Source organism: Monodelphis domestica, chromosome 1 (assembly GCF_027887165.1).
Source record: "Monodelphis domestica isolate mMonDom1 chromosome 1, mMonDom1.pri, whole genome shotgun sequence".
In the NCBI taxonomy this organism is placed as follows: domain Eukaryota; kingdom Metazoa; phylum Chordata; class Mammalia; order Didelphimorphia; family Didelphidae; genus Monodelphis; species Monodelphis domestica.
The window spans coordinates 667,768,092-667,833,384 of record NC_077227.1 but is presented as its reverse complement, the minus strand read 5'-3'; the positions used below and the strand labels follow the sequence as shown (position 1 = coordinate 667,833,384).

Here is a 65,293-nt window from a genome sequence, read left to right as displayed (position 1 = left end):
CTTTGAGGTGTCCTGTGATGTGTGCCTCAGGTCAAATCAGATACTTATCTCAAGCCAAAAAAAAATTAAATATTACTATCTGGGACTCTGCCTCCCAAAGCTTTCCAGGTCATTTTGCATAGTTGTGGGTAAATTTTCACTTGCATCAAATCTAAATTTGTCTCTCTCAGACTTCATATCCATTGCCCCCAGCCTGTTCTTTGGGGCCAAGTCGAACAAAATGAATTCCTTTTCATAAGATAGTATTTTGTGTACTTATATGAGGTATCATCTTACTCTGATATCTTCTTTAGGCTCAACATCCATAGTTTTTTCAACTGATCCCCATGGGGAATGATTTCAAGTCCCTTTAATATTCTCAATCAATGCTTTCCACAAAATATGATATCCAGCATTGAATACAATACTTAAGATGGACTAAGCATTTATAAAAAAATCTTTGTATATCAAGAATCTGTCAGGGCTTTTTATATGGTAAGTATTAATAAATGTTGTTCTAATTAAAATGATTCTTCCTTCAGAAATGATGTAAGTTGGAAAAGTAGAAACCTTAAAGAAGTCCCATTGCCCCAAACTTTCTAATTGATGAGAAGAATATCTTGGATGCTGAAATGATCTGGGTAGAGATTGTATTGCCTTATTTACTACAATATTTCCCTTGATGTGAGGGTCCTCTCCTCCTCTAAAAACAGAGTTTGTGATCCAAGAAAAACTTCTGTCTCCTTCCCCATTCCTGCCAGACACGACTAAATCATCCCTTGATTTATCTCCAACATCAACCTGCCTCTCTTCAGGGTCATCCAATCCTTCAGAACCAATAAGGGCATCCCTCTGTGCCTTTCTTCCAGTTTTATCCTTTAGATCTGTCTTGGAATATTGTAGCATTCAGTCTCTTTACCAAGAATATCCTTTGTCTGTTCAAAAGCTCTCTCTCCTTTCTCCACTGCTCTATTCTAAATTGGAGAGGCATCTGCAAGACTGAGAGGTCAACTTGGAATCAGAGAATGTGTTTTTGATGATAGACAGATAATCTATGTCTATTGATATCTCAATATTTCATTATATAAAAAGTATTTTAGGGTTTCTCTATATAATGTGGTTTTCCTTCTAAGGAAAAAGGATTCTTTCTTGACTTTGAAGGGGTCAAATACTATGAGGAAACAATTGGCCAGCACGGTTGGTTTCTAATGGTTAAGCATATTGTTAGAAACAGTCAAACAAAATGGCCTCTTCAAAATTTCATGACTTTTTCATTAACAGACCAGGATTATATTTCACATCGGTTGTAGTCTAGTCTTTTATCATGATTCACATTCCTGGTGAAATCCTGGTTTAAAGAGGTGATATTATATAGGAGATAAAGTGCTCTCCTACAGAAAGACATAAGTTCAAATCCTACTTCAAATACTTAATTGCTGAGTGGCTCAAGTATGTCTAATCACTTGATTTTACTGAACCTTGTTTTTTTTATCTTTAAAATTGATTTAATAATAGAAATCATATTATTATAAGGATTAAGTGAGTTAATAATTGTGAAATATTTTGAAAGCCTTAGGATGTTATATTAATGTGGGCTGTTATGACTATCCATTCTAAATCCCACTTTGGCAATATTAGTCTTGCTCCAATATGAAAGGAGTTGGTGGGCTGCCCTAATTTGGAGGAGTCAGTCCTTGTTCCAATTGATAATGTTTCTCATTCCATTTTGAGTCTCCACCTAAGCCACAGCTTCTTCCTGGGTCTTCTCCTAAAAGTCAAATCAAAGAGCCTATTACTTTCAGAATTGCTGACCTAATACCTCCACGAGGCCCCTTTAGTACCAGAAAGAAATCCTAACATCTTCTGAGCACACTCTCATCTTTTTCATTCATCTTCCTTATCCCCCGCACTTGAAGCCAATTTGGCAATGAGGATGTCAGGGTAATGAAGGAAAATAAAGTTATAGTCTGTGAAAGCCTCAGCAATTTCAGCCAGAATGACTGTATTTAAAAAGTAATTGTAAGTTAGAGGTGTGGGAGACTGCATTATCAAGGAGAAATAGCAAGTGAGTGGGTAGATTGTCATGGATGAGCAAGAATTCAAGTTCTATTCTAGATGAGCATATTGATTCTATTAAATGAATATAATTCTTACCAATTATTCATTACCAACTCTTTGTCAGAATTCTTTTTACTTATTCTGCTTAATATTTGGCTTTTACCTATAGTTTCTTAGCAAAGTTTGTATCTCTTGATCAAGGAAAATAAATCTTTAACAAAGTCTGATATCAGGAAAAGATCATAGATTTTATTTAAGCATGATAAAAGTAGCATCTTCTCCATGGATGACAGGAATCTGTTAAGAGTCATTTCATTGAAGCCCAAAGGGGGAGGGGGAATTGTGGAATTCTATTCCTGGACTATGTGCTTTACTGCTCCAATATTTTCCTTTTGCCATAATTGAAAAACAAACTATACCCATCAGAAACCATGTGTTCTGCCATTTGGAAAAAAAAATATTGATTTTTTATACTTGGACATCTAATCAAGTTTTAGACACATTTACATCTGAATGATCTTTGAAAGGCTATTTGTCACCTTTTTCATTGCTTCCTAGCCTGAAATATTCAATTTCCCAACTTTGCTTCTTCACTCTCCTATGAAGCAATTTTCTTCAGACTTTTGTGATTTAAGCCAACTCTACTACCTATATGATTGGTGTTCCATTTGCAGAGTTAAAATGACTATTGGGATCAGGAAAGGGGGCAGGTTATTTTGTGTAAGTTATAGGACAAAATGGTTAAAGTGCTAGTACTCCTAAAAATGCAATCAAGTCCCCTCCTAAAAGCCTGGTTGACAGATTTCAGAGGAAAAATGAAGAAAGGAATGAAGCAATATGAAGGAAGCTGAAGGTGGTATTCAGCTTCTTCCAGGACTACTGAATGTTTTTCAAGCCCATGATATGCACCAAGTAAGATGCTTGGACTAATCAGTATTACTGGTTGAAAACCTAGGGCAATTTCTTTTTCCTTTTCCTTTTAAGTCATACTGACAGCAACTGATGTTCATAAAGTACTTTAAAACCCATAAACTGCTTCTCATACATTATCTCATTTGAGCCTAAAACAATCCTGTTAGCTATCCATAAATATTTTAATTCCTGGTCACAAAACAATAAACTGAGCACTCAAAGAGGTATGGGACCATAGATTTAGAACGGTCCTTTGATTTAATAAATGAATGAGAGAAGCATTTATTAGCACAGTGCTGTACTGAGAATTGAAACTTAAAAAGAAGGCAGGGCCTGCTCTCAAGGACTCACAACCTAAAGGTTTTAGAGGCCACTGAGTTGAACCCCCTCATTTTAGAAACAAGGAAGGTGAGATGCTGAAAGGTTGAGTGATTTCTGTCACACAGCAAATATGTGTCTAAGGTGGTTTAATTTGCCATAGTTACCCAACTTGGCAAGTGTCCCAGTCAGGAAAAAAAGTCTTTTTGCATTTAGCTCAACTTTACTTATATCCCTCTATAAGCTTCAGATTAGAACCAGTAGAGTTCAGATGAAAAAATTATATAGATCATGTTGCTTTAATTACAAGTAGAAATAATACTATGAATTCAAAGTTGGATGTTATCATCATGATTATTATTGTGCAATATTATTAATAATAATAATAATAGTCAAACATCTGTTAAGCCCCTACTATGTGCCAGGAACTGTATAAGCACCAGGGACACAAATACAAAAAGAAAGACAGTTCTTGCCCCCAAGTAGCTTAAAATCTAACATAAAAGGAAACTTAAAAGGAGGAAAGGTATCCAACTCAACAGCATGGTAGAGAAGTCAGAGAAGTCTCAAAGTAGTGAAGCCAAGCAAGAAGTGAAGAGATGTCTGAACTGATCTCCCTCCTTCAATGAAGGTTTAAGCATTCATGGCTCCATTCTCCAGTCTGAGGGACTTGGGGTAGTGATGAGGTGAAATATTAAGATTGATACTCTCTTATAAGATGATAAGATTATTCCAATAATGGGCTTCCTGGAACCTGGTGGAGAAGTCAAAGAAGTTCCAATACAGTACAGGCAGGTGAAAAATGAAAAATAGCATAACTACAATGGAAATGATGATGATGATGATGATGATGATGATGATGATGATGATGATAGAATCTGTTTGGAACAATGAACATACACAGCCAGAATCAGAAACATCTAGGTTCATCTACCTCTGATCCAAGTTTGGCAAGTCACTTGATCTCTCTCTCAGTTCCTTGGATAACTTTCTAAGACCATCAATTGTAGAATCATATGACTGATCTACATTTATAGAGTGAGCTTCCTCACTTGAGCATTCCTATAATGATGAAATCAAGTTCAGACAAAAACAAAAATCATGAGAAAGGAATTCATGCATGGTGGAAGCAGCAATTAACCTGTGAGGACATGTGGATTTGAATCTTGGCTTGCCCTTTCACTATTCATGTGACCTTCACAAGTTATTTTCACTCGACCCTCTACTTCTTTCCATATCTGTAAAATGGTGACAACAAAATAAAAGATAATCTACAAAGTCCCAGGCCAATTGATGGAGGAAATACACACTAATAAATTATAAATTATTGAGTACAATATTAAAGTAAGCTTCCCTTTCTAAAAATTCAGCACAATACCGGCTATCTGTGTCAAAGGAGAAGCTTCCAAGATGTGTGACCCTGGGCAAGTCACTTAATCCCAATTGCCTAGCCCTTACCACTCTTCTGTCTTATGATTGATGTTGACAAAAAAATAAGGGGAGAAAGAAACACACAAACAAAGAGGAGAGACAACCATTGCAACCTTTATGAACTGAGTAATAACATAATAGATGTGTGCGCAGGTCCTGACAGAAAGACTTGATTTCCCAATTTCCTTCCAGGTCCTAGATATTCTCTTTGGCTCATATTACCCTCTTTCACTGGCAACTTCTTCCTAGTATATCTGTAATGCTCTTAGCCAATCATTTAGACAGTTTAGCAAAAGTGTAGAAACAGTAGAAATAGTAGAAACTGGAAAGAAATTGCACCCAATCTCATTTGCCATGACCCAAAGTAAAGCATGCCACTTGGGAGAATCAAGAAGATAATTTATTTTTTTTATTTGGTCATTTCCAAACATTATTCATTGGAAACAAAGATAATTTTCTTTTCTTCCCTTCCCTCCCTCCCACCACCTCTCCCATAGCCCACGCGCAATTCCACTGGGTATCACATGTGTTCTTGTTTCAAACCCATTTCCATGTTGTTGGTATTTGAATTAGAGTGTTCATTTAGAGTCTCTCCTCAGTCATATCCCCTCCACCCCTGTAGTCAAGCAGTTGCTTTTCACAGGTGTTTTTATTCCCACAGTTTATCTTCTGCTTGTGGATAGTGTTTTTTAGATCCCTGCAGATTGTTCAGGGACATTGCATTGCCACTAATGGGGAAGTCCATCACCTTCTATTGTACCACAATGTATCAGTCTCTGTGTACAATGTTTTCCTGGTTCTGCTCCTTTCATTCTGCATCACTTCCTGGAGGTTGTTCCAGTCTCCATGGAATTCCTCCACTTTATTATTCCTTTTAGCACAATAGTATTCCATCACCAACATATACCACAATTTGTTCAGCCATTCCCCAATTGAAGGGCATCCCCTCATTTTCCAATTTTTGGCCACCACAAAGAGTGCAGCTATGAATATTCTTGTACAAGTCTTTTTCCTTATTATCTCTTTCGGGTACAAGCCCAGTAGTGCTATGGCTGGATCAAAGGGCAGACAGTCTTTAATTGCCCTTTGGGCATAGTTCCAAATTGCCCTCCAGAATAGTTGGATCAGTTCACAACTCCACCAGCAATGAATTAGTGTCCCTACTTTGCCACATCCCCTCCAGCATTCATTACTTTCCTTTGCTATCATGTTAGCCAATCTGCTAGGTGTGAGGTGATACCTCAGAATTGTTTTGATTTGCTTCTCTCTGATTATAAGAGATGTAGAACACTTTTTCATGTGCTTATTAATAGTTTTGATTTCTTTGGCTGAGAACTGCCTGTTCATGTCCCTTGCCCATTTATCAATTGGAGAATGGCTTGATTTTTTTGTACAATTGATTTAGCTCTTAGTAAATTTGAGTAATTAAACCTTTGTCAAAGGTTTTTATGAAGATTGCTTCCCAATTTGTTGCTACCCTTCTGATTTTAGTTACATTGGTTTTGTTTGTACAAAAACTTTTTAATTTGATGTAGTCAAAATTATTTATTTTACATTTTGTGACTCTTTCTAAGTCTTGCTTGGTTTTAAAATCTTTCCCTTCCCAAAGGTCTGACATGTATACTATTCTGTGTTCACCTAATTTACTTATAGTTTCCTTCTTTATGTTCAAGTCATTCACCCATTCTGAATTTATCTTGGTGTGGGGTGTGAGGTGTTGATCCAAACCTAATCTCTCCCACACTGTCTTCCAATTTTCCCAGCAGTTTTCATCAAATAGTCAATTTTTGTCCCAAAAGTGGCATCTTTGGGCTTATCGTAGACTGTCTTGCTAAGGTCACTTACCCCAAGTCTATTCCACTGATCCTCCTTTCTGTCTCTTAGCCAGTACCATATTGTTTTGATAACCACTGCTTTATAGTATAGTTTGAGATCTGGGGCTGCAAGACCTCTATCCTTTGCATTTTTTTTTCATGATTTCCCTGGATATCCTTGATCTTTTGTTCTTCCAAATGAACTTAGTTATGGTTTTTTCTAATTCAGTAAAGAAGTTTTTTGGTAGTTCAATGGGTATGGCACTAAATAAGTAAATTAATTTGAGTAGGATTGTCATTTTTATTATGTTAGCTCATCCCACCCATGAGCAATCAATGTTTTTCCAATTGTTTAGATCTAGTTTTAGCTGTGTGGAAAGTGTTTTGTAGTTGGGTTCATATAGTTCCTGTGTTTGTCTCAGCAGATAGATTCCTAAGTATTTTATATTGTCTAGGGTGATTTTGAATAATATTTCACTTTCTAATTCTTGCTGCTGAAATGGGTTAGAGATATATAGAAATGCTGATGACTTATGCAGGTTTATTTTGTATCCTGCAACTTTGCTAAAGTTATTGATTATTTCGAGTAACTTTTTGGTTGATTCTCTAGGATTCCTTAAGTAAACCATCATGTCATCTGCAAAGAGTGATAGCTTGGTCTCCTCATTGCCAATTTTAATACCTTCAATTTCTTTTTCTTCTCTAATTGCTACTGCTAGTGTTTCTAGTACAATGGCAAATAATAGAGGTGATAATGGGAATCCTTATTTTACTCCTGATCTTATTGGAAAGGCTTCTAGTTTATCCCCATTGCAGATGATGTTTGCTAATGGTTTTAGATATATACTGTTTATTATTTTTAAGAAAGGCCCTTCTATTCCTATACTTTCTAGTGTTTTCAATAGGAATGGGTGTTGTATTTTATCAAAGGCTTTTTCTGCATCTATTGAGATAATCATGTGATTTTGTCAGTTTGCTTGTTTATATGGTCAATTATGTGGATGGTTTTCCTAATATTGAACCATCCTTGCATTCCTGGTATGAATCCTGCCTGGTAATAGTGGACGACCCTTGTGATGACTTGCTGGAGTCTTTTTGCTAGTATCCTATTTAAGATTTTTGCATCTATATTCTTTAAGGAGATTGGTCTATAGTTTTCTTTCTCTGTTTTTGACCTGCCTGGCTTTGGGATCAGTACCATGTTTGTGTTGTAGAATGAATTTGGTAGAACTCCTTCTTGGCCTATTCTGTCAAATAGATTGTTTAATATTGGGATTAGTTGTTCTTTGAATGTTTGATAGAATTCATTTGTGAATCCATCTGGACCTGGGGATGTTTTCTTTGGGAGTTCTTTGATGGCTTGTTCAATTTCTTTTTCTGAAATGGGGTTGTTAAGGTAATTTATTTCTTCCTCTTTTAGTCTAGGCAATTTATATTTTTGTAAGTATTCATCCATATCACCTAGATTGCCATATTTGTTGCCATATAATTGGGCATAGTAGTTTTTAATGATTGCCTTAATTTCCTCTTCATTAGAGGTAAGGTCTCCTTTTTTATCTTGGATACTGTCAATTTGGTTTATTTCTTTCCTTTTTTTAATTAGACTGACTAGTAATTTGTCTATTTTATTTGTTTTTTCAAAGTACCAGCTTCTAGTCTTATTTATTAAATCAATAGTTCTTTGACTTTCAATTTTATTAATTTCTCCTTTGAGTTTTAGGATCTCTAATTTAGTCTTCATTTGAGGATTTTTAATTTGTTCACTTTCTAATTTTTTAATTTGCATGCCCAATTAATTGACCTCTGCCTTTCTTAATTTGTTAATATATGAACTCAAGGATATAAATTTCCCCCTGAGTACTGCTTTGGCTGCATCCCATAGGGTTTGAAAGGATGTCTCACCATTGTCATTTTCTTCAATGAAGTTATTAATTGTTTCTATGATTTGTTCTTTAACTAACTGGTTTTGGAGAATCGTATTGTTTAATTTCCAATTAATTTTTGATTTACCTCTCCATGTTCCCTTACTAATTATTATTTTCATTGCATTGTGATCTGAGAAAGTTGCATTTATTATTTCTGCTCTTTTGCACTTGTTTGCAATGTTTTTATGCCCTAGTACATGATCAGTTTTTGTGAATGTACCACATGCTGCAGAAAAGAAGGTATATTCCTTTTTGTCCCTATTTACTTTTCTCCACATGTCTACTAACTCTAATTTTTCTAAGATTTCATTCACTTCTCTTACCTCTTTCTTATTTATTTTTTGGTTTGATTTATCTAGTTCGGATAGAAGAAGGTTCAGGTCTCCCACTAGTATAGTTTTTCTATCTATTTCGTCCTTGAGTTCCTCTAGTTTCTCCTTTAGAAATTTGGATGCTATGCCATTTGGTGCATACATGTTGAGTACAGATATTTCCTCACTGTCTATACTGCCTTTTATCAGGATGTAATTACCTTCCCTATCTCTTTTAACTAGATTTATTTTTACTTTGGCTTTGTCGGATATAATGATAGCCACTCCTGCCTTCTTTTTGTCAGTTGATGCCCAATAGATTTGGCTCTACCCTCTTACTTTCACCCTATGTGTATCTACCTTTCTCATATGTGTTTCTTGTAGACAGCACATGGTAGGGTTTTAGACTCTAATCCACTCTGCTATTCGCTTGCGTTTTATGGGCGAGTTCATTCCATTCACATTCAGAGTTATTATTTCTAGCTGTGTATTTCCCAGCATTTTGATTTCTGCTCCTTTACCTGCCTTTTCTTCTTTCACTATTTCCTTCTACACCAATGTTTGCTTTTGAACAGTCCCCCTTGTTCCCACCCTTATTTTACTTCCCTTTCTACCCCCTCTCTATTTATCCCCCCCCTTATTTTCCCTGTAGTCTTTCTAAAATTAACCCCCCTGCTCCCTCCCTCTCTTGTATTGCTTCCCTCCCCACCAGATCTTTTGTTACCCTTCTACTCCCCTATAGGGTGCAAATCTATTCTCTGCCCCCAATGGATTGGATTGCTTTTCCCTCTTTGAGTCACTTTCAAAGCACGTAAAAGTTGAGTATTTCCTGTCTCTGACCTCTTTACCCTTCCAGTGTATTGATGTTCTCCCCCCCTCCCACTATGAGTTTCTTTATGACATATAAATTTACCCCCATTTGTTTCTTTTCCCATTTCTTTTAATATTAACCTATTTTTAAGCTCTAGTTATATATATATATATATATGCATACCCATGTGTATGTATTTTTGCATGCATATATCTATTTACCTGTTTATGTCTTTTCCTTTCATCCTATACAGTTTGTTGCTGTTCCCTCTAAGTATACTTCTTTTTGCTGCCCAGGTAATAACAACAGTTTTTAAGAGTTACCAATGACCTCTTTTCTTATAGGGATACATATCATTTTAACTTAAGTCTCTTAAAATTTTTTTTGTTTTTGTTTTTCTTTTTTCCCCTGTTTTTTAATTACCTTTTGATGATTCTCTTGAGTTCTGTGCTTGGACATCAAATTTTCTGTTCAGGTCTGGTCTTTTCTTTACAAATTCTTGAAATTCTTCTATTTTGTTAAATGACCATACTTTCCCCTGTAAGAATATAGTCAGTTTTGCTGGGTAGTTGATTCTTGGTTGTAGACCTAGTTCCCTTGCTTTCTGGAATATCGTATTCCATTCCTTTCTTTTTTTCAGTGTGGATGCAGCCAGATCCTGAGTTATCCTCACTGTGGTTCCTTGGTATCTGAATGACTTCTTCTTGGCAGCTTGTAATATCTTGTCTTTGGTCTGATAGTTCTTAAATTTGGCTATAACATTCCTGGGTGTTGTCAGTTGGGAATTAAGTACAGGAGGTGATCTGTGGATTCTATCAATCTCTACTTTTCCCTCTTGTTCAAGGATTTCAGGGCAGTTTTCTTTAATAATTTCCTGTAATATAATGTCCAGGCTTTTTCTTTTGCCATGGTCTTCTGGTAGGCCAATAATTCTTAAATTGTCTTTCCTTGAACGATTTTCTAAATCCTCTGTTTTGTGAATTTCCTATTTTCCTCAATTTTTTCATTCTTTTGGTTTTGTTTTATAGTGTCCTGCTGCCTTGTGAGGTCGCTCGATTCTAGTTGTTGTATTCTGGTTCTTAAAGACTGGATTTCATCCTTAGTTTTTTGGTCATACTTTTCCTTTTGGTCGGATTTTCTTTGGAGGTCATCTTTCATCTTCTTCACCTCATCTTTCATCTGCTTTGCCTCATCTTTCATCTCCTTTGCCTCATTTTCCAGCTGGTTGATTTTGGCTTTCAAGACACTATTTTCTGTTTCCAGATGACTTATCTTAGTTTTTAAGTTCTTTTCCCAATTGTCTTCATCCCCTCTTAATTGTGTTTTGAATTGCATTTTGAGTTCTTCCAAAGCCTATATCCAATTCGGTGGGATTTCTGATTTTTCCTTTGCTGGGTCCTCCCCCTCTGTTTCATTTGCTCTTTGCTCATTACCTGTGCAGAAGCTGTCTGTTGTAATTTCTTTCTTCTTTTTCTGTTGTTTGCTCGAGTTTACCCCTTCTTTGCTCCCCGTATTTGGCTGTGCTCTTGCTCCTCTCATTTTGTTTTGGTTTTGGGGCTGTCAGTCTCCCCTCTTGGAGCTTTGTCAGATTTCTTGGTACAGTCTCTAGGGGAGGAATGTTAGCTTCCCTGTCCTCTGGAGGCTTTTGATTGGATTGAGTTCAACTGGGCTGGGCTGTATGTGGTATGAAGCTCTGAGGCTCTGAAGACTCCTGGAAGGCTGGGCCACCCAGGCTCTCTCCAGTTCTCTCCAGATGCTTCTCAGCTGTCTGCAAGTGCCTTTGCCTGCCTCCCTAAACTCTGAGGAGTTCTGATGGGATTAGATTTAGCTGGATTAGTCTGGATGTTCCCCAAGGCAATGGTGAGACTGGAGCCCAATGGAGAGACCCAGCCACAGCCCATTTCTCCCTGGCTTCCTCCCCGCTGTCCAAGCTGGATGCTCCGAGCCAGGCGCCCTGCTGCTCACAAGGTAGACCCTGCAAACCAGCACCTTTGCCTGCTTAGAGGTTCCCGCTGCTGCTGGGGGCTCATCCCTCTGGGTTGTGGGGGAGGGGTCCTGGGACCTACCCTCTGCCTTCCCCTTAGCCCTGAGTATTCTCGGATTCAGGCTTTTGGGGGGTGTACCTTTTGAATTGAGTCCAAAAGGAGGGTTCCCCGCTTCTGCCCTGTTGTTCAGATTGAATTTTGGTGCCCTAGGAGCATTCAGTCTGTATGGGTAAGGAAGGGTCTTCCATGAGGTCTGAACTTTTGCTGCTTGCTAAGCTGCCATCTTGACTCCGCCTTCAAGAAGAGAATTTAGAAAGTTCACTGCCTTAACAAAAAGCCAGTTTTCTGGTGGGGAGGAGCAGGAGACAATCATAACCACTTAAAGCACTGTCTAAGGAAGTGGGTAACAAGGACTCAGTATGTCATGGTATTAATTCCCAGACCACATCACTCAGACACCTGCAGGGATCAGGCTATGGTGCAAGCTGACACTCTTCACTGTGCTGATCATTCTTCTAAACAGGGTGGGAATGAAGCTCCAGGTGCTTATTATAATAAGAGAGACATAGTTATAAAAAGCTATGAAGAGTGAAATGAGCAGAACCAAGAGAACATTATATACAGAAACAGAAAAATTATCTGAATAATGATTTATATGTCCACCTCCAGAAAAGAACTAATTAAAAAAAACAAGTAAGACTTAGTTATTATAAATACATACATATATATATATATTATACATGAATCTTCTTGTCAAATGATGCATTATCTATTATGGGGAGGAGAAAGGATGGAGGAAAGGAATTATCTGAGAATCTGAATGTAACAAATAAATGAATAAATTTAATTTTTTAAAAGAATAGGATATATTATTACCTGGTAGGACTCAAGACCAGAAAAGATGATTCACATACATGAAAAAAATCATCTTAATCTATCTCTTCCTATTAACCCCATGTCTCTGGCCTTCTCCCTACCTCTCTCCCCTGAATCCTGTAACTTCCTTCTTTGACACTTCTGTGCACAAACAACCTTAGCCATGTTGGATTCGGTGATGAGTGGAAATGTTCTTGGCATGGCAGTCACCCAGGAAACATGGATCTCAGAAACCATATCCCTACAATAATAATCAAGCTCCCCAATATATAGCACTTTTCATCTACAAAATACATCCTACATTGTATCACTGAATCAAAATATTCTGCTTCTATCATATTCCTCAGATGCCATGTTGCGTTTACAAAGTCAATTCATGTTGGAACCTCTCTCTCTAGCATAGCTTGTATATAAGAGACTGTAGCCAGTCTGTATAGCTATCAAATTTAAAAACCAAACTCTTAAGGGTCCATCATCCTAGGCAGCAGAATTTACAAATAATCAAAGAAACTTGGGAAAGATTTCTTTTCCCCAATGGTCTTAAAGATACATTTGTGGGGGGAAAGAAGTGCCAGGTCTAAGTAGCACAGCTGTTTCTTTAGAAAAATAGCATTCAATATAGTTATTATTCTATGAAATACTAAATATTTTGATTAATTTCTGTCTAGTTTCAAATCCAGTCCAATCCCACTATTTGACAGATGGGGAAACAGAGACCTAGTCCATGAAATAACTTGCCCAAGATCACACAGAGAGAATTATTAGAAGATAGATATGGATCTGGAAGGTACTTCAGAAGCCCTCTAGACCAATGCCCTTATTTTACAGATAAGGAAACAGAGACTTAAAAGGTAAAGTCTCTTGATATGAGTTACTAAGATAGTAAGGGACAAAGTTAGGATTTGAACTTTAGTTCTCTGATTCCAAGTCTAACAATCTTTCCACTATACTATGGCTGGTTCCTTCCAATATATCTACCAGAATTAGAGATCATTTTTTTAACAAACATGATATTTGGTAATTTACATTAATGTTGCATGATTATCAAAAAATCAAATTACCAAGTCCTTATTTTCATTGTCATATATTTACATATGTGTGTGTGCGCGTATGAATGTTGTTTTGTTTTTAGTTTGGAGGTTTTACACTTTAGCCATCTAGTAATGGAATGGATTATCAAGCTGGGGAATATATTCTTCATCACTGAAAGTATTTCAGCAAAGGCTTGAATGGCCTATTAGAGATGTTATTGAGAAGATTCTTGAGTTAGGCATGACACTGGGTAATACTTAAAATTGATGTGAACTCCTGAATTCTAAAGTTTTGGGAACTGAAAATTCAATTAAATATTTATTACATGACTACCATGTGGGAAGTATGTTACTAGGTGCTATACTAGGCAGGGATATAAAGATAAATCAAACTTCCTCTGCCCTCTGGAAGATTAAATCCACCTGGTAAATAGTAATTTTCCACTTTCTCTAGAAATATATAACTTTCTCATCATCAAGTTCTCAAAACAGGTCCAAAGTTTTCTAATTAACTCATATTTAATTCCAATTCACATAGAGTTTCATCATAATGGGAGATGTTAAAGACACTAATTTTGATGTGAAGATTAAGATACAAAATGGAATTAGAGACATGGAGAACATTTAAGAGGAAAATCTTTTAAAGACTGATTTTGGCTCTGATGTATTTCATTACTATTTTGATTTCTAATAAGTTATGTTGTCAAGATCTCTGATTACTGATTGATTTCTTTCATACTATAATGAAATGGTAATTGACTGGAAATGAGGAGCTCTTGAATTGAGTCTCAGCTCTGCCATGGACTGCTGGGTGACTTGAAAAAAAGCCTCTCTGGGTCTCAGTATCTGAATTTGTAAAAATGAGGCAAGGTCAAACTAAATGAACTCTAAAAGTGCTTCCATTGAAATTTTATGATATGGCTGCATACAAAATATTTATGGTCTCAAATGAATTTTAATAATTCAATCTGGAAAATTTGAAAATCTCTTCCTTAAAATAATATGACAGAGCTACAAAGCTAGGAGATAGTTACTATTCAATGTATTTAACCAGGGGAAAGAAGGTTTACCTGTCAACATTATAAAAGTAAATGCTATGGGGATGAGAATAGATCTGAAGGGATGGGGTACATGGCCATGAACACAGATTAAACTTTGTTCTTCTTGCTGACTCAACTTAGTATACCATAGCTATAAGTGTTTGCCTCTTGTCTAACATAACATCTGGTTTGCGGTGCTAAAAGTGGGACCCCAAGGGAAGCAGTGATCTTTCCTAAAGCAACTTGATTAATAGTAGGCTTCCAGATTTGAACTAAAAGACATTTTGATGAAACCAGCAGTACTGAATAATTGTTTCCACAAATAGGCTTGATTTATTTTTCCTTTCTCTCTGAATCTGCAAAGCTGTGTGTGGTACACAGCCTTTATCTTTCTCTATGACTCCCGGACCTCTAGTTATTCCTTGGGTTAATCACTTTCCCAGATCAGCCCTGTGCCATTGATGCTGGGTTGGCAAGATAGCCAATTTTCTTTGAACATTAGGAGCTTGTGCTCAAGTGCAGAAAACTTGAACACATAGGGGAAATAACCATGAAATGGCCATGCATACTGTAAAACAGAGATAATGTGATATGCTGAAATTCATGATGGCTCTGATTGGCCTGCAGGACAGATGGGTCAAATTTCACTCATGCAACAGTTATCAAGTGGCCAGAAAGCCTCCGATGGCATAAACTGAGTGGTATATAGCCAAGTGGCGGGTATGAAAGTCATATTTCCTGCAAATGAGTCCAACATAGTCAAGAAATTCTGGTGAAATAATGAAATACCAAAACAATTGCTAAAAAGACAATTACCAGTGGAAGAATAAAAAAATCACTGACTCTGATGTGAGTGGACTTCAGTACAAATTCCATCTCTCACCCAACTAATAGTGAGTTATTTAACCTTATTAGGTCTAGATTTCCTAAACTCTAAAATGAGGAGGTTGGGCAAGATGGCCCCAAAAAACCATCTCTATAGTCTTATGTCCAATGAAAGAAATTGCAGAAACACCTTCATGGTATTTTAAATTTGGGTGGGACCACAGGGGCCATTTAGTCTAACTCATCCCTGGACTAGAATTCCCTAAACATCATACCCAGTCAAAAAGTCAGACAGCCTTTACTCAAAGACTTCCAGGAAGGAGGAACCTACAAGCACCCAAAGTAGATCGTTGACTATTGCACGTCTCAAATTTCTGGAAAGTTTTTTTTTTTCCTGAAATCAGTCTAATATTTCAGCTGCCACCCATTCCTCCAAGTTCTGACCTCTGAAGACAAATAGAACAAGTCTTCCATATAACAACTCTGTGGATACTTGAAGGCAGCTTCAAGTATCATTCACAAGATTCTATTTTCTTAGGAAATAGTATAATGACATAATTGCTTTTATTTAATATCTTACAAAAATTATTTAAATAACACATTAAAATTAACCATGTGTGGTCAAACCTCCTCCAAAAAGAAAAAAAAAGAAGAAATTAGGTGGTTGTTTTTCCCCCTTAAAAAACAAATGCTTCCCTGTTCTTCCTTAATTAGCAGGGGCAGGGGGTGGGGATGAACATGGGGTGAGAGCTCTTACATTCAGAAATAAAATGTTTAAAGGGCATATCATTTGGATTCCACTATGACTCTACCCATATACTTTTTAGACAGTAGACTGCAGATCAAATCTGGCATTTCTACAATTTTGCAGTTTTGGTGGTGAGGCAGAGTTGTTAGTCACTGGGAAGCATGAGCTACTATAGACTCTACTGGAATGAAATTACTATTTCTATAACACAGAGCAGCTCTTAGGGCAAGCAACAGTTTCAAACACAAGGCCAAAACCAGCTTGTTTTTGCTTTCAGATTCTCTTTCCTGGCTTAACTCCTAGGAAAGGGCTAATATTTGCCAGAGAAAACCTGATTCAATGTGACAGAGCTTCTAATGCACTCTGAATGTTGATGAGAGACACTATGTGTTTATGGTTGTCATTATCCTGATGATCCAAGTCACAGTTACTCTGTGCTAAATTGAAGAATTCTCCCAGAGTTAGAAATGGGGGAAAAGGCACCCTTATTGTTTTGAATGGTTTTCAGTGTCTGTTTTACAGCCACTATTGTTCAGTATTGTGATATCTCCTCTCCCATATGCTGTGGGACATATGTTTTTTCTTGAAATGAATTTTTTAAAATATTTTTATGAAATCCACCATATGCCTCCAACCTACCCAAGAAATCCTAGGCTGTTATCAAACCACACTTGGATTTCACCACAAGTTAAAAAGTTTAACATGACTGACCCAAAAAGGAGTTCAAACAAAGTAGCCCATACAATTTTTTTTATGTTCCTATAATATTGATCCAAGTTGATGACCCTTCATTGTCCATTAACAGAAGAGCATGCATAATGATGCCTGGATTCTCCACCATTTATAGGACAATTAGGGTATCTTCTTTTCCAACATTTTAAGTTATTGACCAAACTTCATCTCATAAATGTGGAATAAATTACTTAAACATCCTCAGAATACATTTTAGATCACTAAAACCAGAGAAAGAAATTATGTATTATGTATGTGAGGGAGGAAGAGAGATAAGAGGAAAAAAAGCAGAGTATGGACAGAGAGAAAGAGGCAGAGACAGACAGGCAAGGAGACATAGTGTCATTTGAAGCTGCTTTGGGACTTAGAGACTTTCACAGGAGAGGCAGACTAACCACAATGCTAAAAGAAATATTTTTATTTTTTGCTACAATTGTATTTTGTGATACAAAGGACTGTAACATTCAAGGACATGAGGGCATAGCAAAAGGAGAGAAGTCAGGAAAAAAATATGCACTCGAGTCCCAGGCATGAGAAAATAGGTTGCTGGACCTCAGGTGTGATGAGCTTTCAGCCTGAACAGGAGGAAGAAGGGGGTCAATTAGTTATGAAAACATATCTTCTGGACTCCATATGAATAATGCCAAAAATTAAAATGTGAATTTTTCCAAAGACTAGTATGGATTAAGCAAGAATGTCCCTTCTTCCTACTCTTATCTGATATATTTATAGAAATAATAACTAATGTAATGATTTCAAATAAGAAAGAAATACTATCTATAGAAGTAAGGAAAAAGAACAAGACTCTTCTCTTTACCAGACTCTTATTCTTCTCTACCTATATAATTTTTCTTGATGACCTCCTCAGTTTCCCTGGGTGTAATTAATATCTCTATACCAATGACTCCCCAAACTATGTTCCAGTTCTAGTCTGTCCTCAGGGCTTCAATCTCACATCACCAATTGCCTATTAGATATTTCAAATTGGAAGTTGCAAAGGCAGCCTAAACTCAATATGTCTAAAACTCCTTATCTTTCCAATAAAATCCAACACTCTTCTAAACATGCTTATTTCTGCCAGCAATCCTCTCACGTCTGGAACTTTGGGGTTATCCTCAACTCTTGCCTCTCCTTTATCCCACATATCTAAGTAGCCAAGACATACCATTTTTCTTTCTACAGTAACTCCTACATCTGATTCCTCCTCTCTCTTCACACAGCTGCCACTTTAGTTCAGACCCTCATCACTTATCTAGATAACTACAATAGTCTTCTTATTAGTCGCTATACTTGAAATCCCCTCTTCTACTCTAATCCATTCTTCATACTGTCACCAAAATGATTTTCCTTAAGTACAGATATGATCATATCACCCTCCTATTCAATAATTTCGAGTAACTTACCCTTGCTTAATAATTGTATTAAATATAGACTGTCTTATTTAGCTATTAAAGCCTTTTCCAATCTTGTCCAACCTACATTTTTAGACTTATTGTACATTATCACTATCACCCCCTATTGTACTCCATGCCACTACATTGGTCCTCTTTCTGATTCTCACACAGGACACTCTGTCTCCGGTCTCTATGCCATTGCCCTGCCTGTATCCCATAACTAGAATATACTCTCTCCTTATCTACACTTCAAAGAATTCACCTCTTCCTTTAATATGCAGTTCAAGCTTTTTTTTAAGTTTTTCTATATCAAGCCTTTCCTGATCTCTCCCTCAAAATGCTAGTGCCCTCTCAAACTACTTTGCATTTAACTAATTTGTATTGTTTTGTTTTGTTTTTTTTGGGTAGGGGTAGCTAGGTGTAACAGTGATTCGAGCACTGGGCTTGGAGTCATGAGACCAAATTCACACTTTAGACACTTATTAGCTGTGTGACCCTAATGAAATTACTTTATCCTATTTACCTCAATTTCCAATTCTATAAAATGAACTAGAGAAGGAAATGGCAAAGCACTCCAGTATCTTTGCCAAGAAAATCTCAAGTGAGGCTACAACAAGTCTGAAACAACTGAACAACAACTTATTTATATGAATTCTCTTTATATTTATTGTTCATATTCTTGAATATATTAATAACTCTCTTATTAGCATTTAGACTCTTAGAGAATAGATATTTCATTCATGATATTTGACTTCCCTGCATATAGTAAGTTAATGAATGTTGGTTGATCTAGTAATACAACATTTCACAAACCCAGGAATATTAATCTCTTAGAAATTTGTTTCCTTTTTTTTTTCCCTTTTCACAAGAACCACTGACAAGCTTGAAAAATAGTTTGGCAAAAATCAGGTTTAGATCAATATTATACCATATGTCTTAATAAGATTGATTAATTGAATGAAATTAAATATATAAATTTTTTAAAGAGAAAAACAAATTTATTTTTTGCAGGTAAGATGATTTTTTACTTAGAAAACCTCAGAGAGTCACTAAAACACTACTTGAGAAAATTAGTATCTTCAGTAAAATAGTAGGATGTAAACAAAATAAATAATAATAAAATAAATATACATATTTAATTAATAATTATTCATTTTTTAAAATAAAATTTTAATTAATAATTAATAAATAAAATAAATATTATAAATAAAATAAAAATAAAAATTTTAGCATGGATAACAAAAACTATTAAGACAAAATGAGAACTATTTAAAATACATACAAAGTATATAAAATTTTTGGAAGGTAGACTACAAAAACATGTGCAAGATTTATACAAGTGTAAAGCATTCTTTACTGAAAGAGACAAATGGAAAAAAGGAGATTAATGAAAATATATTCACTGTTTATGGTCGGGTTGTGTCAATATAGTTAAAATGATGACATTATCTACATTAATTTATAGATGTAATATTATCTAGTTAAACTTCCCAGGATAATATACAAGACTTGACAAAACAATTTTTAATTTTTTTTCAAGTAACAAAAGGTCTAAAATTTCAAGGAAAATAATGAGAAAGATGCAAATGGAATGAATGCAGTATCAATAAGCCTTAAATTATATTCAAAACCATTAGTCATCAAAAATATTGTTACTACTTTTAAAACAAAAAGTGGAATAAATTACATAAACAAGGAAAAAATAACTAAAATTGTAGCCTAGTGTTTGGAAAATCCAAGAAAATTCCTTTTTCATAGAAACCTAGAAAGCAGTTTTGTAGAAATTAGGTTTAGGTCAATTTCTAATATCTTAAAACAATATCATAAACTATACTATTCTCTGATTGACTTTGCAACCTAAATATAAAATATAATTAAAATAGTTTTAAGTGAAGATATCTTTACAAGTGTGGCAAGAGGTAAATTTTTAACTGGACAAGGGACAGAAGAAACTACATTGGTTGCATAAAACACATGCAGAAATAAAATTACTAAGGATGAGAAACTTCCAATTGAATGGAATTACATCAAATATCATTAACAAAATTCTAATAATCAAGATATATAGAAAATTATCACAAATATATAATATTTTAACATAAATATATCACAATATTTAATATCACAAATATATTATGCCATTCCAAAATAAATCAATGGTTCAAGGATATAAACAGTTTTCAAAAAAAGAATTACAGTCTATAAATGACCACTTGAAAAGATGTACTAAATCACTAATACTCTGAGAAATGAAAATTAATACAGCTCTGAAGTTCTACCTCACATTCTATAAATGGTCAAAGATGATTAAAAAAAAAAACCTGTTAACAATCAGTGCTGGAGAGACCATTTCCAATAGATACACTAAAAAATTGTTGGCAGAATTTTAAATTACTCCAACTGTTTCATATATCAGTTTGGAATTATGTAAGAAAAGTGATTGGGCATATAGGTGATGTAATTAATAGAGCCCTGGAGTCAGGAAGATCTGAGTTCAAATCTGACATAAACACTCACTAGCTATGTCACCCTAGAAAAGTCACTTATCCACTATTTGCCTCAGTTCCATGACAGTAAAATGGAGACACTTTGGAGAAGGAAATGGCAAACCACTCTAGTATCTTTACCCAGAAAAACCCAAATGGGGTCACAAAGAGTTGGATATAACTGAAATCACTGAACAACAAGAAGAAAAGTGATTGAACTATACATATCCTTTAACCCAATGATATTAGTGTTGGGATATATAAACCAAAGAAGGCTAAACAGAAACAAATATTTTATGTGCATGTGTATATTTGTGGGTATGTGTATATGTATATATGCATTTTGTTGTTTTGTTGTTGATTAATTGTGTCAGTCATATCGACCCTTTGTGACCCCATTTGAGATTTTCTTGGTGAAAATACTGGAGTGATTTGCTCTTTCCTTCTCCAGAATACATGCATATGCATATCATGTACAAATGTGTATTTGTGTATACAAGCATCCATATACATTGCTGAAGAAAATTCTTCTGGCTATAGATATAACTTACAAACTAACAATCACTAATTCAGTTCTGAGGTGAGAAGACACTGAACAGATTCACTTTTTACAACTCAAATTCTAGTATCGACTCAGAATCCAGATTTTACTGTAGTCTTTGGCCAGCCACATCTCTCTTAGTGTCCCTGCTCTCATTCACCTGTCTAATAGCACCAGAGAAACTAAATATCATATGATTCCATTGAAAAGTACTGAATTTAGGGTCAGAAAAAGATTAAAATCCTGCCTCTGATACTTATTATCCTTATGACCTTGGATAGGTCATCTCTGAGCCTCAGGTAGCTCATCTCTAAAATGAGGGGCTGAACTAGAAGACCTTTAAAAAGGTGTCTAGAGATAAATCTATGATCCCTTCCAATGTTTTTATGAAAAAAAAGCTACCTTGAGCCAATTTATAGTTAATTTTACTCTTCCCCAGCCCTCCTGCCCTCTAAAAGAAGCTATATAAAACACCACAGAGGATGCACCCAGCAGTGTTATTCCTTAAGAGTAACAGAATGATTGCTTAATAGTACAATTATTCTCTTTTCTTGTAATGGTTCTCCTGGATAGGTCTGGAAACATTCTTACTCCAAAAATATGTAGGAGTCATGGAGTTCAAAAACCCTTTCCAGTCCCTAAATTCTACAATTCTATGATTTGGGGGAGGGGGGAAGCTGCTTTTAGTTACAAAGTAAATTGGTGCTTGTGGGCTCTCTCTCTCTCTCTCTCTCTCTCTCTCTCTCTCTCTCTCTCTCTCTCTCTCTCTCTCTCTCTCTCTCCCTCTCTCTAAAAAAAAAGGAAACAGGATTTGCCTCCCCCCAAAAAAATGTCAAGAAAGCATTAAACTACTTTCCTAATCTTGACTCCTTTTCTAAATATAGTCAAATTCTATAAATTAAGATTAATTGAATAGTAGGCAAAGACGAGACATTGCCCTCTAAATTTGTGCTGAGTCCAAATTGTAAAACAGTAACACTTTGTTACATGAATAGCTGAAAGAAAAAAGAACTGTCACTTTACATAGGCTTCAGCTGGCTCTTCAGAATAGCCAGTTAACCATGGGACCTCTTTGCTTCTTCCCACCCCTACAAGATGCTACCCTTGACCTTCATGTTGAGTGCTACCACCAATATGACACTGGGTAGGAGATGAGTAAACAGCCAGAATTACCTAGAGAGGCAACTACATCAATCAATTCTAACTCAAGGAAGCCCAAATTCATAGGATTTTGCTCCCTTTAAATTATGGTGATAAATTACATATTGGTCTGTAGTACTTTTTTTTTCCTTTCATTTTGTTATAAAAGCTCAAGGACAGGGGCATTATAAAACTCAGTGTGTGTGACTTGGGCCAGAGGAAAGAAATAGCCATTGTAAACATATTCAGTAATCAGCTTTTTAGTAGCAGGACCAAGACTGAAGCAAAGATTGTCCCTTTCCCCCTCATTGATCTTACATCTCTCCAAAGTAAGATTACAATTGCATATATACAATGAACCAAACTCCTGGCTCTCCAAGGACCAAACAAAGTTTAAGACACAGTTCACCAGTTAAAGGGAAAAGAAATATGCTGACAGGGTAGTTTTACTCCATATGCACATTGCTGGAAACTCTCAACATGTTCCCTAAAGCTCTTTAAATGCCTGCCATCCTAATATATTTTCACAAATTTAGTTAGTGAATATTATGCACACATTAAATCCTAAAGCTACAGCTGAAAAAAATAGGGTTTTGATTAGAGACACCAAAAGAAAGTTCCAGGGGCCTGATGGCTCCTGTCTGTTGTGACAAAGATGTCTCCAAATCGGATATCACCATTGAGGGGCTGCCTTAGTTTGAAGGCTTCCACCTACATCCTGCAGAGCCATGTAGCAAACAGCTAAACTCCATCAAACCAAAACGAGAGAAGACATATTCAGAATACCTCTGCCTCTCTTTTCCTTGTGGCCAAGGGCTAAGGAGGCAAACCTGGCCCATCCAGTGTGCTCTGCCTAGAGGTATTTTGACACAGATTCTCTCAGTGTTTTCACAAGGTTCTTTGTAATTCAAATCTATCATCATATCAGTTCCTAGGAGAATCAGACCTTAATCCCAAAGTGCTAACTTCAGTCAATCAATGAATATTTATAGAGTACCTACTAGGTCTGCACCACTGCTCTAGGGACTGTAGAGAATGAAAAAAGCATATGATTCAATTCAAATTAATTTAAAAAGCACCTACTATGTGACAAGCATTATTGCTAAATGCTAGAAAATTTGGCAGAAGAACCACTTTGGGGAGGAGGAGTCAGAAAAGGCTTCATATATGGAAAGATGTCTTTTGAGCTTGCTTTGAAGAAAACTAGAGATTCTAAGGTAAAAGTGAGAAGGGAGAGCATACTAGGCAGAGGGCACAGCCTCTGCAAAGACACAAACATGGAAACGAAGTGCTGTGGAAGAGAAGCAGCCATGAAGCCTGTTTTTGTTAAAGGGTATACTGTGGAATAAGTGTAATGAGTCTTTACCCCCCAGATTACAGAATCTAGGAAATGAAAGGGACCTTGGATACCATCTAGTTACAGAAATCACTTGCACAGGATGTCGGACAGCTGGACAGAGAAACTGTGTCTGAACAGCTCCAGTTACAGGGAGCTCAGTGTCTCCCAACAGCAGCCTGTGCCATTCTTGGATTGTTTGAATTGTCAAATAGGTCTTTCTTAGGATTAGCCAAAATCTGTCTCCCTAGAGTTTTTATCCAGTTCTTCAAAAAGACACTTTTCGTCCTCTAAAAGAACACTTTCCCCTAGAAAGCAGAACAGAGGTGAGGAAGCTCAAACATTAGCAGGAAGGACCCAGCTTAGGATAGGTTTAGAAACATACAATAAATAAATAATACCTAAAAACCTACCCAATCTCAACATACGGAGCTCTGCTTCCATCCTTTCATGGAGTCTGTAAGGGGCTGGATGAGAATTAAGGTGTTTCTAAGTCATGTGCAACACCTCAAAAATAGGAGACACCCCAGAAATTCCATGGACCTTGGATGTCAATACAGATATTTCCTTCTATGATTCAGATATGAAATTCAAGTATACCAGGTCCTCCGGTGTGTTTTTTCTTCACATCATCCCATAAAGCCAACAAAAGAGGTCTATCCAACATGCTGAAAGCTTCCTCATGCTTTCTTGACATCTTATAGATAAATGTAGCACGAGTAATTCTTTTGCTTTTACTATATTACCAGTTCATTTTTTTTTCCTATCAGATATTTCTAGGAGACAGTGATATAAAGGAAAACATAACTTGTCAGTTTGCTGGTAGGTCACACAGAAGATAGTGTTGAACTTGAGTTCGAATCCTTTCTTATATATTTGCTTTCTATGTGACCCTAGGCAAATTGTTTGACTTCCTCAGTTTTGATTTCTTCATCTGTAAAATGGGATTAATAGTAGCACCTAACATATGAAAAATTGTGAGGATATGATAAGATAATATATGTAAAGTGATTGGCCAACCTTAAAGCACCATGTAAGTACTAGTATCATTGCTGTTGTTGATTGAGACCTAGGCTTTTTTCCCTAAAATATTAGCTCACCCCCTATTCCAGCTGCCTTTCTCCATCTTGAGTGGAGTAATTCAGATAATACCTATAACATGCTCTCCTATAGATTGAAATCAGTAAAATTCAGTTCCTTTATCACACCCTTTTAAGAACCAGACAACCACTCTGGACCATTCACCTATTCAGGTTAAAAGTCAATGGAGAGAAATGTCTATCAAATGAGCAACAACTAAATGAGTTATATAGTTGTGATGGAATACTACAGTGCCACAAGAAATGACAAACAGGCTAATTTTTTTAATATGGAAATACCTACATGAAATTATTAAGAGTAAAATAAACAGAACCAAGAGAACATTATATATATATATATACATAAATACCAATAGAAATATTATTTGAAGAATGACATATATGGCCACCTACAGAGAAAGAATTGATAAATAGAAATAAGCAAAACATCATTTTATCTATCTGTCTATCTATCTATCTATCTATCTTATTTTTTTGTCAAATGATGCCTTCTCTAATGGGGAGAAAGAAGGGAGGGAAAGAGTTACCTGAGTATTTTAATGTAATAAACAAAAAATAGATGATTTTAACAGTTTTTTAAGCCAACAGAAATAGCAATCAATGTTCCAGAAACCCAAGTTATGTTATATTCCAAGCATATTATTGAAATATCAAAATTATAGATGAATTAGATAATGCATGAAAACTAGAAACTTAATAGAACTCTAAACTTAAAAGGAACTCATTAAATATCAAAAAAAAATAGCCCACTGCAAATTCCAGCATAGTCTATAAGATGCCCCCCCATTCTAACATTTTAAATACATGAAAAAATATAATAGTTTATTCTCACAAGATTACCATTGTTTGATTTTTTGTGTGTGATTATCAAAATCTCTGCTTTGTCCCCAAAGTCCTTGAAGCTGCAAGATACTGTTATGATTTAACATAACAAATGTAACATTTATTTGTTTCTTTTCCCTTTGATAAACACTCTGTTCCCAAGTAGTAACTTTAATGTAAAGCTCTACCCTGTGACGTAACTTCTCAGACTTTCCATGAGGATTTTCACAATAGTATAAAAGGCACAGATTAATTGTGGCCAGATGGGACATTTGGTTGGTAGAGAACGATCTCTGTCAGGCAACTATCCTCCAAACATCTGTTTGAATATTTTCCAATAATAATATTGTTTCTAACTGATTGAATCACTAAATTCAATACTGAATGACTTACTTTACTTGCCTCAACAGCATGATACCTTGGACTCAGATCAACTTCCAGGAGAAGATGGAATAGTTTTCTTCTCTGAACCTCAAAGGCCCAATTCCAGAGGTAAGAAAACCTGCTTTAAATCTCTGTGGTGATTTTCAGTGAGAAACTGTCTGATTTTCCCCAGCTTTTGCTCAAATCTGTCAGATCCATTTTGCACATATCAAACCTGATGGATTCAGTGTTAAAATGAGTAGCTGAGAGCGGATAATATTGTAGCAGAATAGTGGGCTTAGTCAAGCTTTCTATTGGTGGAATCATTTCAACAAATAAGATAATATTTTTAAAATATTTAGCATAGTGCCTGGCATAGTAGACACTTAATAAATGATTGTTCCCTTCTTTTCTTTTCCCAGCTGAATTAAATGTTCTTTACCAGGTCAGTTGAGAGGTATCTTTCCTGCCCACTTTCCTTACCTATCACCAATCTTGAATGAATTATATCCCTATAATAGGCAGTTTCCAGGTGTTTTCCCACCCTATGTGAATTAAATTTGCCCTGTATGAATTATAATTATATATTTGTAGAATTATGAGCAATTTACCCTTCCTAGAATGGGAATGAGTGTGCTAGCTCCAGAAATTCACCCTTCTAATATCCTTCCCTTTAGTAATATAAACCTATCAACCATCTCTAAGATGTGGACCAATGACTACCACCAGTAGCTGCTGCTATCAATACATCAGAAAGCAAAAGACCCTGTTGGAAATTCATGATCCAATAGGTAGGAAATTTTTCATTTTCCCCATTTCTTTACATTGAAGGAGGATACTTATGAGTGAAATAAAATGCTTGTGTGTGTGTGTGTGTGTGTGTGTGTGTGTGTGTGTTCTTGGTTTTGAAACAGACACCAGGAATGAGTCAGGGAATTTCAATGAGTTGCAAAAAGGATGAAATTAAGCAAGTTAAAAAGTGCCTAAAGAAGAGAATTGGAATTATCTAAAATAAATTAATGATTTTTCTGCTGTATCACCAAATGGCCATTATTTTAAGAAAAAAATAAAATAAAACCAAGCCCTGTCTCCCTGCCCCACAGTTCTGGGAGTGGGGGTGGGAGATGAGCAGACTCAGAATGGTGTATCTTGGGACTTTCTGAAACCTGAAGCAAAGTTTATTTAACTGTTTGTTGTCTGTCTTTGTAAATGTGTTGTCATGTACACACAAAAAGGAGGTTGGGAAAACTTCTGTGTGATTTATATGTTCTCCCTCTCTCTCTCTCTCTCTCTCTCTCTCTCTCTCTCTCTCTCTCTCTCTCTCTCTCTCTCTCTCTCTCTCTCTCTCTCTCTCTCTCTTTGTATTCCTGAATATTGAGGGATGTTTGGAAAATAAAATATTGAATTAAGAGGCTACAAAGAACTTATTTATGAATCATGAGTTTCTTAAACTCTAGGATAGCTTAACAAAGTGAAGACAGAGGCAGGTAAAAAGATCTGTTCAATACCTCTTCCTTTCTTCCCTGTTGACCACAGAGAAAGAAGGTAGAAAAAAGACAGAAAGGTACATTTTATCTCTCAATTGGATTTCCTAAACAGTGTTCATTTTAAAGTTAAAATATGTGTACATCTGATATTGAGAAATAACATCCTAATTTAGATGTGCTTGTATTCCAAGGTGAGAACAGAGACTGGGTAGAACTCAAAACTGCTACCAACAAGAGGATCTAAGAGGCTAGAGATCTCTCCCTGGACACCAACTGCTTCCTAGTGATCCCTCAAAGTCTTTTGCTCACCTCAACACAGTAAACTAGACTTTAGAAGAAGCCATCTACTGAGGAAATTTCTTTCCAAGAATTTTCTCCATCTCTCTCTCCCCAATCTGTTCTGAACTCCATCAATTAACCAAATTAGCTCAGGAGTAGGGACAAATCAGCAGCTGACCATAAAAGGGGTCAAGGCTGAGAGCCTGGACCCCCAAGAGTTGGGGGGTCAGTCTGCCAGTCATTAGGGACTCTTGTCACCCACTTTCCTTACCTAAACCTCCAATTTTTCCCTTCTCTGAGTGATTCTCCATTAAAGTATTACTACCTAGATCAGGTCTGCCTACTTTCTGACACCAAAGTAGGGGACTGAAGATTTGGGAAGAACCACAGCTCTCCCCAAAGTAGGAGAATTAGCTCAAGACCAGGGCTGAGGAGTGAACTCAGATCTTAAAGGGGAAAGTGGCAGTTGGGGTTCCAGAGACAGGAAAATCTATCCTGCCTCTCAACAACAGCTAAGATCAAGAAGGGAGGCAGTGGGTCAATTCTCTTAAACCCTCCCCTCCACACCTTAACTTCTACCTCCCAAACTCAGTCTCTGAGGAGACATACTCTGCCCCTCAGGTAGACAAACTCAGGTTCTCTTCACTAAGGGAAGAGAGGAGAAGATCAACCTCTTCTCCCCTCTCTCATTCTCTCAAACCTTTATCTCCCTTTCCCCAATTCACCAGAGTAGGTGGGGGTAACCTCCCTTATTGGCCTATATTACATAAGCAATGTCATTCTGTATCAATCCAGTAGTGGGAAAGCAGAGATAAATTTTTGAGAAATTATGTACACTCTGTTGCTTTGACTTTTTCTTCCCTGCAGGGAAGAAAAGAGGGCATTGATTGCCCAAGCCTCACTTTGGGGTTTCCTGGTGCACAAGTTCTGTCCAGAGAACTAGGTCCCAATCTGAACCTGGAAAGGCAACAAACTGACTGTAATCTGGGAAGAGCCCTACCAAGTCCTGCTAACAGTCAACTGTGCTGAAGAAGGCTGGGTAAAAAGGACCCATAAAACCACTGTCATCAGGACGGCTAAGACAGTTACTGACCAGCTCCTGAAAGTAATCATAAAGAAGTATTTTCTCACTTGACGGTACTGAACTATTTCTATATGGAAGCAAATTTAGGAGTCTTGGGAATTGTTGTCTTGTTGATTTTAATTTGATATCTTGCTGCAAACTGTGGGTTAGGGGGACTGTTACCACTCTCTGAGGAGGTCCCCTTTTAGGTTTGACTTCCCTTTCAGTGCCTAACCACCAGGGACATTTCTCCCAGAACTGAACCTATATAGTCATCTACAAAGCTTTGTCTACTTTCTTTAATTTCTAGTAGTATTGTAGGCAGTAGCAGCAGAGATCTTCTACTGCAGTTCCCTACGTTTCATCCTTACTTGAACTATCTCCATTTGACTTGGGTCCCAATATGCAAAGGGTACTGACACTAGTGTCGGAATGGATAATCATAGTTTCAGGTATAGTGATAGCTATAGACACAGACATTGATAACAGTCCTAGAGATGAGACATGGAGAAAATCAAGTAGGCTAGACAAAGTAGCCACCAGCAGACCTAGAGCCCATGTTGTCCCCTTTCCTTTGGGATTGGATGAAAATGAGGCTGACTTCAAGTGTATGGTTACCCTCTTTCGAGAGCTAAATCCAGAGAATTGCAGCTCACTAGCTACCTTGTACCCACCTACTAAGACAAGTGGCATGAAATGGGTGACTCTACCTAGAGGAGGATTCTGGAACCACACTGCCTGCATCTCACGATATGTGAGTGGGAGACCTGGTCCAAAACTGGAGTGTGCCCGAACCTGGAATGTAACTGACCGGCCTGAGTTTACTAATCTAAACATTTCTCGAGCAGATCTCTGGTGGTTCTGTGGGAAAAACATACTCAGACAAGTTCTGAATAACTGGTCTGCAACCTGTGCCTTAGTAAAATTGGTAATCCCACTCACAATCATATATCCAAGACAAACTACTCATCTAGACCAGTCAAGGTAAAAGAGGAATAATCTCACTTCTCCTCAAGGCTCTTCTGATCAATCAGGATACATAGATGGGATAGGGATGCCTAGAGGAGTCCCAGAGGAGTTTAAAGCTAGGAACCAGACAGCAACCACATTTGAATCCTTCTATTGGTGGATCATCATAAACAAGAAAGTAGACTGAATCAATTATATTTATTATAACCAACAGAGGATAAATTACACCCAAGACAAGGGCTTGTCTCAACAATTAAATGCTACCAGTTGAATGTCATGGAGAAACAGATTACTTTTAAACAGGATGTTTACTAAAGAGGGCAATGTCTGTGGCATGTTAGGGGAGAGATGTTGCACCTACATTCCTAATAGCACTGCATCAGATGAGTAAGTAACCAAAACTGTCCAGGGACTAATTACCCTTTCAGAAGAATTAACCAGAAATTCAGGAATAGATATTGGCTCCTGGACCAGCTGATTTGATTCAGTTTTCTCAGGACCCTAGACAAGGTTTATATCAATGATATTTGGCATCCTGGGCATTATTGTGATACTCCCCTGCTTAATTACCTGTCTTATAACTCTCATTCAGAGGACTATAGTCAGAATTCCCCTGCCCAGACATAATTCCAAAGATAATGATCCTAAGAAAATAAAAAAGACAGGACTTAGAAGGAGTAAATGAGGAATACTTTGATTTGGAAAAAGAAGCTGAAGCAATCATCCAACAATAGAAGGAGAAATCACTCAACTCGTAAAAAAAAACAAAAACAAAAACAAAAAAAAAAACAAACAAAAAAACAAAAAAACTATGTGTTTTTCAAAGTAAATATTTAGGCAGATACTCCCAATATCCTCCAGGTGAAAGCTGTGAAAGCTCCAGTTTAACACCTCAATTAGCTCAATTAGGAAAAGGATGACTAATCTATTTGAATTTCAAAGATCTTTCACTGACTGTTATCTAAAGACTCCAGGACAAGCCTGGAAAGAGATTGATAAAGGAGAAGATCCCGGATTTAAGGGCAATGGACAACTCATTTGTTCCCCTTATCTCTTAAGAATGTTAAAATAACACTTTTTCTATACCCTGAACCTGGTTAGAAAACAAGTGTTTTAGATTGTAAGTCAAGGCTCAGTGAGGGGGACAAGGGAAGCTTTGAGAGGGTGAGGAAGGGTCTTGATTTAAGGAAACTATATATTGTCTGCTTGTACCTAGTCAATTTGTGCTTCTATAGCCCACTGAAGTGTTCCTTTCATGAAAGAAATAAACTACTGCCTCTTTTACTCTTATTTTCTGACTCCAGATTTATAATTTGCAATAAGGGATAGGTAATCATTTTTATCCCACCCCACTCACTTACTTCTGGGTTAAAAGTGAAGAGTTTTGCTCCAATTTCTTTTTTTGGGACTAAATCCTGTGGTATTTCTCACATTACTTCAGGCAACCTAAATATCTACTTTAAACCTCTATTCCTTATTTTCTGTGGGTAAGCTTGCAAAAATGAAGCAGTGAATTGAATAACAGAGGTTCAAAGGTTTCATTGGTCCTAGAAAAAAGGTGTTCCAGCCTCTTTCAAATATGAATACTAGGTATGAACCCCAAGACTTGCCAATTTAAAAGAGAAAAAAAATAACTTAACTTCTGATGATTCTTCTAAACAATGATGATTGAAGGGATGTTCACTTAAAAAAAAAATCAGTTAATTGAAAACAGCACTTTATTCTCAAGATTCTAAGATTCAGGATGTCCAATGGGGAGCTTGGCATAAGAAATTACTAAAAGGCAAAAGGACATGTAGTGTCTTAGTTTTAAGGACTCAGGATAAATTGAAAGATAAAATCAGAGCTTTATAATCACAGAAAAATACCAAATATTCTAAACAAATAATGTCATTATAGCTACATTTACCTAAAATGATGGATATTAAAGGATAATCTTCAAGGCAATTTTGTTGATTACTTTATTAATACTATAAGAATTCTATAACCTTATTAAGGAACAATTCATGTCCCTAAAATACATATTACCATAGAAAATCTTATTCCTATTTCTTTATCTTCTCATCTCCATGTCCTGGTTTTCCTGGATTTCTTCAAGTCCCAGAAGAAGTGCCTTTATCTTAGTGATTTTTTTCTATTCATCATTTCCAGTTTAGCCTATCCAGATGTTATTTATACATAGCTATATACAAGTAATCTCCCCCATTAAACTGTACAGTTTTTAAGAAGAGAGACTGTTTTTTTGTCCTCCTTTGTATCCCAATGACTTAGCAAAGTGCCTGACACATAGAAAGCTCTTCACAAGTACTGGTCCATTTGACTTCACTTAAGAAGGGAAAAGGTTTAGCCAGACTGCCTAGTGGGTCCATAATATGCAAACCATTAAGAATCCTTGCCTAATAGATGATATTTCTAATCCTGTTTCTCAACAAATTCACAACCACCTTTATCCAGTTCCCCACCCACAAACTCTTAGAACAAGATAAAACAGAAAGAGAAACATTACAACTACAGCAGCTCCAGCTTCAACCTCTACCTTGTCTCCCTCCAGCCTTGGCCCCCACCTCATCCTCAGTTCCATTTTAAACTTCAAGGTATATTGTAAACTTCTGCAAGGCAGTTTTATGAGTAAGGGGGAAATGGAGAAATCATTATTACTATTTATGTTTCCTGGATTTCCAGAGATCTCAAACCATTAGCAAAAAAAATGTCTTACTATCTAAGAGTATTCTTTGAAATTGAGAGGAGCTATGGGTTAATGTTAAAATCCAACTTGGTCTGGTGAATCAACTTTTAGGAAGAGTTTTATTTCCAGTAATTTTGCTTCATTTAATTTTAAAGGCTCAATGCCCTAATTCATACAGAAAATGGTGACAGGATTCTTGTTGCTCAACAATTCGATGAAGCAATTCTAAAAGACTGCCTAGAGCATACATTTTGGGCAAACTTAAATAATTATGAAGGGGATAAAAATGAAAGTCCTGTATACTTTATGGACCACTAAAATAGAATTTTTTAAATAAATTCTAATACTGAAAGAGATTTTTTTCAGAAGGTATTGCAACTGTTTTTGTCTAAAACTTTTTTTTAGTCAAAAGTTCAAGACATCCTGAAACCTTTTTTTCCTAATGGCAGATCAAATCTTTGTCGAAGACCTATTCACTGTGTAGCTCCCCAAGAAAACATAACTTTGAAACAAATCTTTCAGCCTTATATTTTCAAAATTTTCAACTTCATACTGTGTCAAGGAAGCTCATTCCCTCCCCCTCCTGAGTAGCTTGACCTGTCCATCAACATTCCTCACATAACATAGTTATGCCAGATTTTGCTTCCATGTATGTGTTGTACATCAATAAAAGTAAGGGGGCAGAAATGGACTGGGCTTTTGGCTTTGAGCTTTGAACGAAAGAGGGAATAGAGCAGGCAAGTAAGGGGGAAAGAGGAAGGGACTGGCATGCTAGGCAATTGGTAGTCAGGTTACTTAGAGGAATGATGAAATTTAAAACTTTGATTGTCTACACTTTCTAATAAACTTTATAAACTATATGTCTAGGTAGAAATATTAATTTAAGTCTTATAGATGGCAACCACTAGACTGGGATTTTTCAGACATTTAATTTTCTTCTGAGAGAAGTTTTGAGTAAGTGCTTAGGTAAGCATAGTTGAATAGAAGCGACTTCAGATTGCTCACCTGCCTTCATATATGAAAGGCACCTTAGCTGGGAGAAAAGAAAAGAAGCGGAGCTGTCTAATGCGACTCCCTGGATCTGATTGGTGAGACCCTCCTTCCCTCCCCCCCCCCCAATTCCTTTAGCATAGATACAGATGGGACTATAGAGAAAGAAGTCCCGGCTTTTTTGTCCAAACGTAACTGGGAGTTTTTAGGGTGCATGCAGGGGAGCAACTGCTGGCTGTTTTCCCCCCCAGATCGTTAAGGTCTCTCCCCACGTGATTACCCACCCCACCCGTTTTAGACCAGAGTGGGGTGGTAGAGGACAGGCAGAATCCCCTGCGTCCCCTGACATTCTAACTTTTCCCAGGCAAAAAACGCAGACTCCTTCTTCCCAGCCTCTGTACTCTCCTTAGGGTGCGATACAGGACAGGAAACTGAACCGAGCTCCCTGATTCCTGCTGCTTTTGCTAAACTCAGCACAATGCTGCACATGGGAGTAGCCTTCCCCCCACCCCCCTTTCAAATAGGACTGAGCATTTTGTAAACCGAGGGGCACTAGGACCCCACAGGTCTTTCCCAGCCCAGTGTCTGCCTGACTTCCCCCCAAGTGCCACACCCGCTGGGCTGTTGTTGCCAGAACCTACACATCCTTATGCTGTGCTGAGCGAGGAGACACCCATTAAATTAATCTGGGGGTCCTTCCAGAATGTGGACTAGAGTTAGAAGCTCTCTGCCCCCACCCAACTTTTAAAACATGTGGCCACTGACTAAAGTCTGGGGGAGGGGAAAGGGACTCCATTTTTACAAAGAAGATATCTTTTGAATTTTCTCTCTCCCTCCCCCACCCTCAAACTTTCCTTGCATACTGCCTGCTTCTTTTAGCATATCAAAAAGTCACATTTTGTTTCTATTCATCTACCTAAACCCTCAAGTGTTTGTTTTTTTGTTCTCTCCCTTCCCCATCTCACACATTCCTTTTTTCCTCCTTATTTAGATAAGGCCTACCCACAATTGCCTTCCACTCTACATGTATTTATAGCGCCACCTACTGTTGACAAAACAGCAGGAAAATAAAAAGAATTCCTTTGCTACTACTACTAATGATCTAAAATAATGATATTAAATTGAATACATTTAAATAAAAATATTATTAATAGTGAAATATTAACAATATTGAATTAAAATTAAAACCAAATTTCTAAAATTTAACAAAGCCAACATTAAATCAAATTAATTACATGCAATATTAAAGAATAATTTTAGCACTCAGTAGTACTAATAATACTATCAATAACAATAATTAAGTTAAAATAACTATTATTAGTTACTACCTCCTATTATTAATTAGTAATAATTATTAGTGATGATTGATACTTGTTTATGATTATTTATTGTTATTAATTATTAATAACAGTAATTATTACACTAAATACAAATTCATTATTGGTACTATTGTTGTGCAACAATTACTGTTTCCTTACATTAGCTTTTTGTTTTAAACTTCCTCTCATTGCCTTCCACAATAACATTAAAGAACATTGTGTATCCATTTTTTTATGTTTTAAGTACTTTTCATTGTTTAAACTGACCATTTAGTAATACCCAGACTAGCTTAAATAGGCAGATTAAAACAGCAGACTAGACAATATAGGAAATACTACAACAAATCAAGTGAAATCAGGAAATATCAATCCTGATTCACCCCTGAATACACGTTTTACTTCTTGGGGTGATCCCAATCTTCCTAAAGCGAATTGGAGCTTTGCAAAGCCTGGATTGACATACCTTTTACCTGGTCAAAATATGGCTCTTTTGACTTCAAGATCTTAAAAGAGTTGAAGTTAGTCATTAAAAACAAAGATTCCAAAGATTATAAATACTGGTTCTTGTAGGCATATCATGTTGATAAATCAACCATTCCCTCTCTTTCTCTGGAACCAAATCATTCTAGCTTAAGTCCTTCAGTGAAATCTAGCAAGAAACACACTCTATCATCCCACCTGACCTGTGAGGAGGTTTCTCTTCATACTGACCCAAACCATGACTTGAACCTTTCAGCTCCTCTCCCTGTCAGACCTTGCTCTTCTCCTACTACTCACATCCCCTTTCCCCCAATGTACCTCTCTACACTCCCTTAACATCTCACCACTCATAACCTCCTTCTAACTACCCAGTGCTCACGTATCTCCCCTATCCACACCTGTATCACCCTTATTTCAATCCTTTTCCATACCCTCCTTCCCACAAACCTTACTATGACTCCTCTAGGCCCCACCCATACTACTCCTCTCCACCCAGTACCAGGTCCCACCCACCCTCATCTCTACCCATCCCCAGCCTCACCCTCATTCCTCTCAACCATATCCCAGCCCAGCCCCTGATCTCTTCATCCTGCCCCCCCAAGGCTCTGAGCAACATCTCCCTCTTTATTCAACCAACCCACACCATTCCCCTACTAGCCTCACTACAACCCATTCCATTGAACTCCAGAACACAGGCCAAGCAGCAGTTACCACAGATGAGTCAAATAAAGGTCTTTTCCCTCCAATATATGTCCCTACATATAACAGACATGGAGATTTATTAAACATTAAACATCATACACATTTTTCTCCACTAGACATCAAGGTTCAAAAAAATTTCCCTCATTTGAGACCAAGCCTATCTATTGTTAAATTTAAGTTTTGGTTGGACTCTAAATATTTATATAGGTAGTCGCCAGGGATTTAATTTAAATCCCAAAATGAATTATTAAAGCAAATGGAATTTATTGTAGTTTATTTACATTAGAGGGAAGATATTAAGGAATAAGAGAGAGAGAGAGAGAGAGAGAGAGAGAGAGAGAGAGAGAGAGAGAGAGAGAGAGAGAGAGAGAGAGAGAGAGAACGAGAGAGAACGAGAGAAAGGAGAGAGAGAAGAAACTCTGGCTTCCTCTCAGCCAGGTAGAAGTACTAAGGCTTTTCTGAGAAAGATAGGGTCACTAAACTAAGTCAGCCTTTCACTCACCAACAGTGACCATCTAAATGGAAAGAAGTCTGAGTGTTTATCTTGCAGTCACTTCTCAAGTGTCTGTCTTCCAGTTTCTCCTCTGAGTCAGGGAGCTCTTTGATCTCCTCAAATTGAATATCGAATTGAATATATCTTCTTCTGGACTCTGGTCCTCTTTTAAAGATCTTTTTCTCTTGTGTTACCTCCCCTAAATTTCACATCTACCAATCACAGCAGATGCTTTTCTCCAGGACTGCCCACTCTTTAGTTCATACCTTCTTTGGTTAGATTATATCTTTTTGGGTTATGTCACACCTTTTTTGATTAGTTCACCTTTTGTAGTTACTTAACACTTTTTTGTAGTTAAAATGGCTAGATCCACTTAAAATACTGAGTTACTTTTGGGGATTAAAATCTAAAATAGATTGTGGATTACAATTCAATCTTTCCAATAAAGGAAGAGCTAAGTACCTTCGTTGTTACAATCAGGGGATTACAATTTAATCATCACAATAAAAGAAGAGCTAAGTATCTTCATTGTTACAATAAGGGGGGAGCTAAATCCAATCTTCACAATGGTTAATAAATAGGGTTGAGAACAGTTTTCATACATATAAACCCACATGGGTTGATGTGGAAGTTTTGCCACAGGCCTTGCTAACAGAAAGGGAAAAGAATAAAATTCTTTCTCTTGTTAATCAGACCCAGGGAGAAGGAACAACTCGTTGGCCAACTGAAGATCCCAAATGGGACCCAAATTCAGAGAAAGATTACTTACAACTGTGCCAGGCTAGAAATTCATTGCTAAATGCCATGAGAGCTTGTTCTGATGGGCCTGGTACTTGAACTAAATTAAAAAATCTTATGCAAGAAGACAGTAAAAACCCACCCCAGTTTAAGGATAGGCTTGTTGAGCTGGGAGGAAGATATATAGGACTTGATCCTGTGAATTTTAAAACTGCTCAAACTCTACCTTGGAACATTTGGTTAAGGCTATTCCCCATTTAAACAATGGAGGTACTTGATCAGGAATGTATTGGGAATTTTAACATTACTCCACCCATACTTAGGCATACTTTAGGGGAAGATAAAGTTGTAAAACTCCTTATTGAACAATGAAAAAGTCCCTAACCCATAGTGAGGCCAAAACCTTAAACTAGGTCTATTTTTAGATCGAATACAAAAGGGTGCTAAGGACCTATAAAGGTTAAATTAATCACTAAAAGGTCAAGCAACTTACAAAGGGCAAGCTTAGCAAGAGATGTGAAGTTTTAGTCTACTCAAGGAAGGTGATTAACAAAAGAAGATGTAAATTAAGAATGGTCAGTCCTGTGGAAAACGTCTACTGTGATTGGTAGGTGTGAAAATTTAGGGGAGGTGACATAAGAGAAATTTCTCTTTAAAAGGAGCTGGCTCTCTCAACTTAGAGTTTCTTGGATCTCAGACTAGTTGGAGTAGGTGGGCCTCTGAACTTAATTGGAGTTTTTCTTGGTACAAAATCTTGCGGTGAGTAGATAAAAGACTGACTTAGTTTTCTCTTAAAGAGAAAGGCCTAGGCCATTTGGCCTAGGCCCTAGGCCTTTTCCTACTATTTCCTCTTCCTCTGTCTCTCTCCCTTCCCTTAATTCCTTCATTCATATTAATTGAAATCTCCATAAAACCCAGCTGACTTGGGTATTTCATATATGGGAATTTTTCCCATGGCAACCACTTATTTTTGATATAAAATCAAGACACTAAAATTATTTTTACAGTTTTGGCAATTCACAGTCTTGAACCCACATTTTCATGGTCACAATCCTGATAGGGAAAGGGATGTTAGACAAATCACAATACAATTTGTAAAATTGTTGTAAGGTAGTTAGGAATTATTTTATGACTATATGTCCAAACTGCCCTACTATGGACCTTGAAGAATTGAAAAGAGTGCAGTTTATGGTTTTGATGGTCATAAGGAAAAGGAGAAGGAAAACACTGGTTTAATAGAAACATTAAGGAAGGAAATAAAGGAATTGACTGCAAACAGGGTGAGAAGGATAAAGAGAATGCTACTTTAGTAGAGACATTGAGGAAGGAAATAAAAGAATTAACCAAAAAAGTTGGAAAAGTAAAGCAAGGAGAGGTCATAGCTCCCTAACAAGAATCCACAAAACAACTACTAACATGTTATTTTTGTGGAAAGGTTGGTAATGTAATTATGAATTGTAAGAAGAGAAATCAGGAAAATAGGAATAGAAGTTTCAGGAATAGTAATATTGATAGGAGGAATCGTTATTCAGTTGAGGCAAATCAAGACTCACACCCAAACATCGGTACTCAGTGAGGGAACTCCCCTCAGTATGGGGGACCCCAGAGGTGTGGACAAAGGGATTGTGATGAATGATGGTACATGGGAGGGGAAGTAGCTTCAAAGCATCTTAAGGTGAATTTTAAGCCTTTTCAGATTCCATTGCCTTATTGATGTTAACTCTTTCAGTTTGTTCCCTTCCCCAGAATGAAGAAGTCTCTATAACACAATTCTAAATACAAGATGTATGAGTTATCAAAAATTGAAATATTATGTTCTATTATCTTTATCTGTACTTGCTCTGTGGTTGTACTCTAGAAGAATATCTTTGTTAAAAGTCCATAAACAGCATTTTGTTGCTTTTTTGCCTTTGTTAATTGTCATATATATAATGATGAATAGACTTCATAAACCTGGTTTCAACCTGTAACAGTTTTGGAGAATTTATTTATCTAATAATTTAAATTGATTTTAATGGATCTTCAAAAGTGATTTTTAGATATCTGGGAGCACCCCTGTCTCTGACTGCTCATATCCCTGCCTCTGAGTTGTTTATAATAAGACATATGGGTCGATTTGTAGTTGAAGTAGAATGCAATGGCATTGTGGTATTTTCCCATCTCTGCATTTATTGAAAATGTAATGGATGACACATCTGAAGTGAATTTTACTTTTTAGTCCTTGGCTCTACATGAAAATGGGTGGGACATATTGAAGATAGTTCTGTTACGCTTTTACAGTCTCATACCAAGAGGGAGGGAGGTGCCCAAGTGACTTACTTAACCTGTGATGTGTTATAATCTCATCTAGTAGGTGGGCATGATTTTTTTTTCCTGTGAAGCATTGTAGCTTTGAAATGGATTTATTATATTTGTATCTTTTCATCAACTGTACAGAGATTTTTTGGGTTTCTCTCCTACCAAATTTTGGAATGATGGTAATAATAGACTTTGTTAAAGATATCTCATCCAAGGTTGAAAGATTGGTTAAATCTGTAGAACTTGTGACAAATATTCATGATTTCAAAGGTTTTTACATGCTACACAGCAAGTTATGTGAATCCTAATGTTAGTTGGTTTGTTTGCTATTGTCATTAATGGGCTCATAATTTTGGGGATTTGGGTACTTTTTAGAATCTATATTAATTGGTGTACTGCTGTTTTTAAAACACTTTTATCAGGTGAAAAAAGTATGTACTCTCATGCTCTGGATTCTGGACAAGTTAAGAGGGATATAAATTTTCATTTTTGAGTGAGCCCCTTTTGTGTTATGCCTCTGCTTGGCTAACACATTGTCACATGGAATATGAACTGTGAAATTATTATTTTTAATTATTTTTTTCTCTTTATATTTGTAATGGGATATTTTTTCCCTATCTTTGGTGATACTTGAAGTACATGAAATAAGTATTAGTGTGTTTTTTACTTGACAGATATAGTTTACAGTATAAGTTTAAAGTATCTATTAGCCCTAGTAATATGCATTCCCCAAAGCTTTAGACTATGGAAACCTGCCATTTATTGATAAATATTATGGAACTTTGTTTAATGATTGTGTCTGATTCCAGGAGAAGGGAACAAAAGGGTCACTATACAGTGCCAAGTAGCACAAGGTCAAAACAGATCAAACTCAATCCAGGGAGAATTTCTATGCCAATGAAAAAGGACTTGAACCTAGTATGAGAATCAAGGTTGTGGTGCTTGACATATGTTAAGGTGCAGGACTCCCTTGTACCATACTCCATGTGCATTATTCTGAGTCAAGTACCTCAGGTTGGCTATCATCCCTATCTCTGACAGTGATGGTACAATCAGACCAGGGAGTGATTTTTCCCATTTACTGCTGAAACATAGCCCCTTCTCTCTTATAGTTTGGCAATTTTCTGTAGTCGTGGCTGCAAATGGTTAAAGTGCTGTATTGCTGCTATTGTCCTACAGGCTTGTGGGACAGAATTCACTTTAATAGAGCCTTGCTGTGATTCAAGAACCTGCCAAAGGTCTACTTTTTAGTCAGGATTTTATACATGTAAGATTTATTTTTATTTTTTTTGTCATTTCTGTATTTCTTGTTATATTTATACAGAATTTAATTTTTGTTTTTTTATTTTGGGGATTTTTTAAGGGGTGGTTTGTTTTTGTTTTGCTTTTGACAATTGTTTCATATACCTCATAACTCAGCTATGTATCCCAGTGTGAGTCTGGTGTTGGTCAATACCCTCCTCAGGGGGATTGTATAATTATCCTAAAAATCCAAGATTTAAAATTTTGGGGAGAAATTTCAAGAAAAGAAACTTGCCAACATCCCGAATCAAGAAAGTGGATCCTTTTGGAGAAGGTGCTGTAAAGATGCCTGAAGAAACCAGACACCACATCAAAAGATCCAGAATGAACTTTGGGATATAATGAACTGAACTGAAGGGGGCTGAACATACTTATTCTGAATGTAAACTCTTATGCCAAAGGGGACTGCCCCCTAATTGGCATTTTGTCAATGCATCTATCAATCAGTTTTTGTATTTTTCCTCTTATATTTCCCTCACATCTCTAACTATTGTAACTTCCTCTTAGAAAAATGAAATATTGTATGTACTTTTAGCTAGAAAGTAGAGTTATGATTGTTATATTTAAATGATCCATCTGGGAAACTGGTCTCCCAAAGGATCACAGGGGAAATTGTGTCAAGGAACTTCATTTCCTCTCCCTACTGAATAGCCTGGCTCTTCATCAACATTCCTCACATAACACAATTACACCAAGTCTTGTGTCTTTGTACATGCTGTAAGTCAATAAAAGTGAGGGATAGTGACTGATTGGGGCTTTTGGCTTTTGGCTTTGAACGAAAGCAGGAATAGAGCAGGCAGGTAATGGGGAAAGAGAAAGGAAATGGCAGGCTAGGCAACTCATGGTGAGGTTACTTAGAGGAATGATGAGATTTAAAAGTATGATTGTCTATCATTTCTAATAAACTTTATAAAATACATATCTGTATAGAAATATTAATTTAAGTCTTACAATAGCTAAGGACTGAGTAATATGAGAAGTCAGAGAAGAGAATTTGGCAGTACTTAATCTTCTCATCAAGGATGAAGGTAATGGAATCATTTGCTTTTATTGTAGAAATGACAGGCATTATAAAAAAAAAGATTGTCTTAGTCCAATATTTAAGGTATTTTCAGTTCTTTTCATTTATATGTGCCACTTCTTCCTCTACCTCCTCTTCCTATTCTTCTATACCTCCCCACAACACCCAAGTGGCTAAATGACACAAGGGATAGAACATTGGGCCTGGAGTAAGGAAAACTGAGTTCAAATACAGCCTGTGTGACTTTGGACAAGTCACTTATCTTCTGTTTCCCTTATTTTCCTCAACTGAAAATAAGAATAATAATAGCACCTACCTCCCAAAGATATTATGAAGATCTCAAATAAGATAATATTTACAAAGAGCTTAACACAATGGGGCAGTAAGGTGAATCAGTGCATAGAGAACCAGACCTGGAGTGGAGCAGGGGTCCTAGGTTCAAATGTTATCTCAAACTCTTCCTAACTATATGACCCTGAACAAGTCACTTAACCCCAATTGCCTATCCCTTACCACTCTTTTGCCTTGGAACTAACTTGGTATAGATTCTATGAAAGAAGGTAAAAGTTGTCTGTTTGTTTGTTTTAAAAAGAGCCTAACAGTGCCTAGAACATAGTGGGAACATATCAATTGATTCCCCTTTCCTACAACCCTGATTGTCTTATTTCAAACGGGACTTCCTTAAGTAATTCCAAAGGTTCTCTTATTTCTAGATGCAATGAACATTCTCAACATGAAATTATAGAAAGCTATCATTTACTGTCTACATCATCAACTCCAGTTGCATAATTTATTACCTTAACTAAAATCTATATAATAGCAATTGGTAGATTAATTATAATTTACACGGATTCTAGATATATTTTTGCAATCATAAATTATTTGGGACAACTTTGGAAGAAAAAAAGGTTTTCTTACACTAAGAGATACTCCATAAGCTATTTTTAATAAAAGTCTTCTAGTTAACTCTTGCTCTTAGTGTTGCTAAACGTACTACTCATCAGAAACCTTATGATAATGTCCCACATGGACATTTCTTAGCAGATTCTGCTGCTTGAGATGGTTTCCACTCTTTCTGACCCTTGGATACTATCTTATGTTTATTTCTCTTCCTAGTTACCATTTTCCTCCAACATTTCAAGAATGTTTCCTTCCTCTAAAATCAGACCTGAGAACCTGAGAAAAGTAGATCTTAAATCTTTGCAGGCGCTATGTGTGTGCGCCAAAGACAATTGTATCATTTGCAAGCTGTCAATGTTGGTTTTATTCCCTTATTTTGCTCTTCAGCACAGTGCGCAAATCATAGTTGTTATAGTTATAGTTATAGTTATAAATCCTAGTTGAATGACTGACATAGGATGGACTGGTACAAATAAGCAAAGGGGAGAGGAAGAGTTTTAATAACAAATTAATTTAGAAGAAATTGTTTTGCTTTAAGTTTCCCTTATTTTAACCCAATAATGTTATTCAAGTTTCTTTGTCAGATTCATAACATTGGAAAACCTATAGTGAAATAAGCAGCTCATTTCCTACTATAAATACCTTATGTTAATACATATGTAAATTTCATTCAAGTTTCAGAATGTCCTTTAGAATATATACTTATAATTGTGTGTTTATATTTGGGTGAATTGAGGCTACTTCTCGAAGACACTGGACAAGCTTCATCAGAAACATTCCTATCAAGTAATGGTAAACCAAGTGGATAACATGAGTACAGTGTTGAATCAAGTGCCCACTTGTGAAAGAGATTTGCCATAAAATTCTTGCTCTGCCTTCTAGTCAAGAAATCAGTTCTACCCCTAGCATTTGGCTCCCAAATAGACATGGCTCATTCTCCTGTGGTTGTTTCTTAGTGTATGCCTCTTGATTATTTTTTATTCATCAGACTTAGAAGCTGAAAAAAATTCTCAGAATCAGACCAACTTTCTGGTCCAGACAAAAAGGTCATCATCCATCCTAAGGAGATCTGATAATGTTTTCCTACACACATCACACAAGTCTCCTAAAGACTAAAATATTCTAAATGCTGGACATATACTCCTACTCCTTATTACATGGGAGGTTTCCCATTAATACCATCCAAAGAGCAATCACTGATGCATGTGTTTTTGCTTCCTGTAAGAAGTTATCTATGAACAAAGACTTGTTTAAATTTCTGCTTTAATTTTTTAACTGCTTGCTTGAATTCCTCTGAGTGAGAATAAAAAGATTAGCATTAATTAAATTAATTAAAGATTAGTATTATTCAATATTATCAAAGTGCTACCCAAGGTCCTTATTTAATCTGTCTCTAACTGAACAGGCTATTAGATTTTTGCATGTTGCCTGAAAGAGGTCACAAAGACACAGCTGGCATGGTGAATAGACTGGAAATCAGGAAGACTGGAGTTTGAGTCTGTGTTAAACATTTCCTAATTGTCTGACCTTTGCCTAATCATTTGACTTTACTTAGTTTCAATTTCCTTGTACTTACATTCCTGTTATATCTGAACATATTCATAATTCAACTACTCATATAAGACAATGAGTGTCAAAACTCCAGGAAGATAATCAATGTAACTTAAAATCTTGGTAGAGTTCTATTTTGGATCCCTTGCTTCTACTGTCATACATGGATTTTTAATACTATTTATTATACTCTTTATTATTTTATGGTAATCATAATTACCTAATTCATGTACTTTAACTCAAGCATCAAAAGGTTTTAGCCCAGAACACAAAGAAGCCTATAATATCTATTATGAAATATTTAAAATAAAAGAATTATAAGAAAGAGAAGGAAGATTTTATGGGTAATGTCATTTGAGACACATGTTGAACCAAAAGGCACTAATGGGTGAATTGAGAAAGCAAAATATTGGAATCTTAAATTTATAAATAAATTAAAATGAAGTAAAGTATAAATAAGTCTTAACTAGACATTTATTAATTTTCTAAATGCATAAATTACTAATTGGCAATCAAAACAAAATAGCATTTGGAGGTAGCTAAATGGCTCAGTGAATTGAGAACAAGGCCCAGGGATAGGAGGTCCTGGATTCAAATCTTACCCTCAAACACTTCCTAGCTGTATGACCCTGAGCAAGTCACTTAACCCCCATTGCCTAGCCCTTACCATTTTTCTGCCTTGAAACCAATACACTTTATCATGTATTGACAGAATTTAAGAGGTTTTTTTATAGTCTAAATACTAATTTTATAATTCACTACAAGATAGCATATGACAATAACATTTTAATATATGTGATGAAATAGAATTTAGTCTTTTATCATAAACTTATTGTTTGAATTTTTGTTGTTTGAAATTACTTTATTCTGGAAATCCTTACATTTGTGTGATGCTAAGTCTTCTGATTTAATATCTCATGGTATAAATTTGATTTTTTTTCTCTGTTTGATAAACATTATTCTTAAATTGTAACTTCAATTTAAACCCTATAGTATGAGATAATGTCTAGAACTTTGTAGAATTTTATAGGAAGCTCTATTTGTCACAATAGTATATAAGACCCAGACTAATTAAATCATTCTGGGACACTATTTGGGCAACCTTTTCACAAAAAATTGTTTGAATGTTTTCTAATAAAAATATTGTTTTTAATCAATCTGATCATTAAACTCAATTATATGACAATTACTTACTTTGGAACAGAATGTTCATATTTTTAAGTCCATTAAGAGAACAAAACCTTTCCCAGACCTCACAGTTACTGAAGCAAAGATGCAATGAAAACACAAGAAGTAGGGAGTGGGGAAAATGCTTTCACTACTCTGTGCTTTGACTCCCCCCCCCACACCAGAAAGGAAAGCCAAGATTATCTTCTCTGTCTCTCCAGACTCTCCTCTCTGAAATAATACATTTGCCATAGATACATGCTTGACCATGTTCAAAAATGTTCACAGCTCTCTATTACTTCAAAGATTAAATGCCTACGCTTGGAATTTAAGGCTCTCTGCAATATTATTACAACGTATGTTTCCATATTAATTTCATATTGTTCCCTCAGCACAATCCTTTGCACATGGTAGAGTTTAACATATTTGCTAAACTGAACTGTTGGATTCCAGCAAAACTGAGTTAATTTCTCAAACTTTACATAGGTTCACAGGATCATAAAAGGGAATTTTAGAGACAACCTTCTATAATATCCTCATTTACAGATATATTCCATTCTCACCTCCCCCTCTAAATCTCAAGTTTCTATAAAGTTTCAACTCATACGCCATCCCTTACTCAAGGATTTTCCTGATTTTCTTCTGTTTCTGTCTTTCTGTGTGTGTGTGTGTGTGTGTGTGTGTGTGTGTGTGAGTGTGTGTACCTCTTTATGTCTACTTCTGTCTTTCTCTGTTTCTCTGACTCCCCTTCTTCATCTCTGTCTCTATCTGTGTGTGTGTCTGTCTCTGTCTCACTTTTTCTCTGTGTGTCTCTGTGTCTATCTGTTTGTCTGTCTCTCCTTCCCATCCCCAACTTTGGAATATGTTTATTTGTGTACATACTATATCCCCCAAATAGAAGATAAGCTTCCTAGCACAGTTCCTAGTTGGCACAGCAGAAATTTAATATATATTTGCTAAATTAAACTATTGAATTCTTGTAAGGACAATATGAGAGTAAAAAGTTCTTTTTCATTCCTAAAAAGGAAAGCACTTCATAAATTTAAAGCTCTATTAAAAGTAAATTCAATCTTCTCTGACTGTATTACACTTAAGATCAAGTAGTTGCATATTCCTTCATGATAAAACTTATCACACCATTAGCCTCAAGATTGAACTGGTATTCAATTTAACCAAGAATTCATTGTTGAATTCTTTATTTTAGTGATATTTAAAAGAAAAAATATTCATTCAAAATGACAAAAAACAAAAAACAAATTTTCTTCCCCTCTTTTGGAAAATGACTCATTTATACAATGCACTGATATTGCCATCCCAGTTAAGATAGAAAAGCTGAAGAAAAAGAATGTTGGACTGAAGGTGGCAGGAATACTTAATATCCTCACAAACACACAGGTATTAACTTTTCTATTAAATAATAGTAAAAAGGATCTGAAGTTGAAGAATGATGTTATAAAGAAGAGGAAAAGGAAGAAAATTATGGACATATTATGGCTTCCAATCCTAGGAAATTATCATCTATATTCTAATATCCCATCCATCTTTTACACTGAGTCTAGAATGGATGAGACAATTGGAAAGAGACAGTTATACCAACCAATTGACCGATGCAGTAATCCAAGCTAAAACCACAGCTACCATTAGCATCTTTAGTAGTAGGAATAGCAACAGTACTAGTGATGGTAGTACTAGTTGTTGTTGGTGGTGGAGTAGTAGTAGTGGTAGTAGTAGGAGTAATATCAGTAGTAGTATGTAGTCCCTAGTAGTGACCATGTCTCATTCTCCTCACCACTTTGGGACCCTCAATGTTTGTCAGTATCACCTGACAGTAGTAGTGATGGTAGTAGTAGTAGTAGTAGCAGCAGCAGCAGCAGCAGCAGCAGTAGCAGTGGTAGTAGCAGCAGCAGCAGTAGTAGCAGTAATAGCAGTAATAGTAGTAATGAGATATGATGTTTTCAGAGTGTTACAAAGTTGTTTATAAAGCAATCTCATTACATTGTCTCATTTAAACCTTACAACAGCTCTGTAAGGCACACACTTCTAGAATCCTTATTACCAGTCCATTCATAAGAACACAGAGTCTCAGAAAGATTTCAACTTGCCTCAACTGGACTTGACCCTCGGCTTCCTGATTCCAGCTTCAACACTCAATCTACTACTGCACATTGATTGCCCCAAGAAAACTGGAAGAGTTCGAAGGGTATCTGCTCCCTCTATTCAAAGTACCTCTGGTTTTTGATCTGATGGTAGTAACAAATGTCTTCAATCCCTCTGGGGTGAAGTTAGGCTATGCATTAGCTCATAATGGAAATTTCACCTGGTTTTTTCTCTAATAAAGAGATTTGTTATTATTTATTGTTGGTCAATCGCTTCAGTGATATCTGATTTTTGTGATCCTATTAGGGGTATTCTTGGCAAATATTAAGAGTGGTTTGCCATTTCCTTCCCTAGCTCATTTGACAGATGAGGAAACTGAGGCAAATGGTTTAAGTGACTTGCCTGAGATCATACAGCTAGTAAGTATCTGCGGCCAGACTGAGCCAGATTTGAACTTAGGAAGATGAGTCTTCCTGACATCAGGCCTGAAATTCTATCCACTATGCCACCTAACTGCCGGATAAAGAGATTCAGGAGCTCTGATTTTAGAAACTTTTTCATCACTTGGGCAGTAGCAGTAGTAGTATCTCCTAATTGGCATGGAGCTGGGAAAACTTGTTATGTAAGCTATCACACAGTATTTGATTTCAGCCCAGAAATGTCTCAATGCTTCTACCCAATTTGAAAGCTGATATCCTTTACATGATTTTTCAGACCTCATATAAAACCATATTTTCTTAGAAAGGGAGAAAACCCTAGAAATGATGACTTTTAGGAAATTCTTCCATAAAAGTAATTGCTTCTTTTGTTCTAGAATCACAATATTTTCATTTTCAAAGGGAACTTAGAGATCATCTGATCAGACCATGTTTTCTAGATGAGGAACCTGAAATAAAGAAAAGCAAAATAATGGGAAGGTCACAGAAATAATAGCAGAGCCCAAGATTAGAAGAAGGAAAACATTCTAAGCTTTCCTCCATGTATTACACTGTATCCCTGACCACCCTAACCAGATAGTATATAGTAAGAATATTTGGAAAGGCATACATCCCTCCAAAGGATAAGATCCAAATTCAGTAGGGAACAAAGTTTGACAGCTGTGACTCTAACATGTCACTTCTAAGAGGGATAAAAAAGCCATCGATTTATTCTAGTCGACACAGGATCAAAGCTGGAAAAATACAGCCCCAAGGATCAGTATGAATTATAGAAAAGGATTTTCAAGTCTTTAAATAATTAACATTTTAAAATAAAATTTCAAAAGGAAGAAAATGAGTGTTTTGAATCTTTTGCTCTGTGTTAAGTGCTAAGCTATTATTGCATGTCTAAAATAGTCAAGTAACCATGGCTGAGTATCAAAGACCACGGAGAGCTTTGCAATGGCATTCCACTTAATTACCCTGAGAACCAATTCAAAAGGCAGACATTAACCATGAGGAGCTTATTCTCATAATTCTAAATTGGGCTGATCTTCCTGGGAGGTCTTCATGTGCAGCTTATTTTTCTAAGCTTTCCTATATTTCCTATCAAAGTTGTCGGGGTTCTAAGTTTCAAATTTAATGTAGCAACCTAGGATTGTTGATCAATGGAAGTCTCATTCATCTCTCAATGTTACGGCTGCTTATGATTCAGTTGTATTATACAGGTCCCCAGTACCTCCTTCTTTTTTGTTTGAACCTCACCAACCTTGTAGTTCCATGACATCTCTTATATCCATTGCCTTTCTAGTACATAGCTACCAGTTCAGTTCAGACCCTTGTCACCTCTCACGTGGATTGTTATAATAATATACCCTTTGTCTTCCCTCCATCTAACCTCTCTCCTCACCAATGAATTCTTCACATAGCCGCCAAAAGGATATTCCAAAGGGGCAAGTCTCAGAATGTCACTTCCCTCTTTTGGAAAATTCTACCTTCTACAGAGGTTTGCAGGGCATTCAGGGAAGACTATAATCTCTGTTGCAAGGGTTTGACAAACCCTTTTCAGGCCTGCTATTTCCCTTTGGTGTTCATTTTTGGTTTACCATTTTCTTGGTTTGCCATTTTCTTCTCAAGTTCATTTTATAGATGAGGAAACTGAGGCAAATAAGGTTATGAGACTTGCCCAGGATCAAACAGCAAGTAATTATCCAAGGCCAGATTTGAACTCAGAAAGAGGAGTCTTCATAATTCTATCCACTGTATCACCTAGCTGCCCTTATTAGCTTTGTGGTCTTGAGGATATCATTTTACCTGCATTCATTTCCATAAACTTCAATTTAAATACCTGATGAGAGATTTGTATTTAACTCACTAATTAATTAATTTGGATGCTACATCATAGCATGCCATAGTAGATAATTCAGGATTTGGATTTACAAAGATTTGGGTTCAAATCTCTTCTCAACAATTTTTCTAGCTATATGACCATGTAGAAGTTATTGAATTTAACCTGTAAAAAATGCAACAGAACACATGAGATGTAGCTTAATTAAAAGAGTCCCCTAATGAGGCTGAAGGGAAATCAGGCCAGAGATCTTTGTCAGAATGGGATACTTCTATATAAAGAACTAAATCAAATCTATAAGAATCCAAGTCATTCCCCAACTGATAAATGGTCAAAGAATATGAATAGACAGTTTTCAGATGAAGAAATCACAGCTCTCAATAATCATATGAAAAAATGTTCTAAATCACTCTTGATTAGAGAAATGCAAATCAAATAATTCTGAGGTGCCACCTCACACCTATCTTATTGGCCAGTATGAAAGCAAAGGAACACAATAAATGTTGAAGGGGATATGACAGAATGGGGTGCTTTTTCCATTGAGCTCTGGCCATCTGCTCTGCCAGTTACTGAATACTTGCTTTACTGGGAGGACACAGTGAACTCCTGTTTGACTGTCAATGACTGAAATCACCCGCTTTTGATTAGTTGACTTAGACCAAGGGAATGGACTTTTTAGAGGAACCATTGTCTGTGTGCTCTATAAGAATAAAGAGAAAAAGATCCATCCCCTTTTGGACCTTTTCCCCTTTTCATAAACTTTCTCTCTTTGAGATTTTCTGCAAAATTTCCCCCTCTTACCAACCCCCACCACCACCACCAACTTACAACAGAAACACATGGCAATGAGAGATATATGTTGACCCAAGTGAATCTGAGACTGCAGTTTCTTGAACTTTCAATGCATGATTATTTTCTTTTTCCTTTATGTTTCCTCTTTTTAGTATAAAACAATAAGTAGAAATTCTGAGAACTGAACATTTACAGCCTTATCATTACCTCCTGGGTAATATTGAGTTTAAGCATTCTTGAGTCAAATAGCTGCCACTTCAGGGGAGGAGATTTCTTTAAAAGTATGTCTCTCAGAGAAGAAAAAGTTTCAAGATAACGTTGCAGCTAGAGGAGTACAATCATTCAAGGAGAGGACAGAAGGCCTTGGACATTCCACTCTTGTAAATAATTTTTATGTATTGCTTAGACAGGGCAGATCCAAGATAAATATGACATTTTCAGCAGTCTTGAAAAGGATATTTACTATCTCGGGGGATATAGAAACCACAATTAGCTATTCAAGTAGTTTGTATTTCTATATTTGTTCTTATATGACAAAAGATTCTTTTTATTATATGCATTTTCTTTTGTAGAGGAAATAAAAAGCTAACCCATACCAAATAGCCATGCAGGAGGGAATCATTTTACCCATATAAGAGGAAACCCTAGAGAGGAGCCATACCTAAGATTTCTTTTAGAGTTTTTCCTGGAGACATTCAGATGACATTAATGAGTCAAGGAAAAATTAACCTCTTTGAGAGACAAGCCCTCTAGACAGACTCTTGTGCTTGTAAATCTAGAATCTCTTGGAGCTAATAAATTCCTTGGATTTATTGGTGAAGGAGGTTACATATGTAGAGTACTGTATGAATTAATTATTACAACTCTACAATTTTAAATATTTACTGACAATGTTAGGAGCATAGAAAGGAGCAAAATTCAAATTCAGACCCAATTCCTCTGAATCTAAATACAGCGAGCTTTTCTGGGAGGATTGGTAAGGAGAGAGAAAAAAGTATAGGCAGGTCTGTGTCAGCATCAGTATAGAGAACTCCTAATGAAGAAAGTCTGTTATCAGTGCAGATCAACCACTATTTTATGATTTAAGATCTTAAGAGGATTGACGTGAGTACTGAGAAGTTAAACGACTTGCCTATAGAATGTTTAAGTAACTGATCAAGGTTTAATTGACTTGTGCATAGTTACAGAGCTAATAACTCAGGTCTCTAAAATTCATCCACTCTTTCCTTGTTATCATGTGGCTTTTCATATCTGAGAAGATTTGTTCTGAACTGTCATATAACCAAAATGTAGCAGAGACAAGACTTGAATGTAGATCTTTCTGAATCAGAGGATGAATGAGCTTTCTATCCATCCACAGATCATGCTTCCTCTTGCTACCATATCAAGTAAATAAGGGCATCATCATACAAAAAAGGCCATTAATATGCTTATTTCATAGCAGGAAGAAAATGTCAACAATGGTAAAGAAAACTACACTATAAAGGAAAAGGTTAAACACACCATTATATCTACAAGAACCTCACAAATAATTAACTATGTTATAGCACAAATATACCCAATTAGGCTGTGAGCACATCCACTTGCAGCACACTTTCCAATAATGACTAGAGTTTATACAAACCATCAAGCAAGTTCTGGAAACAGAAAATCTCTTCTGATATGCTATATGAAAACCTTTGATTTGAGTTGCTTTGGTTCCATTCTCACAGAAGCAACCACTGTCATACAGGAACAAAAGGACACAAGGGCAAGAGTCCCCCTACATGTTATAGGATTTTGATGTGTCTTTTCCCACTCCTTTGTTCTTTTCATTTGGGGGAAAGAGGTGGAATACTAATAACTGTTTGTAATAGGGCATGGCACTTGACATGACATCCAAGTCCCCTTCTCTAGGTAGTCCAAAAAAAGTAAGGCAGACTTTCCCTAGCCAGCTCTTCCAACAACAAATCATGCTGCTTTGATCAAAACTTTCCCTCAATCAAATAGTCTTCCCCATATATATAGATCCCATCTCTTGCCAGGTGATCAAAGCTGTTCGTGGTTTCATCTCCTTCTGTGTTCTGGCTTCTGCTTTTTGTTGTCTCTGCTTTTGTTAACAGTCTCTCCTCAGCATTTCTCATCATTTCTCAACCTAACTTCTCTGGCTTCTGATCTACTTTCTATTAATCAGGACCGCTTTAGGAATAGTGATCTATCTTGAAACTCCACATTTCTATCAGATTCCAGGCAAAGAGTTAAAAATGCAATGGACCCATAGTCCCAAAACAGTCCTTGTACTCCAAATTCTGAAAGCAGGCATTTGTAAATTACCTTTTGGGGGGGGGGGGGAATGCACTGCAGTCATCTTTAAAATCAGTCAGTACATTTGCCTCTGCGGGGACATTATTACTTTTTAGTAGTCTGAACTACCTTCTCAAACACTTTTATCTGAGGGGCAGTTTTTCTCAGGTTCTCTCACAAATTTCATATTTTCATTTTTTTCTTTCTTTCCCACAAAAAAATGTCTTTTTCCCCCCTTTTCCTGTCAGTAAATTAGGTGCTCATGTAAAAAAGGCAATCCCTTACAACTAAAAAAATGGAATTAATTAATGAGAACCCTGGAAGAAATGCTTTTTCTGCAAATACTTCCAATAATATAAAGAAGGAAAAGGGGATAGGAAGGGAATTTTTTAAAAGAAGAGAATAAGCATTTTGGAAGAATAAAGTTTCCCAAAAATAACCTCCTGTTTTTTTCTTTTGTTTTGTTTTGTTTTGTTTTCTTCTCAAACAACCTCTCCAGAGATAGAAAGGAGAGAGAAAAGAAAGAGATGGAAAAAAGAAAGCTAAGGAAAAAGAAGAGAGAATTAGGAGAAAGAAAAGGAAGAAAAAAGAAAGAGAAAGAAAATGATCATTCCCTGAATTATATTGCAGAATTTCCTACTCTTGTCCTAACATAAAAACCCTTTGGCAATGTGATTTAGTGTGTCCCTTGCCTGACTTAAATCTGAAAAAAACAAAATCAAGTACCAGTCTCAAAGACTTTAGAAAACAACTAATGGTTCAAAGAGGACACTACTGAAGACAGTGAAAAGATTTCAAGACCCTAGCTAACAACCCCTTGAGTCCAATACATTTCACAGAAAAATTGTCAAAGTAATAAGTTTTCCCCAGTCTCTTAGGATTTACTTAGATGGCAACAAAAATTCTAAGCATCAATAGTTTCCAAGCTAGGTTTTTCTCCCTCCATTAATTTCCCTCCTTTAGCTTCTGACAAACATTTATTTCCTGTGCTACCTTCAGACACTGGGACAGACATTACCTATGAATCTCACTCTCTGAAGAATGACATCCTGACCTGATGAAGAACTTAGAACAAAAAGCTGAAAAATAAGTGTAACTCTGCTACAAGATAGAAAGAAAAGAAGCTGTAGACCCTATTATTGGAAGGTCTTACCTGTCTCTCTAATGTCCTTCTAATTAATGAGAGAGCAATTTGGGGCAACTATATTATCTGCAGTGAGATAATAAATAAAAGACATCTCCTTTTATAACAAAATCTAGGGATTATAAGTTCAGAGTTTCTAGGCATCTTGGGTCACTGACTTCCACAAAGAGGCATTGGCTTTAAGCAAACCTTCTAAAAGAAAATGCACAATGACACAAAAGATGAACTATGGATGTCTACTTTTATAGGAAAAATACCAGCATCAGGAGAGAGTTAATAATTATAGTTATTATTTAGTTATTAGAATTAAATTAGAGATACCTTTAACAATCATTAAAATGATACTGCAACTTAGAGGCAGTGAGATCACTAGTGTCATAGTAGGCCTTAGAATCAGGCAGGGATGGGCTCATATATTGCCCCTGTATGACCATAGACAAGTCACTTAAACTCACAGTGTCCTTGGGTAACCCTCCAAGATTATAAATGAGGGGGTATTTGCTAATTTCTGTAGGCAGGAATTTTAACACCTGATTTTTAAAAAATCCCTTTATATGTACACACAAAAAGAAGCCTGGAATATTTGGAGGGATGGCTATCTGGACTACTGCCCTGAATTTACAAGGCTGACTTTAGAAAGATGTGCTCCAAAGCAAAGCCAGCCAATTTCATTAGTCTTGCCAGGACCCTGTCCTCAAGGGACCCAAGTCTACCTAATTTGCTCAAATTCATTTTCCTCCCTTTTCAGCTACCCTACTTAGCTGAAGGGGTGTCCAGAGTATTCAGAGAAGACTAGAACCTCTAGAGTAAGGACTTAGGGAGCCCTTTTCAAGGCTACTTTCCTCATTTGGTGTCCACCTGCCACCAATCTCTCACCAAAATCTCTAGCATTCCCAGCAGCCACAACCTGATAAAGCAGCTTTGTAGGTGAGTTAAATCAAGTTGAAGTCACTGACAGACCTCAAACCCAATGGTGAGTTGGGGGGAGAAGGGGGAATGTCTACCCCAAATGTGTGAAAGATTTTCTCCAGTGGAAGGGGCAGATGAGAATAATTTGTTCCAACAGTCATGAGGGGTGACTGAAGCAATCGCTATAGAGTCTGACCCTGAGCAATCACTTAATCCTATTGTCTCACTTTCCACATCTGTAAAATGAGCTGGCAAACTACTCCAGTATCTTTGCCAAGAAAACATCAAATGGGGTCACAAATTGTTGAATGTGACTGATCAAGAATCATAACATAAATGAGGAAATTGATGCTAAGGAGTTAAATGTCTTGATAGTGATATAAAGCACAGTGCTGGTATTTGAACACAGGTAAACCTACTCCAAAAGCAGTTTTACTTTTGGAGTGAGTCATAATTCTTTAAATTCTATATATAATAATATACTGATCTATAATCCTAGTAGTCAGCAGCTCATTCATGTATTTTCTGGAAATCACATTTTAGGAAAGACAATTAATAAATTGAAAAGTGTCCAGAGAAAAGAAAGCATGATGGAAAAGGGGACCTTAAAGTGATAATATATTAGTGTCAGTTGAAGGAATTAGGGATTTTTACCTGAACAAATAAAAATATAGGAAGTTCAAAATAGAGGTCTTTAAATATCTCTAAGGTCTTTCATACAGAATAGAGATTAGTTTTTCTATTTTGTTTCTTTTTTGGTAGCAGCTAAGTAACACATTAGATAGACTACTGGACCTCAGTTCAAATGCTCCCTTGATCACTCACTGGGTGACCCTAGATAATTCATTTAAATCTACCTCAATTTCCTCATCTCTAAAATGATGATAATAGCAGTACCTGCCTCGCATCTTTTTTGTGAGGATAAAATGACATCTATAAATAGTTTTTCAAACCATACAGCATATAGGAACACTAATTAGCAACGGGAAGAAGTTTAAAAGAGGAACATGAAGGCTTTATGGTAAAGAACTCTTTAAAAATTAGAACTATCTAAAAGTAAACTGTGTTGCCTTTGATGAGACTTCTCTAAACCAAGACTGGATGAACACTTTGGAGGTGTGTAAGGAATCTTGATCATATGCTGGTTAGACCTCTAATGTCTCTTGCAATTCTGAAATTTATGATTCTGTCCTTGAGAGGGAAATGCAGCTTAAAGTCAGGATTGATATTTCTTATTTCATTTCAGTTTATTCATCATTGAGATAGAAAAGTAACCAGGATATTGTAGAAGAAGAAATTTTCCCCTTGGGATGAGTTTTTTCCTTGCACTTTTTAAAAAATAGAATAAGGAAGGGAAATGAGGAATACCCTAGAATAATAGCCATGAACTGACAGACCAGCATTTCTCACTCCCCTAAATCTCCTACCCCAACTGTGACCTCATTTGGTTATTACAAGGTTGGGCATTTACATCTGAGGAGCTTCTTCATTAAGTCTCTTCTTCTGCCTTTCTTTCCACTTGTCATCCTGCAGGTGTTTCCACATAGGTGTTGTGGAAGAGGAGAAATTGCTAAGGGTTTTGACATGTAAATTTCAGAGGTTTGGTGACATATCTTAGGCCAGTGATGGTGAACTTTCTAGAGGCAGAGTGCCAGGCCCTACCCCCACCCTTACCCAAGACAGAGGAGGGAGGAAGCACTCCCATTGGGCTGCAGGACAGAGGGGTGAGTGATGTGAAAAAGTGTTATCAGGCATGATGGAAAGGGAGAGTGGAGCAGCTCCACCTTCTGCCTTTCTAGTAATGAATTCTGGGGGAGTTTTGAGGGGAGGGCCTCACACATGCCCAACGAGAGTGCTCTGTGTGCCATCTTTGGCACCTGTGCCATAAGTTTGCCATCACTATCCTAGGCTCTAGAGAGCAGGCCAAGCTAAAAAAATAAGGGCAAGGGAGCAATAGGTCAGAAGGTAATTCAAGGAGTAGTTTTGTAGTTGAGAGTCTGGGGGCAAATGAATACCATAAGAGAGGGTAGGGAAAAATAGACTTGAAGAGTCAGGACTCAGATTTTAGAAAGCAAATAGGAAGGGACTAAAAGAGACAGAAGATAGAGAAAGAAATGGAAGGATTCTTTCATCTATTTTTTTTTCTTTTTCATTTCAGTTTCATGAATATACTTTGCATCCTGAGTGGAAAATTAAATTCCCTCAATTTTTGCTTTAGAGTGACAGGCATGATTTAATGACACTGAGAAATTTCAATTTGCCTCCTTAGGAATAGAGGCCAGAGATATCCCTGATATAAAATATGCTTCCTAAGGTCTACCCAGATCAATGCAATTCAACAAATATGCCTGGATACAACTTTGGTGCTCAAGGCATGTCCCTTCTTTCAAGGTATTGGCAGTTTAGTCAGGGCTATAGGGCCCAAATAGTCTGCTACAAGGTAGCTTGGAATAAATACTATGAGAAGCACAGAGTATTGTAGGCTGGGAGAGAAGATATAAGCCCTGTAATTGGCAAAGACCGGTATCAATTTATGGATCCAATGAACTGCAACAGCAATCAATTCCTCCACCCTGGGCAAAGCAGGCTGAGCATTTAGGGAGATTGAAAAGGCTATTATCATTGCTGGTGGATCAGGAGGCTAGTCAAACCCCTGCTGCCTTTCTATAGATTTAGGTATTTGCAGAATGAGGATCACACCCTGGGACCTCAGGAAGGGCATGCTTACCAGGAGTTTTTCTTAGCTGTATATATATACAAATATACATGTATATATATACAAATATATATACACAAATATATATATATATATAAACAAAACAAAACAATATGTATATTGTTTTGTTTTCAGAAAATTGGTCTCCTTATCCTACTCGAGCTAGAAGTTTGATGACCAGTTGCCCACCCTGATCCCACTGTTGATCAATACAGAATTTGACTGTTTCCTTTCCAGTCTAGGCTGATGTGTTCTTCATTAGACACTCCCAGTTCCCTAAACTGAAGCAATTCCCTAACTTCAGCCCCCCAAGAGAAAAGATCAAAACCCTGAAACATTGATCCTGGATAGATGTGAATTCTTCACCCCAAAATACAAAGATAAAAATGTAGAAGTAAATGGAGAAACAAGGAGAGTCAGTCTGTAAGCCTATATTTGGGCATAAGCATTTATCAGTCACCTATTATGTACAAAGCACTATGCCAAGAACTTTACAAATATTTACTCCTTTGATCTCCACAACAGCCCTGGAAGACAGGCTCTATTGATACTTCTACTTTACAGCTGGGAAACGAAGTCAGAAAGAAGTTAAATAATTTGCCTAGGACCACACAGCTAAATGTCTGAGGTCAGATTTGAACCCAGATCTTCTTGACAGGACGTCCGGCACTCTTTCCACTGTACCACCTGGCTGCCTTGAGATTTATGTGCCAGGCATTGTGCTAAACCATGGTTACAAAGAAATGCTAAACCCCGTCTCTGTCCTTGAGGAACTTACATTCTAATGGAGGTCAATGATGTGTAAATACAAGTTATAGACTGAATAAATGGAAGTTAATCTCAAGGTAGAGGTCAAGGGGGCCTAGAAAGACCCTCAAGAGAAGCTTGGGCTAAGCCTTGAAGAAGTTAGGAAAACAAAGAAGCAGCAATGAGGCCAAGAGGTCAGTGGAAAGAAACACTGAAGGAAGAATTACTTTTAAGTTGTAGAGCTGAGTGTCGAAGGTTTTTTCAAAGTTTAATTAGTTTTAGATGTAAGTCTAATTGTTTTTGCTATTGTTGAACTTTAAATTCATGATAAATTACATTTATACTTCAAGGAGTCGGGATTCTTTTTGTGGGAACAATAACTCAACTAACTCAGAACGCATGCCCTCTGTGACTCAGTAGGTAACAGTAATAAAACTAAACATGTATGGAGCATTCTAAGGTTTGCAAAGCACTTACTTCTAGATATTCTTTTAAGACTGATGGCTGCCAAAAAGTCATCAACCCGCTCTCACCCTGGCAATGATCCTCTCTAATCCTTGATTGATAGATATTCCATCAATTGGTAAGCCTCTACGCATGGCCTTCTCAACTTAATACAACCTCCCAGAATGTTTGCTCTGATGGCTAAGCTTTGGAGCACTCAGAGTCTTCTCTGGCCATGATTAAGCATTGTAGGACTTTAGAGAAGACACAATAAATCACTTTTTTTTTAAAAGACTGATTCACTGACCTATGTTGTAAGTGTTCAAGCATGAAATGTAATTATAAATCTTATCTTCTACTGACTCCCTTTCTTCTAAGTATTTCTAATTGTTTTTTTAATTAACCCTCTGACAACTCTTAGTTCTATCCTAATGATCCATGATTGGATAACATGGAAATTGTGAGATTCAAATGAATTACCCACCATCCACCCCATCAGCTCCATACTCTAGGAGAAGATTGTCTGATTTCTATGACACATGGTCCTTCTGGGTGTAAATTTAGGCTTGGAGTCACTAAGACTTGAGTCAGAAGGTCTTCATGTTTGATGACTACAGGAAGACTTTTGGAAATGATAAATTCTCTTCGCTCCAGGAAGCAGGCATAGTACTGACAGATGATCTCCTCTGGGAAACCTACACAATTCCCAGTTGTCATATAACTCCATCATTTCAGGATAAGTCATAGAGGATAAGTATTGTGAAACTGAAAATAATGGGGTCACCATCCTTACAACAACTTGGACCAGCACTCTAGGAATCGTCTAAAGTGTGCCCTAAAGGAGCATGGGGCACCCCAACAGAACCAGAATCTCTCTCTTGATTTACACACACCCAAGCCTGGTGGCTACATGGGGAACCTCTGCATCTAGAGAAGGGGTCCTTAACCTTTTGGGGGCTATGGATTTCTTTGGCAATCTAATAAAGCCTATGATCTCCCTCATTTCAGAATAATGTTTTTAAATGCACATGATTCTTAGGGAAACAAAATATATGGAGGTAGTTATTAAAATATTTTTTGAAAGATAAGTTGACAGAATCTCTGCCCCCAGGTTAAGAGTTCTTACCTCAGGGGAACCTTTTTGCATATGCTTCTATGTTGTCTCTTCAATTAGACTCTGTTCCTTGAGGGCAGGTAGGGTTTCAGATTTGTTTTTGTATCTCTAGCACCTCATACAATGCTTTGCATGTAAACAGCACTTGATAAATGATGGTTGATTGATTAATTCACTGACCCTGGGCTTTGAGACACAGAAGATTTGGTTTGAACATTGAGGAGACTGAGCCACTTTCAGTAACCCTGGATTAATGGTTTTCCTCTGCAGAGATTTCTGGCTGAACTCAAACTCATGACTCAGTGCACTAGATGACCTTTCCAGAAACTGAAAGCAGATAAGACCAGTCTACCCTATGTCAATCTAGAGCATTTCGCCTCATTTATGACCATTCCTTTCTGCTTCCTGCAACTTAGGCAGTTCCATAGTCTATTCACACAGGGGCTCACTGACAACTCAGGATGCTTCACTGTCTATTTTTCTAAGCCTTCGTTTTGCCATCTGAAAAAAATGGGAATAATACTGCCTCACCCAGTCATCTTAAAAGGTTGTTATAAGATCCCAAGCAAAATAATAGCTGTGACAGAATAATACAAACTATGACAGGGACCATAAGATATGATTAGCCACTGGGTAGGGGTATCTCATGCAGATGGCTACTTATCACATTTTATTCTTTCTAACTTCTTACTTCTCTGACTGGCTGCATTTGCTGAAACACTGGACCATTGATTTAATTTTCCAAGGAGGCTCTTCTAGGTTTAACAATGCTTACACATGCCCTAACAAATAAGGATGTATGTAAGAGCAGATGTAGGACTATAAATCTATTAACGACAATGTGTTAGTACCTGTAGAAGAACATTTCTGCCAACCCAGTAAGTTGGAGTGCTATACATAAATCACCATGGTGGGAGTAAAGAGCTGCAACCCAAGATATTAGATCCTGTCACTGTAGAGAGAGAATGGATGCTCTAGTTGGTTTCAGGGCATTGATGGCCTGGGTTTCTTATGCCAGCTTTCTCAACACTGCCTTCTCCAGTAATTATGGGTACAATTTTCAGTAGCCTGAGAGGTTTAGAGCATGTAGAGGATAATATATAAAGCTACTGATATTTTAGATTTGTATTGCTTTTTACACCAAAATCATGGCTTTTCCAGACCTTCAGGAAATGAGTTGTAAAAAATCATAACACTGCATAGTTGGAAGGAAGGGGTAGCAGTTAGATAACATAGGTTGAATCTTGTCTCTAAAGCATATTTCTTGTCTAACCTTAAGCCTCAGTTTCATCATCTATAAAATGAGGGGGTTGGACTAGAGGGTCCCACCGTGCTCTCCAACTCCAAATTCATGAAGTGAAGCAGCATGGTACAGGGAAAAGGAGATTGGTGATATTTGGTCAGAAGACCCAGTTTCACATCCCACTCCTAATGCTTGCAGCATGCACAACCTTGGACATTCACTTCACCACCATAGACCTAAGTGCTCTAATCTTTTATTAATTAATTAATTAACATTAATAGGGTATTCTAGATATTTTTTGATGTTTCTTCCAGCTCTTAGTCTTGAGACAACTATATGATATAGTTTATAGAGTATTATCCCTGGACACAGGAAGATCTGAGTTAAAATATTGCTTCTGATACTTAGTAAATGTTGACTTTAGATAAATTAGTAACCTCTCTCAGCCTTAGTTTTCTCCTACAATAAAAAAAGAAGTTGGACTAGATGGTCTTTGAAGTCCCTTCTGACTTTAAATCTGTCCTAAGGGACATTAGATCTCCACTAAATTTTCCAATCAACATAAAAATCTTTATTCTTCAGAGTAAGTAATGATGTCTAGTAAGGAGGAATACACTTTCTTTTGAGGCAACTTGTTTCATTTTTAGATAGCTCTAATTAGGAAAATACCCTATCATTGATCCATTTTCCAATTAATAAATAGTCTACATTTATTACAGGCAGTTCTAAAGAGAAGAAATCTAGGCCATACAAAAAAAATAGCCATATGAAAAAATGCTCCAAGTCACTACTAATTAGAAAAAGGCAAATTAAAGTAATTCTAACATTCTATTTCATAGCCATTAGAGTGGAAAAGATGACATAAATTCAAAATTATAAATATTGGAAGGGCTGTGAAAGAACAGGTATAAAGATTGGTGGACCTAGGAATGGGTACAACCTTTCTAGAAAGCAATTTGGAAGTGTACACAATAAATTACAAAATAGTGTGAGTCCTTTGACCCAGTTATACCACGGCTAGTTTTATATATGTAAAAAATACTTATAGCAATTTTTTTGTGGTGGCCAAAAAACAATAAAAATCCTTGGAAACTAATGGAGTAACCATCAATTGAAGAACTTTTGAATAAGATGTATATGAATGTGATCAAGATCTCTGGAAATGTTTTGTAGGACTGCACATATACAATTAATATCAAATTGCTTGCCTTCTCAAAAAGAAGGAAAGGGGAAGTAAGGGAGCCAATTTAGAACTCCAAATTTTAAAAAAGCATGTTAAAATTGTTTTTTACATGTAAGTGGAAAACAATTAAATTTTTTTCCAAAAAAGAAAAAGAAATAAAGATGATTTCAGAGACAAAAAAAACTTGTATAAAATGATACTGAGTGAAAGAAGAAAAGCCAGATCAATTTTATACTATAATATTATACAAATAAACAATTTTCAGAACATTTATAAGCTGATGAACAAAATTAGCAAAAATGGGAAAATGATTTCTAAAATAACAACATTGAAAACAAATTTGAGAACTGAAGGAAATAAAGTTGATATGGTGACCATTCAAGATTCTAAAGACTAATGATGAAACATTACAGATAGTTTAAGGGTTCAGATGAGACATCATTTTGTAATGAATGAAATACTCCAGAAGTTGTATTTTTAAATGTAAGTTAATTTATTAATTGGTCACTCAAAATTTCTAAACTAAACTATTTCTAAACCAGTAAACTGCCTCTTCAGTCTAGTCAGATGTCAGAAATACCAAAGAACCCAACAGGGTTGGGGTGGAGAGCAAAAATCAGGGCCCAAAAGAGAGAGGCAAAATCATCAGCCTGCTGGGCAAGAGAAAATCTTTCCAATAAAGCAAGCCAATATATACCCCTTGTGACATCACCATCATCATCTAATCCTTCCCCTGGACATCTTAAATGGTTTCTGATTGGTGAACAGCCAGAAGTGCTTTCAGAGACCTCAACTCCCCTCATTACCTCATTATGGGAAGTGGAGTGTCCTAAAGACACCAAAAGACTATCCATGGAACTGAGACACCAGTCCAAAATGGCAGTTGCCTAAGCAATTGAGTTCATTACTTAATCAAGTGACTTCTGGCCCTGACCCTAAATCCTGTTCTTCTTCAAAAGATCTTAACAAAAATCAAGGACCCAATCCAGTTTCATAAACTGTGGGGAGAAACTGTTTGAATTTTAAACTCAAAATGCTTCATTCTAACTCTAAAGAGGGGCAAAAGAGAAAAATTATTTTATAAAAATATCACAGTTCAATATTAATTTTCCACTATATATCCATATACACATATGTGCATATATGTATGTGCATGATACATGTGTATATACATCTAAATAAAATAAATAAATATGTGTAAACATTGAGGGATTTATTCTGCTCACCTATATAACAAGGACTTCTTTTTTTCTTTTTCAATGACATATGGAGTAAGAGAAAGAAAATAGATTTCAATTGATTTTTTATTAAATAGAGAGGTGAGAGTTACTACATATATGTTGCAAGTACTTTCAGTGAGTTCACTATATTATTCATTTCACTGAACTATTTGGTTTTGTTACAAGAGACCTTTCACAAAGAGGGAGTAATCTGTAAGTATTTGCACTGGAACAATAAAAAAAATCATTAAAATGTTAAAAAGAAAAGAAAGAAACCTTTTCCTAGTCCCTTTACCTCCCCACTACTAGTTCCTCCCTACTGAGATGACTTCCTATTTTATACTGTATATGTCTTATATGTACATATGATGTGGGATAAACACACCCAAGTTTGTAGGGTCTCACCTCAAAAATAGGAGATTCAAATTCCATTCAGTCCAAAAGTAAGAAAAGAAATTTATTTGAAGAAGTGGTTTATGGTGTTAGAATAGCTGTTAGAATAGTCTGAGGGCTAACCATATAAGCTTAGGGGCTGATGGGTAACCTGTGGGGCTAGTAGAGTGGCCTCTTTGGAATTGATGGTATGGAGTAGCAGCTCTACTGAAGAGTGGCAGCTTCCATTGTAAAGTGGCAGAATCCACTGTAGAGTGGCACCTTCCATAGTAGAGTGACATATTCCACTATAGAATGGCAGCTTCCATTGTAGAGTGGCAGTTTCCACACCCTGTGAATCAAGGTTGGCATATTTATTGGGGTCTGGTAGCTTAGCATCTCCCTTTCCAAACTCAGGTGGAGGTATGTTTTGGGGTTTGTTTCCATAGGGAATAAGGAGCATGAGCAGGTTCCCTGTTCTTCCATTGTCCATCTCATCATCATTTGTAATCTCAGGAGGGATTTTGCTGCCCTTCTAGAGTGAGACCTTGGTGGGGAGGGATGCGGTACATTGGAGGATCACTATAGGGAATTAATTATTTCTAAGAACACAAAACTGATACCGAATAGAGAATGTTACAGGTTCAATACAGAGAGTGGATAATTGAAGAATCTACAATTCATGCTTGACTAATGCTGAAACTACAGGTTTTGCAGTTGATGTTTAACCAGTGCTAACTAGTGAGAAATGCAAGATTTCAGAGTATGAGGCTCCTGTTCCTAAGACCGCCTTTTACAGCCCTCTGTTAGCCCACATCACATAGTTATTTGCATGTTATATCCCCCATTAGAAAGGTAGGACTTTGAGATTGGGAACTCATGTTTTTGCTTTTCTTTGTACCCACTTCCCTTAGAACAGAATGCTTAATCAACTTGGACTATTGATTCAGTCTTCACACTGATTTTCTTCAGTGCTTGGCTGTAAATGTCCCCCTGCAGGATTTTTACATTGAGAGCTGGTGACATGGAAGCTCTGGATCTCAGGCAGGCCATGATGATGTAGATAGACAGTGATTAAATATGCACAGCCACAAGAAACATTGAACAAAAAAAACAATCACATTAAATAATTGCCATGTCATCCCAGACCTTGGCCTGGAAGGCTAATTAGTTCCCATTGTGAATGCTAGGGCTGAAAGAGGAGTGAAGGAAATGAAGAAAAATCTTCTTGATATTAGCTAGCTTGACCCTAAACCTTCCCCTCAAATGACCTTTGTTGGCCTTAGAAGATGAAAGCTGTTTAGCAGAGCCTATATCATCAGTGGGGTACAGGTCGAAAAG

The 65,293-nt window shown here is 36.6% G+C and overlaps 1 long non-coding RNA gene across 1 annotated transcript; it reads left to right on the top strand.

Annotated features, from left to right (window-relative positions):
* Positions 1-25,876: 25,876 nt before the first annotated feature.
* LOC103097238 (uncharacterized) lies at positions 25,877-31,066 on the top strand. The gene is made up of 3 exons (XR_459335.2): positions 25,877-26,107; positions 26,656-26,769; positions 28,612-31,066. It is a non-coding gene; the product is annotated as an uncharacterized LOC103097238 (long non-coding RNA).
* Positions 31,067-65,293: the final 34,227 nt, after the last annotated feature.